General features: G+C 37.4%; 5 protein-coding genes across 5 annotated transcripts; all 5 read left to right on the forward strand.

Annotated features, from left to right (window-relative positions):
- The first annotated feature begins 5474 nt into the window (after positions 1–5474).
- LOC141620974 (uncharacterized) lies at positions 5475–14370 on the forward strand. Its single transcript, XM_074437708.1, has 5 exons — positions 5475–5668; positions 5775–8812; positions 9784–9887; positions 11759–12285; positions 14130–14370. Exons 1-5 carry the CDS (start codon positions 5475–5477, stop codon positions 14368–14370), a joined length of 4104 nt encoding a protein of 1367 aa, XP_074293809.1.
- Positions 14371–14750: 380 nt separating this feature from the next.
- LOC141620976 (uncharacterized) lies at positions 14751–18282 on the forward strand. The gene is made up of 2 exons (XM_074437709.1): positions 14751–16714; positions 18138–18282. The coding sequence occupies exons 1-2, from the start codon at positions 14751–14753 to the stop codon at positions 18280–18282; spliced, it is 2109 nt and encodes a 702-aa protein (XP_074293810.1).
- Positions 18283–22956: 4674 nt separating this feature from the next.
- On the forward strand, positions 22957–24285 carry LOC141620977 (vinorine synthase-like). Its single transcript, XM_074437710.1, has one exon. The coding sequence runs from the start codon at positions 22957–22959 to the stop codon at positions 24283–24285; it is 1329 nt and encodes a 442-aa protein (XP_074293811.1).
- Positions 24286–55067: 30782 nt separating this feature from the next.
- LOC141620978 (stemmadenine O-acetyltransferase-like) lies at positions 55068–56096 on the forward strand. Its single transcript, XM_074437711.1, has one exon. It carries the CDS (start codon positions 55068–55070, stop codon positions 56094–56096), a length of 1029 nt encoding a protein of 342 aa, XP_074293812.1.
- A 3130-nt stretch (positions 56097–59226) lies between these two features.
- Positions 59227–60333, forward strand: LOC141620979 (vinorine synthase-like). The gene has a single exon (XM_074437712.1). It carries the CDS (start codon positions 59227–59229, stop codon positions 60331–60333), a length of 1107 nt encoding a protein of 368 aa, XP_074293813.1.
- Positions 60334–72089: the final 11756 nt, after the last annotated feature.

Here is a 72089-nt window from a genome sequence, read left to right on the forward strand (position 1 = left end):
AGTTTGTTGACATGAAAATAAGGTATCAATTCACTACTACAATATCCTGGGATCCATCTGCTCATAACATCTAGCCCATCCTTGAAGCAAAGCGCCGACACCGAGACCATTGAAGCAAAGAGCATAAATTGATGAGGTGTGTGTGGGAGCTGGGGAGGCGGCGAAAGCAGGGCAACGACAGAGAGGAGCAAGAATTGATGCGAGATGTTGATGTGGTGTGCGTGCCGGTTTGACGGCCGCCGGTGCCTATGCCGACACCGAGTACATCAATTAATTGGACCAAAAACTTGATGTATTCCTAGCCGGTGGTGGGCTGCTACTGGCAGCACGACATGGGCAACATGTTGTTGTTGTTGCTTGCTGGTTAGAGAAGGAATTAGTGGTGGTGGTTTCTGCTGGTGGCTGTTGCCTCACGGTGGTTGTCGGCCAAAGGGGTGCTAGGCTGGCGGCGCTGATAGTTGGCGTGGTGGTTGATGCAGGGGCACAATGGCTGAAGGTAGCTCACGTGATGATGTGAGACGGAGGAGCACTTATGGTGAGTGTCCGATTTACTCTTTTAGTTGGTGTGAGCTCGAGTGCACTACTCCAAAAGTCGTGGTGGTAACAGAATCGGTGGTAATGCATAGAAGCAGAGTAAAAGTTCGTGGTTTCTCGATTCCACTCCAAGACGGGCCTGGGTTGCTACCGATTATTGTGCGTTGCAGACTTGCAGGTGGGGTGTTGATGATGTCAGTGTGATGATGCAGGGGACGATGAAATATCGGTCTGAGGTGGTGGTTTGTTGATGAATGGTTGATTGATATCGGAAATTGATACGAAATTGAGGCAAGAACTGGTCGAATGAACAGTCTCCGTGACTGTTTAGTTTTATGCACAGCAGAAACAGTCTTAGTAACTGTTTACTCGGTTACTTGGCGCCCAAGGAAGAGGTGTCGAGACTTATTTCCTAAAAGAAGTCATATCTTAGTTGAATTAGTATAAGTTATTTATTTCCTATTTGTGTTAGAAGTTCTACTTTCCTAATTAGTAGCTTATTCGGTTTTAGGAAAGTTTACTAGTTTCCTAAATTCAGTTTTACTATTATGTTTTAGGGAAGTATTTCTTATATCTTTAAGGAGTGTGTAATAAGGCAATTAGAATTGACATAGAAATCTTAATCTACACGAGTAGATCTAGGAGATCGGTTTAAGGAAGCTTGTTTCCTTAATCGATTTAGGAGTCTTTCTAGTTAGTATAAATAGGAGTCATTGTATTCTTATTTTCAGCATGATATATTGTTTAAGAAAATTGAAGTTGTTGCTTTATTGTGTTTGTAAGTTTTGTAAATCCTAGGTTCGACGCGTTTCCTTCCAAATTGTTATTGTTTGACGCGTTTTCAAGCATTAACCCGAGTTATAATCAATAGGTCTTGATTATAGTTCACCAGTAATTAAGTTATAGGTCTAGCTCAAGCAAATATCCCATTGGTTCGATTTATTCACATATTTCGAAACAAATATCCTTTGTACTTTATTTTCGTTTACAAATACAAAAACACACAAAAATCACAGGTTCGAGTTTATAAACAGACAGTCATTCAAACCGTTCAATTTGTTCGAGAATTAATAAACTCGACAATCAGACAGCTTAACCGACTATTCAGTTAAGTTAATTCCGCTGCAAATTTACGAGTTCTATTCTTTTGAGTAGAATTCGTATCAGAAATGAAGGTGATGAATGATGGAGATTATAGGTGATTGTTAATAGTGGTGGGTGTATGCCGACTCACAGAAGAAAATCGGGTATTCCTTATGATACATGTATTTTATATAGTCTTTTTAAGCCTCTTATGCACGCATTTCCATGCAATTCCCGTATTTTTAGGCTACAAAATGCCCCGAATAGACTACTTTGGTTCGTTTGGCTTTAATTGCATGAATTGACCTGAAAGAAGCAGAATCAAGCCTTTTACTGTCCCGTTAGCTTGCATTTATGGAGATGGAATATTTGCAGCAGAAATACCACTGTCTGGGATGTGTGAAGTCGCCTTGGAAGATAAATCATACGTACATTGGCCTATTCTAGTGGCAGTTGGCTCAATCGAGTAGTTTGGTTGGCTAATGTACTCGATCGAGAGCTTTAGGATGGAGAGAAGACCTCGATCGAGACCCTGTTGTGCTCGATCGAGAGGTGGCATAATGGCGTTCCTCGATCGAGTAGTTTGTGTACTCGATCGAGAGGTTTTGCTGAGGAGTTGTTCGATCGAGAAGAATCAAAGTGCTCGATCGAACACTTTTTTATGTGAATGCAAGATTTGTTTTGCGTGAACCTATTTATTTTATTATCTTAAGTTACGTGTTTAATAATAAATATCTTTCCTATATAAAGGAAAGACGTCATTAGGTTAGGTGATCCAATTATCAACCCTTAATTTGTCATTATTTTCTGAACTCTTAAATCTGGTTCGACGAAGCTTTGCCATTCATTTTCTCCGGATCTAAACTTTTGTAATCTCTCTTTACTCTCTTTATTCAAGTTAATTCTTTTGCAATATTTAATTCTTGTTCTTTAATTTCTGTTTTTATTAGTATTGTTATTAGTTTATATGATTTCTTCTTATTCATCTCTTTGCCATGTTTATCATAATTTATTCAATTGTTATTGTTTTAATTGCCGTCATGAGTAGCTAATTTCCTTAGTGCTAGGATTAGGGGAGTCATGATAGTAAAACAATGATACGATAATTAATTTAGGAGGTTTTTGTTGTGAGAATTGTTTTATAGTAATTTAATAGTAATTATTAGGTTGAGTGCACGCCACCGAAGTAATTAAATTGGTTAAATTCAAACCTAGATCGGAAGATTGGAATGAACAGACCTGTTATGACCAGTAGACGACCCTAATCAGAGCGGAAGCTATTTAGGAAGAATCTAGGGCGGACAGCGGACCGGAAGAACCTTTCCACTACTGATGTAAGGTATTTGTCGTCACTTCCCAATCAAAAACACTTTATAAAGAACCCAAATTAAGTAGTATTTATTCGGGTGTCGAACACAAAGATGGCGGGGGTGTATACTTAGTCCGTTTAAGTCCTATTTTAGTCAAACAAAAGTAAGAGGTTGATTAAACTATAAACTAAGATGCAATAAGGTATAAAATTTAAACTAAATAAAATTGTTCTTTAATTAATAAGGGGAGGCTAAGGTCTTTGGGTTCACAAAGGGCAATTAGGGGGAGAAACAAGGTCTAACAAGAGAAGGGTAATAATAGTGGTCAAGGGTTTAAGACTAATTTCTTAGTCACCTTAAACTCCTCAATAAGTTGTCACTTGATCGAGATGAACTAGCTACAAATAAAACATAAAGACTACCCAATAGCATGAGCACCAAGACGGATCGAATGCATCAAAGAGATGTTCTAACTTTCATTAAAACTCATCGATAAACACTTCTAAAACTATCTAATAGCACAATGCACCAAGGTAAGCCAAACATGTTAATGAAATGTCCAATTTTCATTGAGGCATTTCCACAAACACTTCAAATGCATTAAGAGTAGAAACCACATAATCACCCAATTCAAAAGGTTAACAACCCAAATTCATCCCCTAAATTACCCCAATTCCCCCTAGACCCTAGATTAGACTACTCACACATGTTCATGGGTGAGAATTCAACAATAAATTGCAACAAAACACAAGTAAACATTGTAAACATGATAAAGACTAATACTTTGGATGAATAACAATTAAACAACATAAGAAATATAAACAAATGAAAATAAGATGTAAATAAGAGATGAAATTGTACCAACTAAGTTGAAAGTAACAAGCTTGGACAATAATGGAAGAATGAATTTCTTCTTGTCTCCCAATTACAACCCAAATGAATAATTGTATACTAATGAGAAATGAAGAACTTGAATGAACAAAGGAAGAATTAAACTAAAATTAAAGAAAGATTACAACTTTTTATTGAATGAAAATGAGAGAGTAAATATTAGGGTTCTACAATATTGAGAGAGAATGAACTAAGCTAGTCTAATTCTATTCTAATTGGTAGTGTGTAATGTAAGGTTTGTATTCTAATGTGGTAGTGTTCCTTTTATACTAGGCTAATTGATACTACTAATAATAAACTAATAATAAGAATAATAATACTATTAAACTAATAATAATAATAATAATAATAATAATAATCAATAATAATAATAATCCTAATAACTAATACTACTGCTACACCAAAATCCATCGTGAAAACAAAAGCCCACAACATCGAACGATCCAAAACAGGGAAAAAGCAGAGCAGGGGACCCTGCCGGCCTGGGCACCGGTAGCGAGACCATGGAGCAAAGGGAAGAATTAAAGGAGGCGTGTGTGGGAGCCGGTACACCGGCAGACGGTTTGCCGGTAGAGAGAACGCGAATTGATGTGAGATGTTGAATTGCGTGTTGCGTGCCGGTAGCCCGGCTGCCGGTGCCTATGCCGGTAGCGAGACATTGAGTAAAAAGGAGGAAAGTTGAGTGTGTGTGCTTTGCCGGTTGGGATGTCGATCGCGGGGGCACCGGCATGGAGCAGCACTGAAGGCGCATTTGCGTGCTACACAGAGGAGGGAAACACGGGCTGCTGTGGTGGTTTGGTGCCGCCGTGGTGGTTGTAGGTGGATGGAGGTTATAGGCAGGTGATAATGGGCTGATGTGGTGGTCGTAGGTGATGTCCACGGTGGCCGGAGGTGGTTAGAAAGTGGAGTTGAAGATAGGTTGATTTATTTGCATTGTTTACGGACGGGGGTGGAAGACAAGGTCGTGGTGGCTTCCACGGTGGTCAATGATGGTGATGGGTGGTTGTAGTGTGAAGTTGGAAGTGGGAGGATGTTATTAGTGGTGATGGGTGGTTCCCACGGTGGCTGGATATGAGACGGTTGATTCTCAGGTTCCTAACTCACCTGCACAAGATGACTCAGAACCAAAGACTAAGGCTAGACATAAAGCCAAAGCTCAACGAAAATAGAGCATGACATATGCAGCAGGTTAACAGTGATATTGAAGGAAGGAGTTAGTTGATAGGTTGTTAGTAGGTTGTTAGAGTTTCCGTAATTCCAGGAAATCTGTTAGAAAGTTGTACAGATATTTCTTTAGATGTTTCTAGAATTCATTTTTCTATAAATAGGTTGTATCTTCTCATTTGTAAGTTAATCTAATACATACACAATTTTAATTTACTCTGTTGCAATTCAGTTACAACAAACACTTAACCAAATTCTCCATCTTCTACAAAAGTTTAAAGCTTCTTTAATGGCGGTTTCATGTGAGAGGATCCATGTTTTAACATGGTATCAGAGCAGGCTTTTGACCTGACTCTTTTACTTCATCACTCTTCCGCATATCACAAATCAAATTTTTGTTTTGTAATTCATTTTGGTTTGTTTTTTCAGATAAAATCACAAAAATATTCATTTTACTTTCAAATTCACGAAATTGTTCAAAACAAAAACAAAATGTCGACTGCTTCTACTGGTAGCAACGAAGTTCCTAATCCTTTTGAAGATCCATTGTTTCTTGCGAATTCAGATCATGCTGGCTTGAACTTCGTTAATACTCTATTCAATGGTCGCAATTACCGCCATTGGAGCAAGAGTATGATTCTTGCTATGTCAATAAAGAACAAAGAACAAAGAAGGTTTTCTCACAGGTCTTACTCCAATCCCTGCCATAACGTCCTCAAAGTACAATTTGTGGTGGCGCTGTGATTCCATGGTTAGATGCTGGCTTGTTAATGGAATGGAACCTGAATTCAGAGAAGGTTTTCTTTCCTGCAAGACAGCGAAACAACTCTGGGGTGATGTACTTGAGAGATATGGCCAGATGAATGGTCCACTGTTGTTTCAACTCAAGAAAGATTTAAGGAATGTTGAACAAGACAAAAGTTCTGTTGCTGAGTACTTCAACAAACTCAAGCGATATTGGGATCAAATTGATGAAATTGAAGGTTTTCCTGATTGCACTTGTGGTGTCCTTGCTAAATGCACCTGCAATCTTCTGAAGAAGATGCTTGAAAGACCGTCTACTGAGAAAGTTCTCACTTTTTTGATGGGATTAAGTGATTCCTATGATAATTTGAAATCACAAATCCTCTCAATGGAGCCTATGCCATCCATAAATAAAGTGTACTCTCTTGTGCAGCAAGTTGAATCTCAGAAGAAGATTTCTAATCTGATGTCTGCTACACATGAGATGAGTGCTTTGTTCTCTCACAAACAAGGTGCTCCTGCTTTTAATCAAGGCAATTCATCTAATTCACCTGCTGCTCACCAAGGAGGTCAGAAAAAGGATTCAAAGAAATTCAAAACTGACAAGCGTTGGTGTCCTCAATGTACTAAATCTGGTCATACTAAAGATACATGCTTTGTGTTACATCCTGAGTTAAAGGCTAAATACCTTGCACGGTTTTCTGGTAATGCAAATGTGCAAGGAGATGATGATCATCCTCTTGGGCTCTCAGACACACAGATGATGGATACTGGTTCATTTCAGGCAGCGCCTTCACACTCTAATCATCAAGCTAGTCCTATAAGTCAGACTGATCTTGCACAGGCAGTATTCCAGCAGGTTATGCAGATGCTTCAGTATCAGCAGGGAGGCAATACTGGTTCTGCAGACTGTGCTAATGCTGCAGTCATTTTTGCAGGTAATGCTTTAGTCACTAATGCTATTACTACAGCCTGCAAAATTGATAATAGTGATTGGATAGTTGATTCTGGTGCGAGTGATCACATGACAGCTCACAAATCTTATTTCTCTTCACTGAAATTACTCTCTAAACCTATTATTGTTGGTCTGCCTGATGGAACCACCAAATTAGTTCGTTATTCTGGTGATATTCAACTGCATCCTCTATTAATTCTTCATGATGTTCTTCTTATACCTGATTTCAAGCATAATCTGCTATCAGTGGGGAAGTTATTATCTTCTTCTCATATGCTAATTCATTTTTATGTGGATCACTGCATTATTCAGGACCCTGCTTCTAAGGGAACCATTGCAGTTGGTCAAAGGGAAGCTGGTCTCTATAAGTTGAAGCTAGGATCTCAGCTATCACACTCTCTTCAGTCTGTTCATTGTAATAATTGTTTAAATAAGTCTTGTGATAAGCTTGATTTGTATCATGCTCGTCTAGGACATACTTCTTTAGCTAAGATGCAACATATAAAAGATCTCAGTTGTAATGGCTTGAAAACTTATCAATGTGAAGTTTGCAATTTAGCTAAAATGCATGTTCTACCTTTTCCTCGAAGGCTCGAAGTACTTCTAGGGCATCAAGTCCCTTTGATCTTCTTCATATTGATTTGTGGGGTCATTATATATAAGACTCCTTCACTTACTGGAGCTCATTATTTCCTTACTGTTGTGGATGATTATTCTCGCATAACGTGGACATTTCTTCTTAAGTTCAAAACTGAATTTAGTTCTATTATTTCCAATTTCTTACAACAAATCCAAACTCAGTTTGGAAAATTAGTCAAGATTATTCGCAGTGATAATGGCACAGAAATTTTCCAAGCTACTTGCTCCCAATTGTTTTTAGCCAGAGGTATTTATCATCAAAGAAGTGCTCCTTACACCCCTCAACAAAATGGACGGGTGGAAAGGAAGCATAGACATTTGATTGAGACTGCTAGGGCATTGATGTTATATGCTGGGCTTCCTAAGAAATTTTGGGGAGAATGTCTTTTAACAGCTACTTATTTGATCAACAAATTGCCTTCTGTTGTGCTTAATTGGAAGACTCCCTATGAAGTATTGTTGGGTAAATTACCTAGCTATGATGAATTAAATGTCCTTGGGTGCTTATGTTATGCTCTGGATCCTACTCCTCATAGAGATAAGTTTGCTGCCAAAAGAATTAAGTGTATTTTCATTGGATATTCATATGGCCAGAAAGCGTATAAAGTATATGATTTGACCACACACAAGGTGTTTGTCAGCAGGAATGTCATCTTTTCTGAGACTGTTTTTCCATTTAAACATTCTACTTCTGTTCATGCCCCACAACATCTTGGTTCTGCTCTTCATCCTTCCTCTTTTGATGATGACCTGGTCTTGCAACCATCTTCTCCTGCAGAAGAAAGCCCAGATGCCACAGGGAATACAAATTCCCCTATTAATAGTCCCACTTCAGAGACTACAGTGTCTCATCCTGATACTGTTTCTATTGTTCCTAATAATACTTCTATTCCAACTATTCCTGCCAGACGCTCCACCAGATTTAGGCAGGTTCCTTCACATTTACAGGATTTTGTTTGCCCCACTATTGCAGCTTCCACATCTCAGTCAGATTCTTATTCTGAGTCTTTCAATGTCTTCAACATTGATTCCTATCCTTCTTCTTATCATGTCTCACTCAATGCCGTTTTGAGTACTGTTGAGCCTACTACTTATTCTCAAGCACAAGCTGATCCTAAATGGGTAGAAGCCATGGATAAGGAGCTTCATGCATTAGAAGCCAATGGTACTTGGGAAATGGCCCTCTTACCATCAGGTTTTAAACCCATTGGATCAAAATGGATTTTCAAAGTTAAATTCAATCCCAATGGATCTGTTGAACGATATAAGGCACGTTTGGTTGCCAAGGGTTATACTCAAGTTGAAGGCAAGGATTATAAGTCTACTTTCTCTCCTGTTGCTAAATTTAGCACGGTTAGAGTTCATCTTTCTGTTGCAGCAGCCAGAGATTGGCCTATTTACCAATTAGACATTAATAACGCATTTCTTCATGGGTATTTGGATGAAGAAATATATATGCATCCTCCTGCTGGTTACCACAAAGGTTATAATTGTATGTTTGTGGCTAGGGGTGGAAGAAGGGTTCGTGGTGGCTGTTGCGGTGGTCCATGGTGGTCGTGGGTGGTTGGAATGTGACGTTGGAAGTGAAGGGTGGTCAGTGGTTGTGGGTGGTGGCTGACACGGTGGCCGGAGATGGTAATAAAAGCTCAGCAAAGACCGTCTGAAATTAGCAGCTGCTCCTTTACTTAGTTTATTTTCCCATGATTTAGCCTATTTTCACCTCCGCCATTTCTTCTCATAATCCCGTCTTGCTCTTCCGCCTCACTTTCCCGTCTTGCATGCACATTAAACTAATATAATAATAATACTAATATTATACATAAATACAATTAATTATTAATTATAAACTAATACAACTAATTATTATAAATTAGTAATTAAATGAGCTTTTTAGACATTTAAGCACACAAAATCGAGTCGGAATAAGGTATAAATGCGGGGTAAAATACGACTAAAATGCTACTTATCAACTACCCTTTTCACATCAGACCGACTGGCCTACCTTTAGCTGATTTGTGTAATATCATGGTGAACCGACATCCTGGTATATTTTTCTCTATTTGATCACATCCTATTTCAATCCTTGCTATTTTAATTGTTGTTTCTTTTATTGCTTTTAATTTTAGTTCGTTAGTTTAGTTAAACAACCCCCCCCCCGTTTGTGACCTTAGAAAGACTAGATAACAAGTAGATAGTGACCGCCTCCCTGTTCAGTACGATACCCGACTTATCTTTGCTATATGAGTTAGATCCGGTTGGTTTATTTTTGATAGGGTTACGACATCCGTGTCACCTTAATAATAGATGAATTTTTCTTATTTAGGGCTGAAAATCAAATACATTAACTCATGAAGCGACCTCTCCCATGTGGTAGAAAAATTGGGAAGAAAATAAACATGACCCGGTACGAACTTCCAAACGGCTAAAATTTAAGTGTATAATACATGATTTTTGGGATTTCAGGGTCCGAGAACAAAAATGTCTGTAAATCATACGGACGGTTTCTTGGGTCAGATAAAGAAACTACACTAATTTTGAAAAACAACAGAGGACATTTAAGAGTGCAGGTACGCGATAAACGTGTTTGGGACGAAAATCAGGTACTCCATAAAGAATACTTCTTAATTAGGGTTGAAAATCGAATACGGTAAGTTGTGAATCGACCTCTAACACATTGTAGAAAAACTTAGAGGCAAAGAAACATGACTCGATACGACCTACCAAACGGCTTAAATATAAGTGTATAATACACGGTTTTCGAGATTTTAGGTTCCCGGAACAAAAATGTTCGTAAATCATACGAATGATTTTTCGAGTCTGACAAAGATGCCACACATATTTTGAGAAGCAACCAAGGACATATGAGGGTGCAAGTACGCGGTAAATGAGCCTCGGACGAAAATAGGGTATTCATCCTTAAAAATAGATGAATAATTCTTATTTAGGGCTGAAAATCGAATATGGTAACTTATGAAGTGACTCCTGATACGTGGTTGAAACACTGGGAGGAAAAGAAACATGACCCGGTACGACCTCCTAAACGGCTTTATTTTAATTTTATAATACACGGTTTTTGGGATTTCAGGCTCATAGAACAAAAATTTATGAAAATCATACAGATGCTTTCTCGGGTCAGATAAAACAACCACAGAAATTTTGAGAAGCAACAAAGGACAATAGAGGGTGTAGATACGCGATAAACGAGTCTCGGACGAAACCATGTATTCCTTAAAAATAGATGCTTTCTCGGGTCAGATAAAACAACCACAGAAATTTTGAGAAGCAACAAAGGACAATAGAGGGTGTAGATACGCGATAAACGAGTCTCGGACGAAACCATGTATTCCTTAAAAATAGATGAATTATTCTTAGTAAGGGTTGAAAATCGAATACGCTAACTCATGAAGCGGCCCCTAACACGTGATAGAAAAACTGGGAGGAAACGATACATGGCCCGATACAACCTACCAAACGGCTCAAATTTAAGTGTTTATTACACGATTTTTGGGATTTCAAGCTCCCGGAACAGAAGTGTTTGTAAATCATATAGATGGTTTCTTGAGTTAGATAAAGCAAGCACAAAAATTTTGAGAAGCAACAAAGGACATTTGAGGGTGCATGCAGGTACGCAATAAACGAGTTTCGGACGAAAATCAGCTTCTTCTTAAAAATAGATGAATACTTTTTACTTAGGGTTGAAACTCGAATACGGTAACTCGTGAATCGACCTATGACACGTGGTAGAAAAACTTGGAGGAAAAGAAACATGACCCGATACGACCTCCCAAACGGCTCAAATTTAAGTGTATAATACACGGTTTTCGAGATTACAACGAACGAATAGACCAAAGTTGGCTTGTAACACCCCGGCCCAAACCAGGTGTGTGATCACAATGGAGCGTATAACCGCTAACCCAGAATCATCTCCCGCTCGGTGTGTGATCACAATGGAGCGTATAACCACTGCCTCCAGGAGCGTATAACAACTGCCTCCGATCACCACACGGTCGCAGGGTTGCTCTGATACCACTTGTAACACTCCGGCCCAAACCGGGTCGGGAGCGGTTACTTATGATAGCTCAACAGGCTGTGTACATGACCCACAGATCAATAGGAGTCCTTTATAGCGCATTTTGTCCTCACTCATGCGCATACCGAAAACCTTCCCAGGAGGTCACCCATCCTAAGACTACTCCCAGTCAAGCACGCTTAACTTTGGAGTTCTTTCGCATGGATGACCATAAAAGAAAGTGCACTTTGTTGATATGAGTAGTACTTCCAATCCCTTTAAGCACTAGTCATTTAAGCCTATCACTGGACCTCTTCAATTACCGTGGGGTGTTACATGGCTGGTGTGAGTGGTAAGAGCTCTCATCTCTTAAACAAGTGGTCAGGGGTTCGATTCCTGACTCTTGCGAATGAAAAAGCCAAACTTAAGGCCAAAGCCGTGAGTAAAACAGTAGCGAAACGGACTAGTTTTCTAGCCATAGCCGGGTTTATATGGGATAATCTATTATCCATCTCGTCCAACTCGAAAACAGTCGAAAATGATACGGGTTTGAAGGGTTCGGTCCTTCAAGTTACGTTAGACTTAAGGCCAAGGGTCGACCCACCTATACATAAAGGGTGCATTGGTAATCTTGCTTTGATCGCGGTGGCTCAAGTCGAGAACCAAGCAAAGATGCCAGAGCTAGTATCGGAAATTAACTCAGCCGTTTCGGAGATGAACGAATATCGAGGAGAGGAGGGTGTAATGGAAAGTTGGAGGAAAGTTATAAGTATGTCCGAGGAATATAAAGATAGAGTGTATAGGCTTACTAGTTGGAGTAGACTAGGGTTTAATGAACTCGATTTCGGGTATGGTAAGCCTGTAAGGATGATTCCGACTAATGGAAAGATGTGTGAGTTTCACAAGAATATGATTATATTGAATGACTATAAGGGTGATGATGGGATTGAAGCATGGTTGTTCTTGGAACAAAAGGATATGGAAGCTTTGATGTGTAAACGTGAATTTCTTGCATTTGTTTCTCTTATAAACTAGGTTACCTCACGGGAGAGCGGATTCTCTGTCCTATTTTGTGTTCCACTATATTCTCCTTGTGACACAGACCAACCAGTTAGAAATTAAAGAAAAAACGGGGTAGTATAGGCCCCTAAACGGGAGATATATCCCAGTAGGATAACTAATATTACAAACAGACCTGGTAAGAATCATGACAAAAAATACATAGTAGTTTTTTAAGAGCATGCATTTCACTATATGGATCATATATTCATATGGGTTTCGTCGTTTCGATTCACTTGCTACAGTTAATTAGCCACTTATGGTATAGTACATTGTATTTGACAAGTTGGTGATACGACTCATTTAGTCGTAGTTATTTGGAGCGATTTAGTATGGTTTTAATGGCTTGGAGTAGTATTATGAAGCTTAATTGCAGGTTATTTGTTAGTGAGCTTTGGTTAGCTATTGGGCCGGTTTTACAAGTTTAGAACGGAGTCCAAGTCCGAGGAGAGATAGGCCCGGATACCTATGGAGATACATGAGACGTGTGCGCTTAAAGTGCGCTAATTGAGCGCGCATAAATCAAAAGAAAAGGGCAGCGGCAGCAGCTATGCGTGACCTGCGTTCAACCTACATTTGAGCTGTGCGCGACTTGTGCGCGACGAGGCGCGACTTGCGCGTGCTTTGTTTCAGCGTCCAGTTTTGCGTCCAGTTAAAGGCTTGTGTTTTGTTTCCTTATTTGACTCGGTTTGTTCCGATGAATTTTATTATTATTATTATTATTATTTTTAGTACTTTATTTCCTACTTTAATTATTTACCTTATTACTATATAACTTATTATTTTTAGTTTTAGAAAGGACTGACAGAACTTTGAGGAGAGAAACCCTATTATTGTTTTTAGCAGACGATGTGTAACTAATCTTTCTTCTTGGATTCAAGCAATTGAAGCGCTCATAATACGATTGTGAGTTTGAATGTTTTAGTTTCTCATCTTGATTATTGTGAATTGCTTAGTTATTAATTTTATGAATGTCGATTGATTATTGCTAGGTGTACAACTAGTGATTGATTTCTTCATTCTATTGTTAGTATTGTTAATTGAATAGGATTTATTGATTAACTCTACGCTAGTAACAACTAGGACTTAATATTGAACGGGATACGTTGATATTAGTACTTAGAAGCGATTCACATAAATATCTAAAGTGCAACTGGATTGTATGCATTATTTATTCTCTATCGAGTTCTCTAAATTATATTGCTGCTGTTGAATTAAATCTTGAACTGGATTGTTAAGGTTGTTTATTAACAGTTAGGGTTGATTAAGAACGAGATTCGTTTTAATTAACTATTCTTAAGGAGAATTGGAATTTGTCATTCACGATAGAGTAATCAAGATTAGTAATTGAAACCGTCTTACAGTGATCAATTGTTATTGAGTGTGGATATATGCTTGGCTCTAAGACCCTTTTAAACCATTTGATACACCAAAAATCATTAGTTTTATTACTCAAATTGCATTAGCTTTTAATCTTAGTTTGTTAGAAAATCAACTCAAATCCCCCCTTTTTGTTACTACGATCTTTAATTACATTAAAGATCGACTGTTCCTACATTATAAATTGCATAAATTGTTAATCTGATTCCCTTGGGTTCGACCCTTATTTCCGCTTTACTACTGTTTAGTATTTGGATTTAAGTGATATAAATTGTTAATTTGGGGCATACGACTTTAGCCTGTCAAATTTTGGCGCCGTTGCCGGGGAATTGGCATTAATTATTTTTGTGTTTTAGTGTAGGTTTATGCATAATACTCGTATTTCTAACCTGAATCTCGAGCCTTTCGATCCAGAGATTGAGCATACTCCTTTCAGGTTACGAAAGAACAAACGAGGTGCAATAGTGGCTGTTCCTGAAGGCAGCGAGTTCGGCGATCTACATTCAGACTCTGAATATTCTGAAATTTCTGAACAACCTGAACCTTTGAATATGGCTAGAGAAACCCGCACTCTAAGGGAGCTCACGCTCTCCAAATCTTAACGTTCAACCATTGTGCATCACTTTTCCAAAGATTGGATGATGGAGTCACTTTTGAACCGAAATCTGGTTTGATACATCGATTTACCAAGTTTCGATGGTATGAGCATTGAGGATCCGAATAAGCATCTTTCAGACTTTCATATTGTGTGCACTGGTATGAAGCCACCTGCTATTACTGACGAACAGTTGAAATTGAGAGCATTTCCTTTCACCTTGAAGGACAATGCGAGAGACTGGTTAAACTATCTCCCACCGGGAAGTATCACTACTTGGGTAGGTATGAAGAAGGCGTTCTTAGAGAAATATTTTCCTCCTTCTCGATCATCTCAGCTGAAAAGAGCCATCGAAATGTTGAATGTTGAACAAAAGACGGGGAAACTATGTATGAGTATCTTGAGAAATTTAAGAAGCTCTGTGCTAGTTGCCCTTACCATGGTTACTCTGATCAGGATCTCATTATGTATTTTTGTGGTGGACTGAACCAAGATGACCGCCGCATGATTCACTCTGCTTGTGGAGGAAATATAGCCAACAAAAATCCAGATGAGGCTTGGGAGGTTATTTCAGAGCTAGCTGAGACCTCTAGACAGTTTGAGAGGAAACCATCACGAAGAGGAGTGAATGCTATGGGTGTTAGTCCTGGTTTAGAGGAAAAGGTTGATAATATTGTTTCCACTCTCCGTGACATGTTATCTGGAAGACAAATGGCTACTGTTTGTGGCATATGCGCTACTGAGGGTCACCCTAATGATTTGTGTCCCTACTTGCGAGAAAGTGGCCAAGAAGTGGTGAATGGTGTTTGGGAGAGTACTACAAATAACAGGAAATGGGATCCATATTCCAAGACCTATAATGAAGGATGGAAGGCTCACCCTAACTTTCGTTGGGGAAATTCTCAAGCCGGTCCATCGTCTGACCCTCCTAGAGGCCAGTTTCTCCAAAGACCACAAGGACAACAATTTAATCAACAAGTACCTCAACAAGCAGCTGAACAAGCACCACCGAGTTCATCAATGTCCACGGAGGATATGATTCGAGCTCTTACTCTCAGTGTTACTCAAGATAGAGCAGATAATAAGCAAAATTTTAAGAATCTTGAAAATCAGGTTAGTCAGCTGGCTACCGCCATTAATCGGTTGGAAGCTAGAGATTCTAATGCACTACCATCTCAAACGGTGGTGAATCCAAAGAATGTGAGCGCAGTCTCTTTGAGAAATGGGAGACAACTAGTGGAGGCTGAGAAAGTGAAAAGAAAAGAGAAGCAACCTATGATTCAAGAAGAAGAGGAAGAGATAGTGACCGAGGAAGGTGAAAAAGCTTCTATTGTTAAGGAGAAGGAGCCGATTATTTCTTCTATACCGGTGGTGGAACCGGATGTACCTTTCCCCGACGCACTGAGAAGAACCCAACACTTTGAGCATGACAAAGACATTTATGAGGTGTTTCAAAAGTGCGAGGTAAACATCCCTCTTCTTAATCTTTTAAAGAGTATTCCTAAATATGCTAAATTTTTAAAAGAATTATGCACCATCAAAAGGAATAACAAATTGAAAGGGATGAAGATAGTCAAGGGTAAAGGTCCTAAGGGGAAGATTAGTGAATATGTGTCTGCTCTATTTCAAAAGAAGTTACCTCCTAAATGTAGTGACCCGGGTATGTTTGCTATCCCTTGCACCATAGGAGACCTTAGATTTGAAAAGGCTATGTTAGATTTAGGGGCATCTATTAATGTCATCCCCTATGCTATTTATGAAAAACTCAAACTTCGACCTTTAAAAGACACTAGTGTAGTAATTCAACTGGCTGATAGGTCTAGTGTCTATCCTAAGGGGGTTGTGGAGAATGTCATGGTTGGTGTTGGTAAGTTAGTCTTTCCGGCTGACTTTTATGTTTTGGACATGAAAAATGAGGCAGGTGCTATACCAGTCTTGTTAGGGAGACCATTCTTGAAGACCGCAGGTACTAAGATTGATGTCTCAAAAGGGTCTCTTACCATGGAATTTGATGGGACTGTTGTTAAATTTGAAATCAATAAACCCAACTCCCACTCTCCTGCGGTTCATTCTTTGTGTGCTATAGACACTTTTGTTAATCATGTGTTACCGAAGTGCCGGAAATCTCCTATTCCGAGCAATGTGTCTTTTGTTTTGCAGGGATCCCCTCATAAGGAACAAAGGTGTGTTATCTTATGGGATTGTCGGGACGATGCAGAGGCATTTAAAGGTAAAAATGAGGCTTGGTTTGATAAGTTAATCCGCCGGAAGGGCTCCGGGAAAGGTTTGCAAACTATCCATATAAAATCTCGTCATCATTCTTCCTCTTGCAAACCTGTTGGTAAGTTAAGGTAGTTTACTTCTTCCTATCTTCAGTCGGGTGGTTACCATTCCGGAGATGTCGAGCCAACGACGTTAAACAAAAGCGCTCACGGGAGGCAACCCGGGTTTTGTATCCTTTTCTTTTGCAATTCTTTTAATTTTGGGTCATAGTTATAGTTATAAATTTATTTTGCTTTAATTAAGAATTAGAAATTTTAGTGTCTTTATTTTCGTTACACACTTTAATTAAAATGCAATTTCGTTACTCGTTTTAATTAATTTTATTTTGACGGTATGCTATATGTACTAGGAACGAAGAATGATATTTCCCGACGGGAAAAGAGTCTCGATTTGCATGTCATAGGGGTGCACTTAGGGCGCACTATTTGCGCGCACATACATCCTAAATTACGTCAAGAAGGCAGCAGCGAGCAAAATGTCGCGCGTTCGAGACTCACGAGGCGCGCGTTCGATATTCACCCAAGGTTCACCACACATTCACGTGAATGTCGCGCATCAGGTATGGGAAGTACTCATCTCTATCGATCTCCTTCAACTCATTCACCTCCTTACCCCTCCCTTTCCTAAAAATTAAACCATAATCACATAAATCCTTCTTATTTCCAATTTTTCTTCCTCAAATTGTTGCTCAAACTCACGAAAATATCACACAAATAGCAATTCCTTCTTTGTTTCATCCCGACTCCATCTCCATATATCTGCAATTGGTTCGAAAAATTGGGTTTTTGTAACCCTATTTTCTGAAAAAAATTTGGGGATTATAGTTGCAATTCCCATATCGTGTTCATTCACTATGATTTCAACAACAAAATCGTCCCTTTAATGCTGAAATTTGTCCTATTGTTGCTGAATTTGGTCCGAAAATTTGGGGGTTCTCTAACCCTAATTTGGAATTGAAACAATTACACAATTTCTGCCCCAATTCGTTTTTGAGCGCTTAATCTGGGTATTGTGTGTCGACTTCGAACTGCTCAGTCCCTAATTTGTGAGTTCGATCCATTGTTGCTGAAATTTCGTCCTGTACTGCTGAATTTGGGGCGGAAATCTGGGTTTATACCCTTAATTTATGAACTCGAGAATTGATACCTGGGTGGAAGCGATTTTGAGGCCTGAATTGGGTTTGTTGTCTCTATTTCGGCGAGTTTCAAGTTCTTAACAATTGCGGTTGGTCTGTAAGTACTTATGCTTAATTTCAATTTCTCTGCTGGGCACTGTTACTGAATTGAAGGCTGTCGTAACGTTTAGGTGTCGGGTTTTGTCGCGAGTGAGGTAGTGGCTGTCGTGAGTTGTTGTTGAGATTGCCGGTGTTGTGGAGTTGCTGCTGTTTTGTTGTTGTTATTGGTTATTGCTGTGGTGTTGTTGAGATTGCCGGTGTTGTGGAGTTGCTGCTGTTTTGTTGTTGTTATTGGTTGTTGCTGTGTTGCGATGTAGCTTGAATGAGAGGCTGACGGGTCGGGCGAACCGTAGAGTGCTGAGGAAGAGGAGGGGGTCTGATGATGGTGAGGGTACTAGTGGTGGAGCGGCTATTGATGATTCCTCTTGGCGAGGCTGTGTAGCGATTGAGCTGAGTAATTGAGAGATGAGTGACATGTTCAAGGACATAAATCCGGGGTCTTACAAAAACCCCGTGGATTCCATGTATGGAGAGTTGGCAGAGGGGCTCGTGCAAGAGTCCGGCAGACCCGTCGCTTCGGGTCTCCTTCTTCCTAGCTAGTGGTATGCCCTTTCCCTTTTCTTTTGTGTTCCCGTACAACATTGGGGACAATGTTGAGTTCAAGCATGGGGAGGGGTATATGCACTATTGTACATATTTTAGTCCGTCACTTGTAATTTATTTTGCTTTTTTAAAAAAAAAAAAAAAAAAACAGAAAAAAAAGAAAAAAAAATGAAAAAAATGGAAAAACAAAAAAAAGAAGTACCCGGCTAGGTGAAAACCCGAAAGGGCGCCTAGGCAAAAATGGGAAAAGTGGCCGAGGACGGAGTGAAAACCCGAAAGGGCGCTCCGGGTAAAATGAAGAATTGAGATGCGTGCCACGAGAGTAGTGTGAGTAAAATAGCTAGAGTGAAAACCCGCAAGGGCGGGCGCTCTAGGCAAAATGAGAGATTTAGGAAAAAAAAAATCCATTTCACACTAATTTTTGTGTCCTGTTTTTGGTGTGGCGTCATAAGAAGGGTGCTAAAGAAGGTCGGTTGGGTAGGACTAGTGGCTAAGGTGAGGAGAACTGCGGTGCTATGTTGTTGTTGGTTGCACCTTGCTATGGCGGTTGTTGGTTTTGTACTAGTGAGTGGAGTAGAGGTGTCTAGGATTATACACATGGGTAGTTGGTTTTTGTTGTGAGCCATGTGAATTTTTGGTTAGGATGGAGCGATAAGGGGCGTAGCATTGTTTTCTATTGCTGTTTTGTGGTGACTACCGTCACTAATTATTGTTACTTTGCTCTTTTGTCTTTTGAGGATGTGGGTTTGTTACTCTTTGCTAGGCGGTGGAAATGATTACACTTTTGAGGGTGTTTTGGAGGGCGTGAGAGGGAAGTGAGCGGTCTTGTTGTCTGTCATTTTTCTACCATGTGCTGAGTTTGAGCTGGTGTTGGTATGCTTTTTCATTGTGTTCTTTGGTTTTACATCGAGGACGAGTAAAAGTTCAAGCATGGGGAATTTGATACGACTCATTTAGTCGTAGTTATTTGGAGCGATTTAGTATGGTTTTAATGGCTTGGAGTAGTATTATGAAGCTTAATTGCGGGTTATTTGTTAGTGAGCTTTGGTTAGCTATTGGGTCGGTTTTACAAGTTTAGAACGGAGTCCAAGTCCGAGGAGAGATAGGCCCGGATACCTATGGAGATACATGAGACGTGTGCGCTTAAAGTGCGCTAATTGAGCGCGCATAAATCAAAAGAAAAGGGCAGCGGCAGCAATATGCGTGACTGCGTTCAACCTACATTTGAGCCGTGCGCGACTTGTGCGCGACGAGGCGCGACGACTTTGTGCGCGTGCTTTGTTTGGGCGTCCGATTTTGCGTCCAGTTAAAGGCTTGTGTTTTGTTTCCTTATTTGACTCGGTTTGTTCCGATGAATTTTATTATTATTATTATTATTTTTAGTACTTTATTTCCTACTTTAATTATTTACCTTATTACTATATAACTTATTATTTTTAGTTTTAGAAAGGACTGACAGAACTTTGAGGAGAGAAACCCTATTATTGTTTTTAGCAGACGATGTGTAACTAATCTTTCTTCTTGGATTCAAGCAATTGAAGCGCTCATAATACGATTGTGAGTTTGAATGTTTTAGTTTCTCATCTTGATTATTGTGAATTGCTTAGTTATTAATTTTATGAATGTCGATTGATTATTGCTAGGTGTACAACTAGTGATTGATTTCTTCATTCTATTGTTAGTATTGTTAATTGAATAGGATTTATTGATTAACTCTACGCTAGTAACAACTAGGACTTAATATTGAACGGGATACGTTGATATTAGTACTTAGAAGCGATTCACATAAATATCTAAAGTGCAACTGGATTGTATGCATTATTTATTCTCTATCGAGTTCTCTAAATTATATTGCTGCTGTTGAATTAAATCTTGAACTGGATTGTTAAGGTTGTTTAACAGTTAGGGTTGATTAAGAACGAGATTCGTTTTAATTAACTATTCTTAAGGAGAATTGGAATTTGTCATTCACGATAGAGTAATCAAGATTAGTAATTGAAACCGTCTTACAGTGATCAATTGTTATTGAGTGTGGATATATGCTTGGCTCTAAGACCCTTTTAAACCATTTGATACACCAAAAATCATTAGTTTTATTACTCAAATTGCATTAGCTTTTAATCTTAGTTTGTTAGAAAATCAACTCAAATCCCCCCTTTTTGTTACTACGATCTTTAATTACATTAAAGATCGACTGTTCCTACATTATAAATTGCATAAATTGTTAATCTGATTCCCTTGGGTTCGACCCTTATTTCCGCTTTACTATTGTTTAGTATTTGGATTTAAGTGATATAAATTGTTAATTTGGGGCATACGACTTTAGCCTGTCAGTTGGTGAGTGAACATTGTATTTGACAAGTTGCTACATAGTAGTCTCCTTCCTAGGGTTCGATTAAATATGTGATTGAACATTGTATTTGACAAGTTGGTGAGTGATGGGTTGGGTTTGTTAGATGGTTTTATGGTTTATCATGCTTATGTTCTCGTGGATTTGATTGGTTTCTGGAGACTCGGCCCTTGACCATCAATGAACGGAATCGGTTAAGTTAGCTCTTTAATTTTTTATTTTCCAACTTATTATAGACTATAAAAGGATATGAAAAATTCTAAAGGTTCAGCGGGTGTACAAGAATATCGTACACCCTAGTCAATGAGACGCTTTAGTGTTTATTTTATGGAAAACTTAGTCAATTCTAATATTCTCATTGAGTAAGGTGTACGATAACATGGTACACTCGTACACCTGGTACATACCCAAGGATTTCTATTAAGGATATTAGTTAATGTGTACTGTAATAATCTATCAATGAATTTTATGAATCAACTTGTGAGATTTATCTCAATTGTCTAATGTAATCTAGGTGATTTATTCACTACAATCTTATTATTGGGGTAGCCTATCGTAATTGAACAACTGCATTGTTCCCTTTTTATTTCCGTCTTAACTTCAATTGTACCAATAATAGAATACCAACAAATGGTTGGATTTACTTGTTGTTCAAGGATATCAATTACGAACATGGGATGTAGGTAATTGCGTTATTAGTTGTTGGCGAAGGTATATAGAAAGTGCATGATATCAATTACTAAAAGAATAAGATATCTTTAAATTTTCCCGTCTAAAATGAATTTGGCTATAATTAGGCTTTTATTATAAGGTTTATATGAGATCGTCGATACATAATATTTTCTCACATTTGTTTGTCAAATGTCCACATATGATTTACACGGTCACGAACCGATCATAATCGAGGTCGACGACCTGTTATCCCACTTGGCGCGTAAGAAACTAGTACAGATTCCTTGCATTGTATATGCGGTATATAGAGTTTTCTCACATGTGTTTGTCAAATGTCCACATATGATTTACACTTCAACCCGATCATAGTCGAGCTCGATGACCCATTATCCCTTGGCCCATAAGTATATGATAGTAAATGTTGGTCAAGTTTTACAACTATTTTATTACACACAAATTTTTTGGAAAGACGGATACGCAACATTCCATCAATCAAAATTGAAAAAGAATTGTTTAAATAGAATTATAAGGACTTAGCTTTCGACTTGTTCTATGTAGAATAATGGAGTATATTACATTGAAACTTCTTTCTATTTACAAGTAAATGTCTTAAATTGATCATGGAGGACAGAGCTTTATATTTTATAAGTTAGGAAGAAAAAATATTGACAAATTTTTATTTAAGACGACATATTATTTTATTTGTAACTTTACAAGTATTTCCTCTATTTCACAGTTGCTTAGGTAATAGCAAAAAGTTGGTATACGAGTAATTATTCACCTGCTGAAATTATTACCCTCATTAAAGGATAATATATTACCCACCCCCGCCCAGGTAATGATTAAGGAGTAAAACATCTATTCATTAATTATTATCTTTATATGTCAAATCTATCATCAATGAACTAATTACTCAAATAATTAACTTCTGCAATAATTATCACCCAATTAAAATTTATCCTTGAACTATTCCATGAATTCTAGGCAAGCCTAATCTTAATATCATCAAATTGTATGTTTCGATCATTAAAACATACATAATTACATATATTGTCGTTTTGAGAAAAACTAACTCTGAACTCTCGAAGACAAAGATAGTATAGATAAAACTTAGTATTTAAGTGAACGATCTCAGAAAGTACACAATTAGATGTACCTCTAAGGCTCTAAGGTAGGCAATCAGATGTAACTCTGATGTATAACGTATGAAGCGGTTATTCCGTTCACATTTGTTTGTCAATAATTAATAATTCGGTTCACATTTGTTTGTCAATAATTAATTATTCACGTCAAGCTATTATTCAACCAATCATAGTCAAGATGGCTGATGGTCCTTATATATTTACAAGAATTATGCCCAATTGACCCGCCCCCATAAGCTACGTCAACGTTATACAATTGTTTTTTTTTTTTTTTTGGTTTTACTATAAGTACGTTCAATTATTCAACATTTTACGAACAAAAACATAAAAATACAAGAAAAAATGAAACTAGAAATCCAAGTAATATCAATGGAAACCCTAAAACCTTCATCTCCTACACCTTCACATCTAAAAACATTCACTGTTTCATTCTTAGATCAAACATTCCCTACATTTCACATGCCTTTTCTCCTTTTTTACACGACTGAAACACCACGTAACGATAATATAACTGAAATCCTAAAATCATCACTGATTCAAACCCTAACCCAATTCTACCCTCTAGCCGGTCGATTCATCGACGACACAATAATGTCATGTAACGACGAAGGCATACCCTTTGTCGAAACTCGTGTCAATACCCGTCTAACGGATTTTCTTACAATGTCTCGTAAACTTGAATTGTTACCGGAGTTACTCCCACCTAAAGACTTACCGTCTCTTGGGCCTAGGCCCATTTCGGAGCTTACACCTTTAGCATTTCAAATTAACGTTTTTGCATGTGGTGGTGTCGTAATTGGGTGTTACATGTTACATAAAGTCCTAGACATGGCTTCGTGTGGCACGTTTTTCAAGTATTGGGCCGATCTAGTGAGGAATCAAGCCCAAGACGCTAACGTTGTTGGGCCGAACTTTGACGCAATTGTCAAGGCCTTCCCTCCACGTCCTACGGCCGAACCGGTCTTTGCACCGGACCGGGTTAACGGTCCACCAAAGAATAACCCTTCATTTGTTGTACTAGTAAGGTGCTTCAAAATAACAAAGAATGCTATAACTAGCCTTAAGGCTATGGCTGCAAGTGGGGCCGTTCCCGTCCCCACTTCGTTTGAGGCTGTAGCAGGGTTTGTTTGGGAAAATGTCATGGTGGCTGCGTGTATGGCACGTGATCAATCAACACCTAAGGATACAGTATTGTCAATGAGTATGAATATGCGACCGCGAACCAACCCGCCACTTCCTAAGGAATCCATGGGTAATTGCACAACTATAGTCCAAACCAAGCCTAAAATAATGTTGGAAACGACATTGAAAGAGCTGGTTGGGGAGATTCATGATGTCATTCAGAAAGCGAAACTGAAAATCGATAAATTTCAAAGGGAAAATGGTATAGAGGAAATATGTTTGGACATAAAAGAGACGACACGAATTATAATGGACGAAAATTCATGTGGTTATCACCTTAATAGTTGGTGTAAGCTTGGGTTGAATGAGGCAGATTTCGGGTTTGGGAAGCCAACTTGGATCGTACCAGCCGATGCTAACCCGCCTCCGTCTCTTAGGAACTCAATCCTGTTTACGGATTATAGTGATTCTAGTGGTGGTGACGGAATTGAAGTATGGTTGTGTTTGGAGGAGAAAGAGATGCACTTCTTAGAGTTCTGCAAAGGATTTCTAGATTACGCTTTTCCGAATTATTAAGGTTTATTTATACAGAACTATTGATTGCGTCTCAATCATCAACTTGTTTGTTTGTTTAATAATACAGTATAAAAATATAAAAATAAACAGTGTTGCACTATGGATTTTAATTATTTGTGTAATATTATGAAATTTCAATACTGTTTTTGGATAGTAACGCTTTTGGGGGTGTTTTAGCCATGGTATAAACTATGAAAACGCGTTTTTGGTAACGCTTAGGGTGACGGGCTACAAAATCAGCGCATGTAAACTTGGTATTATAACCGGTTCATATACATTATAATACAAGGAAAATGAGTTTGTACCATCACGTGATACTGAGTTTCGTATTACTATACTAAGGTTATATTACATTATACTACTCGATAATAACAGAGAAATGTCGCAACCAAAGCAGCGAGGTAAAGTGATGAGGTAAATAACTGAAGACCTTGGTTATCATATTGACAGTAAAAACTTTGGTTTGCATCTGGTAGTCTTCTTGTGAGAGCAAGTTCAATGATAAGCTAGTTGCAACTAGCTTACCTTTGTCATCTCATATTTTAGGCTACAATTATTTTAGGAAAAATTAATGGGAATAATCCATCCTATTAGGCGTCTTCCATTATTAATCCATGTTCTCTTTAATCCCACAATAAAATCAACTAATTAACATATTATTAAAGTCGAATTCCTAGACTCTTTAATATTATTGTTATTCATCCTTATTTTACATTGTTATTAGCTGTTAGAAATCAAATCAACAAACCCCCGCAATTGGTTACCTTAAGACACTATAAACATCAACAAACTAGATAATCACCGCCTCCCTGTGGATTCGACCCTGACTTACCGATAGCTATCATATTAGTATTAGTATAGGATTAATTTTGACTAAGGCAAACGACTGAAAATAACCTTATCAGGGATCAGGCTCTTACCTTATTCCCTCTTTACGAGTACCACATGCTTAGAGGTCGCCCGGTTCCAGCTGGCTGGCCACATCCTTCCTTTTACCGGTATCCGGCGAAGGGGTACCCTCAGCCTGAGAGCGAGGAGGACTCGGCCGAGAGGGAGGAGCGGTTCAGGACTGAGCTTGCTACTGAGGGTCGTCAGAGGAGGAGAGGAGGAGGAGGACCCCACCTTTCAGGTGGTTGGCGGGGAGGGTGATGACGAGTAGCAGTTGGCTACTCACTTCCCCAGTTTGCTGACTGGTTTGGAGAAGTTCGATATTGTGAGTATTTTTATTCATTATTTCTTTTCATCTCCTTTCATTTCATTTTATTTGTTTTGCATTTGGTTGTATTTTTCCCTTTCCTTTATTATTCTGCTGGTGTATGTTGGAGGACAATGAGGACATTGTCCGTTTTTGTTTGGAGAGGATAACGCATCCTTTGAGTCTGCATTTGCATTTGTTTTGCATTCACGTTCATTGCATTTTCTATTTGCATTGTCTCTTATTTTTGAAAAAATGAAAAATTCAAAAAAAATCGAAAATTCGAAAAATCAAAAAAAATATTTCACGTTTACTTTTGCATATAGGTTGAGTCGGAATGGTATATTTCGAAGCACCACTTTTAGTCTTTTTGCTTAAGCCTTGCATAAACTGATATTTTATTAGCATTATCTTATTGCATAATCTACGAGTTAATATTGAAATTTAGTGAACGAATAGACTTGACCTGAAATTTTGACAACCTACCCATATTTCTAACTTTTAGAGCCTTAAAACTGGTGTCATTCATGACCAGTTCATGTATAATTGTGAGTAGTTACTCCTTGCATAGCATGTATCATTAATTTGCATAAGTATGAAATTCAATTGCTTATTACTTGCATACATTCGGGTTAATGGTTGGTGTCACACGCAGAGAGGTGCTTATTTTTCCTTTTCTTCCATTTTTACCCATAAACTCCACATTTAGCCAAATTTGTCTTTTGACCCTTAACTACATCCAAATTTAGCCTGCCTTGTCAAGCTAGTTTAGTGATTGTTTTGCGGTATATTGTCTATTGAGCCGGATTTGGTTTGTATTGATTATCGGGAGTTGGTAATATGGAGAAGGAAAATGATGAAAGAAAGAAGTTGAAAAAAGAAGCTGAAATTCTTATTCTATATCTTATGAGGAGTTATTTGATATACGACTTAGTGAGTTTTTATGCCAAATTAGGGCATTGTGCTTAATTTTGATGTATTAAGAAGCGGATGTGTCACCAATCGTTGGTTGGCGTAGTGGTAGCATGAGGCTGCGCTTGGTAGGGAGGTCTGCGGATCGATCCCCCACAACTGCGATTGGGAGGGATTTAAATACCGTAATCCTTGGAATGCCCCGAATCCGGATTAGTCGGCCCAATGTAGTTCGGATTACCGGATGGTTTTGACCCCAATAAAAAAAGAAGCGGATGTGTTTATTTGATTTTATTAGGATGCTAGCTTGGCTATTAACCTCACATTCCCATAAATGTTTTGCCTTTCTTACCCATTCCCTCACTGTTCCATATTTTTGTAAGCCCTCGGCTGTGACGTGACCTTGTTTGCTTGGAATGTATGTGTACGGTAGCTAGAATTGTCTATCATACTCTATGCATGCATGTTTAAGGGGGTCATCGTTTAGGTGAGCGACTATATTTCTTCCACTCTTACAATTAAGTGCTTACCCTTTGCTTCATGAGAGAAGAGTGGTCCGTGAGAGTCCATTATCAAAGGTCTTGCAAGGTCGACAGTTCAGCTTCATTATAAACATCTTACAACTCGTTTTCATTTGACAGTTTTTGCTATAAGTATTAGTTTGTTTGCATTAAATTGATTTAAGCAGACGATTTGTATCTGGCTCTGAGTTTTTATTCCGTTCCATTAGTTAGTTCATACAATTTGCTTAGAGACAAGCAAAATGTTTGGTTTGGGGAGATTTGATTCGTGCATTTTATAGTCTTTTTAAGCCTCTTATGCACGCATTTCCATGCAATTCCCGTAGTTTTAAGCTACGAAATGCCCCGAATAGTCTACTTTGGTTTGTTTGGCTTTAATTGCAGGAATGGACCTGAAAGAAGCGGAATCAAGCCTTTTACTATCCCGTTAGCTTGCATTTATCGAGATGGAAGATTTGGAGCGGAAATACCACTATCTCGAGATGCGTGAAGTTGCCTTGGAATATAAATCATACGTCCCTTGGCCTATTCCAGTGGCAGTTGGCTCGATCGAGTAGTTTGGTTGGCTAATGTACTCGATCGGGAGCTTTAGGATGGAGAGAAGACCTCGATCAAGACCCTACTGTGCTCGATCGAGAGGTGGCATAATGGTGTTCCTCGATCGAATTGTTTGTGTACTCGATCGAGAGGTTTTGCTGAGGAGTTGTTAAATCGAGAAGAATCAAAGTGCTCGATTGAACACTTTTCTATCTGAACGCGAGATTTGTTTCGTGTGAACCTATTTATTTTATTATCTTAAGTTACGTGTTTAATAATAAATTTCTTTCCTATATAAAGAAAAGACGTCATTAGGTTTAGGTGATCAAATTATCAACCCTTAATCTGTCATTATTTTCTGAACTCTTAAATCTGGTTCGACATAGCTTTGCCTTTCATTTTCTCCGGATCTGAACTTTTGTAATCTCTCTTTACTCTTTTTATTCAAGTTAATTCTTTTGCAACATTTAGTTCTTGTTCTTTAATTTCTGTTTTTATTAGTATTGTTATTAGTTTATGCGATTTTTTCTTATTCATCTCTTTGCCATGTTTATGCGATAATTAGTTTAGGAGGTTTTTGTTGTGAGAATTATTTTATAGCAATCCCCTATTTACTAAATGAATAGATTAACTCACAAATTTTCCCTCCAAAAAATATCTTTTTAAATAAGGAAGCTATTGAGTATTGATAATTTAATTATATTCACTAAATAAGGATATTAATAATTATAATGTATTTCATTATATAATTCTTTTCATAAAAAATAATTTTTTCATCAAATATAATTTTCACTAAATACTAAACCATTATATTTTAATTAAAATATAAATAATATAAGACTATAAACTATTAAATTTTTTATTGATATTATTATTTGATAATGACTTAGCTCACACTACTACAAATACAGGCAACCACAACGGCCCTTTAACAACGCTTATTCACGAAAATCATCAAAACACGTTGTAGAATTTATTCCGCGAATTTTACCAAACTTAATTACAACGGTTATGGGTTGTTAACCGTTGTTATTGGTTTTAACAACGGGTCATACTTAAACAACCGTTGTTAATGAAAAAACTAATAACAACGGTTAAATTTTAACCGTTGTTAATGGTTTGGCGCCAAATTAGTGAAAAGTAATCACAACGGTTATATTAGAACCCGTTTTTAATAAGTCTTAACAACGGTGATAGACTCAATAACCGTTGTTATTAATATTATGAAAATCTTAAGAACAACATATTGCTTTATTCTGCTATACGCTACAAACACAAACACAAGCTAATACTGCTACTATATCATCCTCCATTCCTCCCTGATCGTCTCTCTGTCTTCATCTCCGTCACTGTTGTCACGTCTTCTCTCCCTCATCGCGCATGTTTATCAATCAGGTATATATATGTTTCTTAGCAACGCTTATAACTAGATATAAGATTTTTTGGGTTATTATCTAATTTGTTGATAATTTAGCTTAATTGCTTTCCTGAATTTCGTTTATTTGTTTGCCTATTATTGTATTTTATGAATTAGTTGCCTATTATTACGAATGTAGAATAATGACTCGAACTTGGATGATTGATGCAAATATGAGTGACCGCACCTACAAGGATGGTTTAGCTGAATTTTATGAATTCGTTTCGAACAATTTGAAAGGTTCTTCTAGTATTGCATGTCCTTGTGAAAGATGTGGTAATATTAGCTATATGGCTTTTCCGGACGTTAAAATACACCTAGAAAAGTGGAGATTTAGTCGATCCTATACACTTTGGATTTTTCATGGGGAATCATTAGAGGAAGAGAATAACTCTGAAGAAGATGATGTTGAGGTACACGAAAGGCTAACTGATGATCCTGAGTTTGCCGAGTTTTTTGAGTTGGAAGTAGAGAAGTTGAATGTTGGGTCTATAGATAATGAAGAGAATGATGATGAGTCCATTGCTTTTGAAGATGTAGGTGATGACACTAGTAATTGGGATGACCTTAACAACATGTATGAGAAGTTGTGTGAGTCCAAGCACCTCTTTATCCTGGTTGTAAGTTCACAAAAATGTCGGCTGTGGTGAAGTTGTATAATATCAAGGGGGCAAATGGGGTGAGTGACACGTGTTTCACTAGTTTTTTAGCCTTGATAAAGGAGTTGCTTCCTGATGGTAACGTTCTACCTGTTAAGACATATGAGGCGAAAAAACTAATAAGAGGAGTGGGTATGAAATATGAGAAAATACATGCATGTCCAAATGATTGCATATTGTATCGGAAATTATATCAAAACTTAACCAATTGCCCTAAATGTTTGGAGTGGCGTTATAAGGATAAGGAAGGGATCCCGGCTAAGGTGTTGTGGTATTTTCCATTGATACCAAGAGTCATAAGGATTTATGCGAATCCCGATGATGCAAAAATGTTAACTTGGCATGAAACCAGAAGAATAAATGATGGAAAGCTAAGACACCCGGCAGATGGTAAGCAATGGAAATCGTTCGACGCTAAGTATTCCGAGTTCGGCAATGAACCTAGAAACTTACGTCTAGCGCCGTCCACGATGGAATGAACCCACACGGAAACATGAGTAGCCAACATAGTACTTGGCCAGTAGTGTTGGCTATTTATAACTTACCTCCATATGTGTGCATGAAAAGAAAGTATTTGATGTTGTCGTTGTTAATTTCCGGCCCTAAACAACCTGGAAATGATATAGATGTATATTTGGAACCTCTTCTAGATGATTTGCGATTGTTGTGGGATAGTGAGATAGAAGTATTTGATGCATATAAGAACGAAACTTTCAATTTGAGAGCGATGTTATTGTGTACAATAACTGACTATCCGGCTTATGGCGACCTTTCTGGGCACACAGTTCATGGGAAAGAGGCTTGTCCATTGTGTGGGGAGGATATCGAGTCTGAATACTTGAAGTCTTCTCGTAAGTATGTGTATATGGGAAATAGGAGGTTCTTGTCTCATGACCATTGTTATCGCAAGATGCGAAAAAGCATTCAATGGAAGACAAGATCTTCGTCAACCTCCTAGAATTTTGAGTAGGCATGAAGTTTATCGAAAGTAAAGCATATTGAGATAGATTATGGGAAGAAGAGCGGCTCTAAATTGTCTACTCGTGGGTATAAGAAAAGATCCATATTTTTTGATAAACTTCCATATTGGCCTGACTGGAGGTCGAGCATTGCCTCGATTTCATGCACATTGAGAAAAATGTCTGTGATAATATTATCAATACCCTTCTGAATGTTCCTGGTAAAACAAAGGATAACGCCGCAACTAGGGAAGATATGAAAATGATGGGTATTAGGCTAGAGTTGGCACCACAGAAGAGAGGTAATCGTACATTTTTACCGCCAGCAGCTTTTACCCTTTCACGGAATGAGAGAAAAGAGTTCTGTGCATGCTTGAATGGAATTAAAGTGCCACATGGTTATTCGTCGAACATCAAAAGCCTAGTGTCGATGCAAGACCTAAAACTCACCGTGTTAAAGTCACATGATTGTCACACTTTGATGCAACAATTACTACCTGTGGCTATTCGTTCCATTTTACCTGAAAAGGTAAGATATGCTATAACTAGATTCTGTCTCTTCTTCCAGTCCATATGCGAGAAAGTCATCGATCCCGATGACGCGGATTCATTGCAGGACCTCGTTGTAACCTCTCTTTGTCAGTTGGAAATGTATTTTCCACCCTCTTTCTTCACTATCATGATTCATCTGACCATTCACTTGGTTAGGGAGATTTTGTACCTTGGGCCCGTGTACTTGAGATACCAGTATCCTTTCGAAAGATTGATGAAAGTCTACAAGGACTATACATCTAATCGGTATCGTCCGGAAGGTTGTATTGCTGAACGCGCTATTTTAGACGAAGCTCTTTCATATTGTTACGCTCATCTCTCCCTGAGGAGTTGATTGGCGTTTCTAAGAATCGTCATAGTGACTGGATGACCGGAAAAGGTATTAGGGGCCGGGTTGAAAAAATTGTGACACGTGAAATGTTGCATTTAGCACACATGTATGTGCTAAACAACGAAGATGAGGTGCAACCTTATATTCAACAACACAAAGATGAGCTCAAATACGATCACCAAAACAAGACCGAGAAGTGGATTGCGAACGAGCATACGAAGACGTTTCCCAGTGGTTTAGGAATATTGTCTTACAAAGATTATCGATCAAACTGGTGATGACATCTCTCCTAGGTTACTACGTCTTGGTTTAGGTCCAAATGCCAGGGTCACCTTTTACAACAGTTTTGCCATTAATGGATATACTTTTTACACCCGCGAGCAAGATGAGGTGAGCACAATGCAAAATAGTGGTGTGAGTTCTGAATTTGAGGCAATGCACTTTGCTACTTCAAAAGATAAAAAGCCTATTTGGGGAAAATGCCTTTATTATGGTGTTATTCAAGAAATATTGGTACTAGATTACATTGATTTCACACTGCCTTTGTTTCGATGTAACCGGGTTGATAACAACATCCATTGTGTCCGAAAGGATAAGATGGGATTTACGTTGGTCAATCTGGGTAAGGTTGGCAATAATAAGGATGATCCTTTCATAATGGCATCCCAAGCTAAACAAGTGTTCTATGTCACCGATCCTATGGTTAAGAAGTGGTCTGTTTGTCTTGTCTATAAGGAAAAGAAGGAGTAGTCCATCCGATAATGATGATGATGATCGGGATGTCGTTTTTGAGGGAATGGATCAGTCTACCACCGTATCTTATTTCGACGATGTTGACACTGATCATGAGGACACTGAAAGCATCTATATGCGTGATGACCATGGTGAAGGTATTTGGGTTAACGAAGAAACTATGACATCCAAGAAACGTCCCCGATCCTGAGATAGTTCATCAGGACACATACAGTATGCATGCATCTTTGGTGTAAGTTGTCTTATTTTCTTGATCATATTATTAGATGTGGATCTTTGGTGTTGAAATTGTTTGAATAATGTATTGTTACAGTTTGGACCGTAATGGAATTCTGATAATTTTTAAAAAAAAGAGGTTCAACAATAACAACAGTTATATTTAAATTACTCGTTGTTAATACTTTCAACAACGGGTGTAGTACCTCTACCCGTTGTCAATTATTTTTTTTGACATATTTCATTTTGGCGCAAATTTGGTGAAAATATATTACGACGGGTATATTTTACCCGTTGTAATAAACTTTTGACAACGGTTTACTTTTATTGACCCGTTGTTATTAACATATAACAACGGTTCTTCTTTGAGCACCCGTTGTCAATAGTTTGTCTTAATAAAAAACTAATTTAGAAACCCATACAGCATGCCATACACAAACACACACAACATTATTACTCCAACCGTTGGTATCCTGTGTTAATTCTTCTCTCTTCCTCGCTTTTTACATTCTCGTCGCCGGCCGTCGCCCAGTTTCCGCAGCCCAGATTCCGTTGCCTTCCCTTATCATCCTGCTCGTTCTCTTTATCATCATCATCAACAGGTATGTTCACTTTAATTTTGTGTTTCGTCATTAGGGTTTTAAGACGATCATCTTGTTTCTTTTTTCACGCATCTGTTTGTTTTTCGTCTTCTTTGTTATCTTTATCATCCCGCATCATCTACTTTACTCCTCTTATCAGGGTTTAGGATTTTAGAAGCTCAATCTGTTGTTTTAAATTTTCATTCCTATTAGGGTTTAGGGTTTTAGATAATACTCTGCATGTACGTTGTTAAGTTGTTCATTTCCAGCTATATCATTCATATTTGGGTTTTAGGATTATCATGGGTGAAAAACGTAAAAGAAGTCAAAAGAATAATGAGCCTGGTGATAATAAGCCTGGTGAGAGGGGTGCTACGAAGTGCAAGAGAGTCCTTGCGCCTATAGCCGCTAAAAACAGTAGTTCCAAATAACATGGAGTGAGATGAGTTTCCCTCTTTGGTCCAAATGCGGGTCTTTTCTCCCGTTGGATTGGTGCTTGCACAAGACAGTTTGTGCCTATCCATTTAGATGATGTTAGAACTTTGAATCCAAAATTGGCGGAGTTATACTTGGCTCGTGTAAAGGAAGGCTTTATTATACCCGATAAAAGCCATGATGAGTATTTAATGCATAAGGCAGCGGATGTCCACAGGCAGTGGAAGTGTGGCGTTGCTAGGGATTGGTTGTATGTGGACAAGGCAACGGGAGAGATGCGTAAGAGCCCACCGGAAAACAAGTGTCCCACCATCAAGCAGGAAGAATGGGATATTTTCAAAAAGATGAGAACTACTGAGAAGTTTCAGGTTAAATATCCTCGCCTTTTAACGATTTACCTATCATTTTTTTAATTAATGAGTCCTTTATATAATCTTTTTATTATCTCATCTACTTGCGCTTTTATATAATTATTTGAAGGCCGTTAGCAGAAGAAATCGTGCTAACATTTCATGCAAGAAGTTGAAATTCTATGGTTCTCGAGGCGATTCTGAGAAAGATAGAAGAGGACCTCGTAAGTAGCATGCATTATTGCCCTGTGAGACTTTATTTTTTTAATCACACTTGGACTTGCATTGATACACATTTACGTGTATAAATGTTACCATGTTAATGTGTAGGTGGCAAAGGGAGTGAAAGAGGTGGATCGGCATGTAACTTATAAACATGGGCACACGCCTAAAGGATCCCGGTCGTCGCATGACAAATACGATGAGGAAGTTTTGGCCAACATAGTAAGCATTATTTTATTAAGACGAGTTCATTACTAACTTTATTATTTTAGTCACAACTATAATTTGAAGTTTATTTAATATATTATAGGATAACGTATTGAAAGAGGTAGAAGAAGGGAAATTCACTCCCGGTGGGTCGTAATGACGTTCTTGCTAGAGCGATCGGCCGACCCGAACATCCAGGTCGTTTGAGGGGCGTCCGTTACGAGTTGGAGTAACGAAATATTATGGGAAAACTGCCCCGATAAAGAAGAAAAGGAAGACTAAGTCCGAGAACGCCGACATGGTAACATTTATTCTATTATTTTCATTTAAGTTCAATTCACATGTTATTGTTGGGATAAAAATTGCGACACATTACATTCTTGGCAAGCGACTTGATTAATGGCATCCGTACTACTAAAGCTGAATCTGGAGGTAAGCTTTCGAAGAAGAAGTGAAGATGATGGAGGATGTCATTTCTAAAGTGGGTAATAATAAGGTACAACAGATTGGTGAAGAGGCCGCTACTACCTTGGCAATACATGAGAAGGAAGTATCGGTCAACGAGATTCGAGAAAGATTAGGTACCTAATAATGCTTCAAGTTGTAACAACTAAAGCCGATCAGGTACCTAATACTTCCTTATTTTTCTTTTGTTTTTTTTTTGGGTAAGATCGGGGTGTGTTCACCGCCAACTTCGACATGGTGCCATTGAATTGGTTAATTTTATTAGGTAAATAATGGGTCCGAAAAGGAGATGCAACTTGATGAGAAGACGGTGATGGAAAACAAATACATCCTCTTCAAGTCGGTTCCTGTTTTCGATAAGGTATGCATGAAGTGTTTAATTAGTTAAATTTATATGAATGTTGAAGTTTGTGCAAAAATCGGCCTGAGACAGAAAGCGTTTTTGCAAAATCTTTTGAATCTTTGAAGCGTTTTTGCAAAGATATAATAATGTATGTATGTGTATATTCTTCAGGCCGTAAACAAGAGGCCATTATTCTTGCTGACCTAATAGAATCGAAAAGCCACCGTGCGTGTTGGCCGGGTCTCGTAGAAAACAAATCTGCAGCGAAATCGTAGTTCATGGCGAAAAACTTTTGCCGAATCATAGAATAGTAGAGATAACTACGGTCAATCCAGGCCATGAAAAATTTCAACTGCTGTCTCGGTTCGTGACGACATTACCATTCTGGGAGATGCGCTTGGAAGTTTCATCCAATGGCCTGATACTCACATCTACTTGGCGAAGATATCTCCGCCGCCTCCGCCCGAGCAAATGGAAAGCGATTGGGGTTAGAAGAAATACCTTTATATATATATATGTGTTACATTTTTAATTGTTGAATGTTTTTATATGTTAAATTTATATGTTATTTTTTTTTTGTAGGGAACAAAAAAGGCGGCTTTGGCGGATAAGCCTAAGTCCACAGACATGCCAACGACCTCGACTTCACAACAACTTGATGAGGTATTTAATTAACTTCTCCATTTTTTAAAAATTAACCTCGCTCCCTTTATTTATATTTTGTCTGTATTTATAAAAAGCATGGTAATTTTGTATAGGGGACAAAATCAAAGACTCATTCTTTCCCTGACCGAAAAGTTATTAGGACTTTAAACTCCACACAATATAAAGGGAAGGATTACATGCAAAAAGTAAGAACGGTGACGATGAAGAGACTGCATGAGGAGGCTGGCCATCGCATAGCCACCGAGCAATTGATAGTTATTCCGCTCGAGGAGGATATTCTAGGGGTTGAGCGCCAAGCACATGTATCATGGGATGTGCTAGCCGTATGGGCTGGCCTAGACCAGATTGATATCCAACACATATTTGTTTGGATGAAGTAAGTTTCTTAATAAATAATTTCATAGTCTAATATTCTGACTACTAGATAGTGTTTTAAATACCGGAATTAATACCGTAATAATGTAGGATATTGAAATTGAGAGTGATCCCCGAGAAGAATATTCCATCTGATCTATACGGATTCCTGTGCCCCTATGTTTTATCTTTATTTATTCCGGATTTCACGTTCGAACAACGGGTAGATTATATTGCTCAAAGAATTGGCGACAACCAAGAAGTTGATTTTTGGCGCTTATAATGAAAAAGGGTAATAAACAAATTAATATTACGTTTCCCCCTACAATTGCATTTTCATACCTAATATATGTACTTGTTATTAATAATGATGATGTCTCTTGATGTAGGACTCATTGGGTGCTAGCAGCCATCATGCCGACAAGGAATAAAGTTTTCTGGTTGGACTCTTTACATCATCAACCAAGCGAGACTTTTAAGCACTTGATTATATGTAAGTTTATAATACTGATTTATTTATAATAACATTTTCATTTTTTATTTATAGGAAAAAGCTCTTTCATATTTTTGCCCCTAAAAAAATTAGTTTCTGCCTCCTTTTTTATTTTTTAAAAAAGGGCCTTTAAGAAGAAAAGAGCAAACGAAAGCGGGATCAACCCACGGAAGATTCGATGTTGGCCCTGAATTTATTACGATAACAGGGGTACGTGCTCAAATACAATAACATTAAGTGCAAAATCTGTGTTTAATACTAATTAATACAATACCTAAAGTTCAAGATTCTGATGTGAGCCTTCTCTCGTCTGTTTTTTTATGTAATAATAGGCCCCTCGCCAAAATTTGGATAGCATACAATGTGGATACTACGCTTGTCGGTTCATGTTGGAGATTATTAGGCGAAGATATCTCGTTATTCCAGAAAAGGTTAGTAATAATTTAAACATGTGTTTATTACTTTTTTTTTAAATTAGAGCTAATGTTGTCTTGCTTGCTGCAATATATATATACCATGATGTTGCTAATGTTGTCTTGCTTGCTGCTATATATACCATAATGTCTTCTCTTTGTTTTTGCCGCAGATGCAATCAACCAGATCTACAGATTGAGCGTACTCAAGTGTAGATATAGACGAGGTAAGAGACATGTGGGGCAACTACGTCTTAGAATATATTAGCTAGAAATGCATATACTCAGAGTTTAGATCAACTTATTAGTAAATTTTTTGTTGAAGTTAGGGAATGATTAGTTCATATGTAAATTCAACTCCTTGTAAGTATATATATATATATATGATGCAGCTGCTGTTGTGGTTGAATTCACAATCTATTGAGTTCTGATGAACCCAGCTGTGATTTATGCTGGTGCTGTTGACATATGCAGGTTTTTGAATGATATGGCATGAAACAAATTTATTTTTTTCAAAACATTAGGAGTTTGTAATAAAAACGGTTACTAAAAAAAACCGTTGTGAATACCTTTCACAACGGTTAATAAAAATAACACCGTTGTGAATGACATTCACAAATACCCGCGCATAATATTCAACAACAGGTTTTAATCGAAGAACCGTTGTTAAAAGTCTTCACAATTTTGGAGGTAAAATTACAACAACGGGTATTAAACAAAGAACCGTTGTTACTAAAAATTTCAACAACGGGTATGTACCATAAACCCGTTGTCAAAAGACTTCACAATTTTGGAGGGAAAGTTACAACAACGGTTATACATACGACAACCGTTGTTATATTATTCCCTCCAAAATTTTGAAACACTTTCCACAACGGAGAACACCCAACAACAACGGCTTTTAACCGTGGTGAATACTTTAGACAACGGTTTCACTAAATAAGCAAACCGTTGTAAATACCTTCTACAATGGCCGCTTTAACAACGTCCGTTTTTTTATTTTACAACGGTTTTTACCCGTTGTTATAGGCTGTATCTGTAGTAGTGTCATATTATTCATACTATGTATAAACAAAACTATAACTGGTTTTGATTACTTTCATAAAAAAAAAAGTTGAGAGAATTTATAAATTGGAATCATTAGCGTTGTGGTATAAAAAATAATTTAAAAAAAAAATGTATTTCAGCACATTACTCAACCCTCTTGGATTAATTTTTAGTTTTAATTTATTTTTTGCTCGAAAAAAAATATAATAACGAGATAAATAAACAATTAATGAGATACCACTATTATTTTATAGTTCAATTTTAATCAGTTTTCTTGAATAATTTTAAAGTTCAATTTTTTTTCCTCAAAATATAATAACGTGAAATATGAAAAATTAATGAACTTTTAGTTTAGCATGATTAAGTAATACAAAAATAAAATGTCTATAAATATCGCGCATTCATTGCGCGGGATCTAAAGTAGTTTAATAGTGTAATTATTAGGTTGAGTGCACACGACCGAAGTAATTAAATTGGTTAAATTCAAACGTAAATCGGAAGATTGGAATGAAAAGACCTGTTATGAAATAGTAGACTACCTAATCAGGGCGGAAGCTATTTAGGAAGAATCTAGGGCGGATAGTTGACCGGAAGGACCTTTCCACTACCCTTTTCACATCAGACCGACTGCCTACCTTTAGCTGATTTGTGTAATATCATGGTGAACCGACATTCTGGCATATTTCTCTCTATTTGATCACATCCTATTTCAATCCTTGCTATTTTAATTGTTGTTTATTTTATTACTTTTAATTTTAGTTCGTTAGTTTAGTTAAACAACTCAAACACCTCCCATTTTGTGACCTTAGACATATTAGGTAACAAGTAGATAGTGACTGGCTCCCTGTGGAGTACGATACCCGACTTACTTCTTATATATTAGTTAGAGCCGGTGGTTTATTTTAGATAGGGTTGTGACAATCGTGTCACCTTAATAATAGATAAATTTTTCTTATTTAGGGCTGAAAATCAAATACGGTAACTCATGAAGCGGCCTTTCCCACTTGGTAGAAAAACTGGGAAGAAAATAAGCATGACCCGATACGAACTTCCAAACGGCTAAAATTTAAGTGTATAATGCATGGTTTACGGGATTATTTCAGGGTCCGAGAACAAAAATGTCTGTAAATCATACGGACGCTTTCTCGGGTCAGATAAAGAAACTACACTAATTTTAAAAAACAACAGAGGACATTTAAGAGTGCAAGTACGCGATAAACGTCTTTGGGACGAAAATCAGGTACTCCTTAAAAATTGTTGAATACTTCTTAATTAGGGTTGAAAATCGAATACGGTAACTTGTGAATCGACCTCTGACATGTCGTAAAAATATGGGAGGAAAAGAAACATGACTCGATACGACCTACCAAACGGCTTAAATATAAGTGTATAAACATGGTTTTCGAGATTTTAGGTTCCCGGAGCAAAAATGTTCGTAAATCATACGAATGATTTTTCGAGTCTGACAAAGAAGACACACATATTTTGACAAGCAACCTAGGACATATGAGGGTGCAAGTACGCGCTAAATGAGCCTCGAACGAAAATAGGGTAATCATCCTTAAAAATAGATGAATAATTCTTATTTAGGGCTGAAAATTGAATATGGTAACTCATGAAATGACTATTGATACGTGGTTTAAAAATTGGGAGGAAAAGAAACATGACCCGATACGACCTCCTAAACGGCTTTATTTTAATTTTTTATAATACACGTTTTTTGAGATTTCAGGCTCACAGAACAAAAATTTCAGAAAATCATACATATGCTTTCTCGGGTCAGACAAAACAACCGCACAAATTTTGAGAATCAACAAAGGACAATAGAGAGTGTACATTCGCGATAAACGAGTCTCGGACGAAACCAGGTATTCCTTAAAAAAAGATGAATAGTTCTTAGTAAGGGTTGAAAATCGAATATACGCTAACTCATGAAGCGACCCCTGACACGTGGTAGAAAAACTGGGAGAAAATGATTCATGACCAATTACGACCTACCACGCGGCTCAAATTTAAGTGTTTATTACACGATTTTCGGGATTCATGGTCCCGAAACAAAAATGTTTGTAAATCATTGATACGTGCAATTTATATAGTCATTTTGGCCTCTTATTGCACACATTTCCATGTCGTTTTCATAGTTTTATATTGCAAAATGCCCCGAATAGGCTACTTTAGTTTGTTTTGCCTCATTTGCAGGAACAGACCTGAAACTAGTGAAATAATACCTTATTCAGTCCCCTTAGCATGCATTCATGGAGATGGAAGGCTTTGAGCAGAAATGTCGTGCCTCGGGAAGCGTGAAGGAAGTATTGAGAAGCTAACCAAACGAAGTATCAAGCTGGTACGGTGGCTATTCCTCGATCATCGAACCCTTTTCAGTTCAATTGAGAGGTTTTGGTGATCAAGGAAGCTCGATCGAGTCCCTGCTGAGCTCGATCGAGAGGAATCATTTGGAGTATACTCGATCGAAGGCCCTACCTGTTCGATCGAGAGGAATTGCTTGGATACTACTCGATCGAGAGGTCACAAATGCCTCGATCGAGTACGTTGCTGATTTACACGGGATTTTATTCCGTGATTATCTTAGTTTAGTAAATAAAAGCTTCCTTATATAAGGTGAAGACGTCATTAGGTTAAAACATCTTGGAATCACTCTATTATTCTCTTATTTACTACTGAAAACTTTCTTCTCCTTTGCACGTTGCTTTGTTCTTAAATTCCGAATCTCAATTTGTAATCCTTCTTTACTCTTACTCTTAATTCAATTCCTCTTTGTTTGCTCTTAATCCTTGTTCTTAATTTCTATTTAATTATTGTTTTTATTAGTATATGATTCACCTTTATTGCTCTTATATTATGTCTCTTTCTAACTCATATATCATTGTTGTTAACTTCACCAATATTATGAGTAGCTAATTCTCTCTACGTTAGGATTAGGGGAGCCATGGTAGTGAGTTAACGATGTTATGAATAGGTTAGATGATTCAATTGTGAGAAATGTTTTATGACAATATAATTGTAATCGTTTAGTTGAGTGCACGCTTCTAAACTAGTTAAATTCAGACCTAGATCGAAAGATTGAAATGAACAGACCTGTTATGAACAGTAGACCACGCTAATGAGAATGAAAGTTAAGTTACTTGTTTTCTAGGGCTGTTATGAACAATAGACCACCCTTCTCACATTAGATCGTCTGAACTATTTATGACTGAGTTGATTAATTGTCATGGTGAACCGACTTCCTAACATACTCCTCTTTATTTGATTACACCGTTTATTTCTCTTCATTCTTATTGGCCAGCTTCTCTTGCCTTAATCCCTTTTAGTTTAGAAATCAATTTAAAAACCCCATTTGTTACCCGACAGACTTAGATAACAGATAGATATAATAGCCTCTCTGTGGAGATCGACCCTACTTCCACTAGCTTCTGTTAGTTGTTTTAAGTATTTATTTTTGGTACTAAACGATAGGTATAAATCATGCAGATGGTTTCTTGAGTTAGATAAAGCACGCACAAAAATTTTGAAAAGCAACAAAGGACATTTGAGGGTGCATGCAGGTACGCAATAAACAAGTTTCGGACGAAAATCAGCTTCTTCTTAAAAATAGACGAATACTTTTTACTTAGGGTTGAACTCGAATACAGTAACTCATGAAGGGACCCTTGACACGTGGTAGAAAAATTGGGAGGAAAAGAAGCATGACCTGGTACGACCCTTGACACGGCTCAATTTTAAGTGTGTAATAATAGATGGTTTTCGGGATTTCAGGCTCACTGAACAAAAATATCTGAAAATCATAAGGACGATTTCTCGGGTCAGATAAAGCAACCACACAAATTTTGAGACGCAATAGAGGACATTTGAGGGTGCAGGTACGCGATAAACGAGTATGAAAAGAAAATCAGGTATTTTTTAAAAATAGATGGAATTTTCTTAGGGTTGAAAATCGAATACGTTAACTCATGAAGCGACCCCTGATAAGCGATAGAAAAACAGGGAGGAAAAGAAACATGACCCGGTATACGACCTCCCAAACCGGCTCAAATTTAAGTGTATAATACGCGGTTTTCGGGATTTCAGGGTCACATAACAAAAATGTTCGTAAAAAATACAGACGGTTCCGTGGGTCAGTTAATGCAGCCACACAAATTTGGAGAAGTAACATTTGAGGGGCCAATATGCGATAAAATAGTCTCGAACAAAAATCGGGTATGCCTTAAAAATAGATTAATAATTCTTATTTGAGCTGAAATCGAATATGGTAACTCATGAAGCAACCTCGGACATGTGGTAGAAAAACATAAAGAAAAATATACACGAACCCGAATGACTAGACCTGGAAAACGCGATCAATCGGTCGATTTCGGGTTAATTCGGGTCGAGTTAGGTAATTCCGGTTATCGAGTCTATTTCGGGTTTGTTGGTTGAGTTTTTTCAGGTCAGGCTGTTTCCGATCAGATCATTTTCGGGTCAATGAATAAGAGATAAAAATCAATTTCAAGCCTTTTCGTTTCAATTAGAGTTATGTTTTGTCAGGTCATTTTCTGGTATGGTGGTTTCAGATCGGCTCATTTTTGGGTCGCCTCAGTGTTACGGGTCAAGAAAGATCGGTTCGGGTCAGGTGAATTTGGGTGATGAAGTTCGGGTTAATTTCGGATCTCGAGCCAGCCTTCTCGGGTCGGGTCAATCGAATTTGAATGCTTTTACCAAGTCCAATCATTAGTCATGACCTAAGTTCAATTCCAGCAAGCCAGTATAACTGCCCTCGTAACTTTCTTTACACAAAAAAAAAAAAAAAGAAATTTGTATCGAAGAAAAAAGAGCTTTCAAGTCCCAAATATAATGATTGTTAATGTAGAAACATATTCTTATCTAAGCTTACTACAATGCAAGATCGTCAAAGTGACTCAAATAGCAAATTAGCAACCAAGGTTTGCATTGATATCATTGTGCATTATTTGATAACAAGTATAGATACTAATCCTAATGACATCCTGCTGTAATTCCAATTTGAAATATTAAAATAATTTTCATGTATCTAATAAGTACTTCAACGACCTCGAAATATAACTTACTAGTGTGATGCCCGTGCGTTGCACGGATTCTAAAATAATTGTCTAAATAAATGTAAAATGCGTAAGGATGTTTTAGGCTTTATTGTGTAAAGGGGACTATAGATCAATTTTAATGCTAACATATTTGATTTAACAATAAAATTGCTTAGATAGTAGTTAATGCTAAACTAATTGACACTTATTGGATAACACATATCTTTCCCTTAGATAGTAGTTTGGAGAGGTTTAATTGATAAAACAAAACAAAATATGAGAATCCATTTGTATTTTAATTCGTTTAACATTGCATGTGTTACATACAACATGTACACGCCATCTTTTGATCTTTGAATTTAAAGTATGATAAAAAACTAATATAGATACAGTCATTCGTTATCCCCTTAAGCCTCTTAGATCCCTTCTTTTTGGACCTATCCTCCCCAACTCAACCATGTGTTCATATCTTTATTATTGTCAATGTCTCTTGAAATGTTTCTGACAATGAGTTTAATGTGCTCTTTTTTCATCATCAAAATATTCTTGTCACTCAATTTCTTTTTAACCCTATTGTGACTGTTATATCAACTCTCGGTGCTACTTTAAAAGTTTCTCCTTAAGCTTCTTTTATTCTAAAGAGTGCTCTTACCCTCACCTTACCCTTCTTTTCATGGCCAACCTTAAATGATTGTGTTCCACATGTACCAAGCATCGTAATTTTCTTTTCTTGTAGCTTGCTTGGTGGGGATATACTCCCACATAACTTTAGTCTCTCCTCTCGAGGTTTGCCTATTTCGCCTTCTTTAGCTTGTGCCACCATCATTATAAGAGCATCATCCACATTATGTGGGCCTGTCCCTCATTTTGTTAGCTTCCGCTTACCTTCTACTCCTTTAATTTGACCTTCATCTTAGACTCCTTTAAAACCTTAATCACTTCAACTCGTCTTGATTTACTCTGATCTTTTCTTCTTAATCATTTGGTGGTTTTGGTTAACTCAGTGTTAAACCCCTTGGACCCGCAGTGACTTTCTTCTATTCATTTTCTTTGCTCTTCTTGGTCTATTGCCAACACTCTTAAAACCTGACCTCAAACACCTGTTAACCCAAACTATTACGCCCCTTCTGATTCCCCATGGCACAAAATGAATGTAGCCGTCTGCTCTTTTGGTGTGTATTGGTTGGATTGCCCGAGATCATTTAGAGGCCCCTTTTGAGTGTATTACTTACCATTCAAGTTGACCTTATGTCCCGTGCAATCGTGTGGGTTGTTAAAACTTGAAATATTTATGAAAATGTAGTGTAAACTTGAAATTGTTTATGGTAAAATTTCCTTGAAAATGTCGTTTGATAATATTTTTAAGATCTTTTTCTATTTGATCAAACCGAAAAAAAAATCCAATTGGCTTTACAGTTTGAACACATAAACGCATGTCAACATATAAAGAAACGTAATTAAGAAAACATTTATCCACAAACGGGAGAGAGAAATATCCGTCCAAGTGGTCATGAAGGCCCAATTTGAATCGAAACCTAATGAAATTTTGTCAAATTAGAAGAAATTAATTCACAAGAATAAAAAGGCAACAACTTGAGGTAAAGACCTCATTTGGTTTTTTGCAGGGGTAATAAAATAATAATTAAAACATATTAATGTGCGGTATGTGAAAAGATGATAAAGATGATAATTAACCTATATATGTCTTACTTTTATTTATTCTTTTTCAAACTATATGATTATTTTGAGGAATCTCATCAAAAGCATTATATTCTGTATCTATTTACGTTATTTTTTACTTGTTTCATGTCTTTATTACAAAGAAGAGTCGAAGATGAACTAATATGAGATATATGATATGGCCTATGATATTATTTTCCGAAACTATACTACCGATAAGATACATAGTACTTTACTTGTGTTGTGTAACTATTTGTGCAAATTTTACTAATAAATAATACTCCCTCCAATCCAATCCAAACTATCATCTTTATCATCTTTTCACATACCGCACATTAATATGTTTTAATTATTATTTTATTATGATGAAATAAAATGGGCATGCTTGCTCTCATAATCATCAAATACACAATGAATGGATCGTATAATGATCAATTTCAGCTTCTCATAGGAAGCAATCAGGTCGTTTAACAATTTTTTTATAATGATAGAATTTCTATGGAATTCATTTGCATTCTCGATAGTAGTTAGTAATAAACAAAATTAAGTCACTTAGATTAATTACAAAGACTTGAAACTATTATTAAGTTATTGATATAATATTTAAAATATGATGTTTAGATAATTACAGTATTAAACACTATTTTAATATTATTTTATATATAAGTTAATTTTTATTATACATTATTTTTATATTATTCTTTATGTTAATTTTTAATTTTATTTTAAGTGTTTAAAAAAAATTGAGCTTACAGACATTTTATGTTGTGAGTTATCATATTGAATAATGCGTATAAAATTGGAGATTATGTATATATCTAAGTTTTTTTCTATAGTATATCAAATTTTTCATATATATAAATAAACAGGAATATTAAGAAACAATCTTCTAATTCTAATAGAAAAGTTGAAAAAAGTAATTTTAAAATAATAAGTGCACAAATATTAAAAAATAATTTTCTAATTCTAATAGGAAAATTGTACATGATTAATTATTTCCTAATTCTAATAGAAAAATTGTAAGTAATTAATTTTAAAATTTAATTAAGTGTTTTAAAAAAGTTGGAGACTACCACGTCGCTCGAAAAAAGCCTCAAATATATATTTATATTGATTGATTGATTGATTATCCTCACATCTAGTGGCGGATTTTGAAATAACAAATAGGAGGAGAGAGATCTGAACACTTAATTTCACGTGGGAATATTTACACCCAACCGTTAAGCTAAGAAGGACCAATTGTTAATTTCTTCATTAAATGATTCGTAGGCTCGGGACTCTTTTTTGGCATAACTAAGGTTATCCACTATTCACCTCAATCCTTTGAGATTGATTATTCCAATAAATAGACCCACATTAATCCCATAAAATCAAGCAATGCCCTCACTCAAATTTTACTCTCTAATTGTTCCATAGGAAAACAAAGTCGAAAACGATAGAAAACAAAAGGTTGATAGAAGTATAGAACCAAGTGGTGTTAATCCAGTAGTAACTGGGTTAAACCTTGAAGCTTGCAGAAATGTAGGAGTTGAGAGGTCCCAGGTTCGACTACCAGTTGGGGCGATGATCACTTGGCCACGCAGCCTCCGGGAAGTGGCTACGTAGTCCCATGTGGTGGTGCGAACGAATCGTGGTGGGGGGACTCAACCCCCTCGTCATAAAAAAAGAAAAAAAAAGGTTGATAGCATCGCTCATGGAAAAAATTCCGAACATCGAAGACTCAAAGTACACGTAATATCGACTGATATCGTAAAACCGTCGTCTCCAACACCACCTCATCTCAAACAATACAAAACTTTCATACCTTAACCAAATCCTACCATTAGTCCCAATCTTCCCTACATGTGGCCTTGTCTTTTACACCATCCCACCACATACACAACCACCACCCACTCCGAAACCCTCACCGCGGTTTACCCTCTCGCTGGTAAAGTTAACCAAACCGCGGTAAATTGCAACGATGACGGGGTACCCTTCATTGAAGCCAAAGCTATATGTTCACTTTCCGCTTTCCTAACTCTGCCAAATAAACTCGATTTTCTGTCGAAATTTCTCCCTCCGTCGTCGTCTCTAGGATTAGGAGACGGAGACAGAGACAAACCCGTGTTGGAGCTCACTCACGTATTTCTGGTTGGATGGTATGATATTCATAAAATCATGGATGGTATTTTCGGTGCTACATTTCTTAACTATTGGGCCGGCCTCTCGAGTCGAACTCCAGAGGCCGACTTAATCCGTCCTGATTTCGAGTCTTGCATTTCCGCCTTCCCTCCAACAACCAAACCATTAGAACTCCCTTCGACGACGAATGCTTATACAAAGAACAACATAATAATAACTCAATTATAGCGAATAGACCAAAGTTGGCTGGTGTGAGTGGTAAGGGCTCTCATCTCTTAAACAAGTGGTCAGGGGTTTGATTCCTGACTCTTGTGAATAAAAATGCCAAACTTAGGAGGAGTCAACCCATTAAGCTGTCGGTAGGGGATACTCCAGGTCAACACAAAAAAAAAAAGTTATAGTGAATAGTAAGTTGGAGGAAAGTTATAAGTATGTCCGAAGAATATAAAGATAGTGTGTATAGGCTAACTAGTTGGAGTAGACTCGGGTTTAATGAACTCGATTTCGGGTTTGGTAAGCCTGTAAAGATGATTCCGACTGATGGAAATATTTGTGAGTTTCACAAGAATATGATTATAAGGGTGAAGATGGTGATAATGGGATTGAAGCATGGTTGTTTTTCGAACAAAATGATATGGAAGCTTTGATGTGTAAACGTGAATTTCTTGCATTTGTTTCTCTTGTAAACTAAGTCACCGTACAGGAGAGCGGATTCTCTGTCCCATTTTGTGTTTCACTATATTCTCCTTGTGACAATTCTGACAAATACCAACCAGTTAGAAATTAAAGAAAAACGGGGGTAATATAGGCCCTTAAACGGGAGATATATCCCAATAGCATAACTAATATTACAAACAGATCTTGTAAGAATCATGATAAAAAATACATATTAGTTTTTTAAGAGCGTGCATTTTACTATATGGATCATATATTCTCATATGGGTTTCGATTCAGTAGCTATCGTTAATTAGCGAGTTATGATATACATGTAGTGGTAGTCTCCTTACTAGGGTTCGATTAAATATATGATTGAACATTGTATTTGACAAGTTGTTGAGTAATGAGTTGGGTTTGTTAGGTGGTTTTATGGTTTATCATGCTTATGTTCTTGTGGATTTGATTGGTTTCTTGAGACTCGGCCCTTGACTATCAATGGGACGGAATCAATTAGGAAGACGGGAGCGAGTGTAAGATATGCAAAGTATTGGTTATGAATTGTGTGTCTTTCATTGATATGCAATTACAATATTTATAGTGTATACAAATACAAGACTTGGAAAGTAAATAACCTAATTACCTAAACTATACAAGGAAATAAGGAAAACATAAATACAAGGAAGATATGTAGAGTAGCGATCAAGGCAAGAAGATACGGAGAATATACACGATATAATCTAATGACTAACACGCCCCCGCAAGATGGACGATCCGGAGGAGAGACCAATCTTGGAGCAGAGTGTAGCAAAACGCAGACGAGACAGAGGCTTAGTAAGGAGGTCAGCGAGCTGGTCAGTACCCGAGATATGCTGAACACGAAGCTTTTGAGACTTGATGCGCTCACGAACAAAATGAAAAGCAATGGCAACGTGCTTCATACGAGAATGAAAAATGGGATTTTCCGAGTAATGCGTAGCACCAAGGTTGTCACAGTAAATAACCGGAGTAGCAGACAGAGTGACACCAAGATCAAGAAGTAAAGCATGCACCCATTCAAGATCAGCCGTGGTGTCCGCGATGGCACGAAATTCGGCTTCAGTAGTAGAACGAGCAAGAGTGCGCTGTTTCCGAGAAGACCAAGTGATGGGATTACGACCAAGATAGATAATATAACCAGATGTTGAGACATAATCATCCTTATCCCCACCATGATCCGCATCACAAAAAGCATGAAGATGAAGAGGAGAGTCACGATACAATTGTAACCCAATGTCGATAGACCCATGTAGATAACGAAGCAACCGTTTAACTGCAAGCCAATGAATATCAGTAGGAGAAGACATAAATTGCGCTAATTTGTTCACCATGAAGGAGATGTCAGGACGAGTAATCGCAAGGTATTAAAGACTACCAATAATAGCCCTATAATCAGAGACATTGGAAATAGGAGAGCCAAGAGTACGCAGCAGTGGTGGATGAGAGACAACCGGAGTAGGAAGAGGCTTTGATTCGTGCATTTTGTATCGCTCAAGAAGATCAAGAACATATTTCTTTTGAGTAAGAAGAAGCCCTGCTTTGTTAGGGTGACTTCAATACCCAAAAAATAAGATAGAGGACCTAAGTCCTTCAGGGAAAACCGTGCTGCAAGAGTAGAAATAAAAGACAAGAGACAATCCGGAGACGGACTTGTAACAATAATATCATCAACATAGACAAGTAAGTAAATAGGAGACGAGGAAGTAGTGCAAAGAAACAGAGAAGGGTCCGCAGGTGATACACGAAAACCGTAGGCCAGTAAGGCCGTCTTTAGCTCATTGTACCAAGCACGGGGTGCTTGTTTGAGACCGTAGATGGCTTTGGACAGTAGACAGTGGTGAGACGAACATGATGCATCAACGAACCCCAGAGGTTGCGCCATGTAAACCGTGTCAGTAAGAGAACCTTGGAGAAAAGCATTATTAACATCCAATTGCCGAAGCGACCAATTGTTACAAACGGCAAGAGAGAGCAGAAGACGAACCGTAGCCGGCTTGACAACCGGACTGAAAGTAGCGGAATAATCTATACCTGGCCGTTGAGTGAAGCCCTTTGCAACAAGACGCGCTTTATATTTGTGAATTGTATTATCGGGATTGTATTTAATCCGAAAAACCCATTTACAACCAATTAGATTCCGGTAAGATTTTGGTGGGACGAGGGTCCAAGTTTTATTGTTAGAGAGAGCGGTGAACTCCTCTTCCATAGCTGCACGCCAATGAGGGATAGCAAGGGCTTGTTTGGCGGAGGTAGGTAAGGAGTGGAGGTCTGAGAGGGTAGCGATTTTAGCATACCGAGGGTTAGGCTTACGGATGTTATTTTGGAGACGCGTGGTTACTGTACGAGAAGGAGGAGGAGGGGGAGGAGGAGGTGGTGGAGGAGGAGTGAAGGGGGTCGAAGGTGCAGTGGAAGGGGAGACATGCAGGTTGGATGGAGGTAATGCAGGAGGTATATTCAGAGGAGAGGCAGGGGAAACGTTTGGTGGAGAAACAGGGGAAGAGGGTGTTGGCGAGATAGGAGTGGACGATGTGGTGGATTCAGGGGAGCTGGGAATGGTGGGGTTAGTGGTGGAAGGGGGAGGGAGAAGTGGGAGCATTATTTCACACCACTTAGCAGAGGAAGAAGGAGACACAGGGGTAGTGTTTGTGAGACGAGAGAAGGGGAAGGAGTCTTCAACAAATTTCACATGTCGAGACGTATAAAGACGATTCGTGGTTGGGTCTAAACAATGGTATGCACTTTGAGTGGCGGAGTAACCCACGAATATGCAGGGTTTTGAGCGAACATCGAGTTTATGGGAGGCATATGGACGAAGCCACGGGTAGCATAGACAACCGAAGCTTCGTAACTTGACATAGTTTGGAGGTTTTTCGAATAGCTTTAGGTAGGGGGAAGCATTGGCAAGTGATGGTGTGGGGAGACGATTAATGAGATAGACTGCAGTAGAAAAGGCGTGAGGCCAGAATTGAAGCGGGAGTTGGGCGTGAGATAGGAGTGCAAGACCGGTTTCAACGATGTGTCTATGGCGACGTTCTGCATAACCGTTGTGTTCCGGTGTATGCGGAGGAGATGTAAGGTGGGAGACACCATCAGTAGATAAAAAGGGAGTGAGTTTAGTAAATTCCCCACCATTGTCGGAGAAGAAACGTAAGATTGGTCGATCAAAAATTTTTTCGACAAGTGCCTTAAACCGTTTGAAAACAAGTTCTGTGTCGGATTTATTTTTAAGAGGATAAAACCATATATATTTAGTGTAATGATCGACGAAGATAACATAATATTTGAATTTATCATAGGATGGAACGGGTGATGTCCATACATCCGAGAATATTAAATCAAGTGAGCGAGAGGTAGAAAGTGATGACTCGGAAAAGACTAACTTGTGGCTTTTATTAATGTCACAGGCATTACAATTGGAATAAGAAAGTGCAGGAATATTTAAAGAAAATTGACTACGTAAATAAGCTAGAATAGACTTGGAAGGATGCCCTAATTTGTGATTCCATGTGACGGAGGTATTGAGAGAGCTGAAGTGTGCTTGAGGGGATGGCGGATACCACAGGTACACGCCGTCTTCAAGCTGTCCGTGGAGGATTGTTTGACCCGTTGGAATGACCTTAATTAAGAAGGAAGAAGACAAGAATTCAATTTGAGCATTGTTGTCACGACAAAATTGTGAAACCGATAAAATTTTGCGAGAAATACGGGGCACATGTAGGACATTAGAAAATTTTAGAGTAGCAGTGGGAGTATGTATATGAAAAGAACCTATATTTGAGATAGAAAGAGAGGTACCGTCACCGATGATCACATCGTCAGAGCCATCATAAGGTGAATGCAATGAAAGTGTCGTGAGATCGTTGGTGATGTGGTGACTTGCGCCACTGTCAACAATCCACGGCCTAGAGGACGATGGTTGAGAGGATGCAGCAATGTGCACTTGAGGTTGAGAGTTGGGACGAGGAGAGGACTTTGGAGGTGGAAGATCGGGAATTTGGACATTCGGAAAATCGCGCTTGAATTTGCGACAAATAGTGAGGTAGTGACCAAGATTTTTACAGTATTGGCAGCGGCCTTTGAAAGGTGTTTGGGTGTCGTTGAAGGGAGGTTCAGTGGGGTTAGGGAGGAGTGGTGGTTGTTGTTGTTGTTGGGAACGGTAGTAGTTGCGGTTATGGGGAGGTCTGGTTTGAGCTGCGAATGCAGTTGCGGGTAAGAGTGTATTCTGGACAGAAGGAGTGTTGGTTTGTTTTATGGTAAGTTCATGATTGATTAGTTTTTCATGAATGGAGTCAAAGGAGATGGTAGTGTCACGGGCTCTTACGGCATCGATAACTGGTTGATACGAGCTATCGAGACCGCGAAGAACCTTAGCAATAATGTCCTCGGCATCCATAGGTTTGCCAAGGGCAGCGAGTTTGTCCGTGTATGATTTGAGTTGGGTCATGTAATCGGAGATAGGGAGGTTGCCTTTGGAAAAGGAATCGAGAGTGTCCTTAACTTGGAGAATATGGCCGCGAGAAGGGTTAGCATAGGTGTTTGCAAGGGTTAGCTAGGCTTCGCGAGAGGTGGTTGCATTGGTGAGGAGGGAAGCAATGTTTGTGGGTAAGGTCCCAATAAGAGAGCCGAGGATAAGTCAGTCTTGGCGTTGCCAAGAGTTGAGGGCCGGGTTTGGTTTTGTGGTTTTTGTTGTTTCATCGGTGATGGTGGCAGGAGGGGCGGGATGAGTACCATCTACGAACTTGAGTAAGTCGTAGCCAAATAGGATGTTAGATAATTGTGTTTTCCAGTTGAAATATGTGAGGGGAGTGAGTTCCTTACATTGAGATAGGTTAACATCAATGAAAGGGGTGTTTGGATCATTGGGATTAGGGATGAGGTTGCCATGGGGAGCCATGGTGGTTGCCGGGTTGAAGGAAGAGGGAGGACCAAAAAAAAATTGATTGTATTTGAGGAAGACGGATCTTACAAGCTCGATACCATGTAAGATATGCAAAGTATTGGTTATGAATTGTGTGTCTTTCATTGATATGCAATTACAATATTTATAGTGTATACAAATACAAGACTTGGAAAGTAAATAACCTAATTACCTAAACTATACAAGGAAATAAGGAAAACATAAATACAAGGAAGATATGTAGAGTAGCGATCAAGGCAAGAAGATACGGAGAATATACACGATATAATCTAATGACTAACAGCGAGAACCTAAAAAGGGTTCCCCAAGCCTTTGATCGGAACTCTTGTCTAGGAAATGGAGGAGTGATGCACACCAAAAATATCATACAGGGTAGCTAGTTTAGTAAGTTAGCTCTTTAGTTTCTAATTTCGCTCCCAAAGTCGTTATAGGCTATATAAAGGTACTTGTATTATTTAATGTGTAATAATCTATCAATGAATTTTATGAATAAATTTGTGAGATTTATTTCATTTGGGAAATGGAATTTAGGTAATTTATTCACTCCAATTCTATTATTGGGATAGCCTATCAACTCTCGTAATTTCACAGCTGCATTTCTATCATTTTTATTTCCGTCTTAATTTCAATCGTATCAAGGAGGGATGGTTGGGAATCAAGCGGGAAATTATTGAACTTGAACCAATAATAAAATACCAACAAAGGGGTGGATTTACTTGTTCAAGGATATCAATTACGTTATTAGTTGTTGGCGAAGGTTTAAAGAAACTGCATGATATTTTCTCACATTTGTTTGTCAAATGTCCACATATGATTTACACTTCAACCCGATCATAGTCGAGATCGATGACCCGTTATCCTACTTGGTCTGTAAGTAAATGTTAGTAAATGTTGGTCTAGTTATTTTATACTATTTATTACACAAAAACTTTGGACAAATGAGATTTCTTATTGAGATACCTAACATTTCATCAAAATTGAAAAAGAATTGTTTATATAGAATTATAAGGACTTTCGACTTGTTCTCCGTAGAATAATGGCGTATATTACATTGAAAGTTCCGTCTTACAAGTAAATGTCTTAAATTGATCACGGAGGTAGAGCTTTATATTTTACTCCCTCTATCCCGGTTATTTGTTATCGTTTTCCATATTGGGGTATCTAAGTGAGTGGTTGTCCTTTCTAGTTTTATAACTATTTATTACACAAAAACTTTGGACAAATGAGATTTCTCATTAAGCTGTTGAGATACGCAACATTACATTAAAATTGAAAAAGAATTGTTTAAATAGAATTATAAGGACTTTCGACTTAATTGTTCTCTGTAGAATAATGTCGTATATTACATTGAAAGTTCCGTCTATTTACGTGTAAATGTCTTAAGTTAATAGGGTTATTCCTTTTTCTTAAGATAAAGGTAACATAGTTAAACTACTTAGACGCCGGATTAGATTTTTACATATGGCGGGTTTACTGGGCTGTTCGTGGAAAAAAGAATTACGCATTAGATGTACTACCTTATATTCTTCTAGTATTTGAGTTTACATGTATTTTCTGAGTATTTAAAATTTATTAGTTATATTACATATAATAAATTTTTGATGGCAAAACTCAATATTAATTAAATCTATAAGTATATTTTTTTTTTTTTAACCAAGTGCTTCTGGCCCAGTGGTGATTCCAGGCTCCCTCAAAGCGTGGAAAATTCTGCGAATTGCGAGGTCCTGGGTTCAAATCCCACTGTGGGGAACGCATGCGGTTATTTCGGCCTTCGAGGGGAAACCCCGTTGAATAAGTGGACCCTGGGCTTGCCGGTGTCTGGGTGTCCAAGGGTTTGCTCGCTCCTTGGATCAGCCTGGTCGGCCTTCGTGGGGTAACCCCGATGAAGCTGGGGCTGGTAGCTGGGAGAGGGATTCTCCCTTTGCTTGCAAAAAATATAAGTATAATTTTTAAGCAATGTTGTATTTTTTTAAGCTTAGTGTTTAAGTGAACGATCTCAAAAACTTTATACTCCGAAAAAAAAAAAAAAAAAAAAAAAAAAAAAAAAAAAAAAAAAAAAAAATCTTCTTTAAATAAAATTCGAAAAGTTTATTATAAAACTCAAATAGTATACAATCAGATGTATTTCTATGTATAATCTATGAAGTATTATTCGTTCACATTTATTTGTCAATAATTAATTATTCACGTCAAGTTATATTATTCAACCGATCATAGTCACGATGGTCCTTATATTTACAAGACTTATGCCCAATTGACCCGCCGCCCCCTTAAGCTACGTCAACGTTATACAAATGTTTTTTTTACTATAAGTACGTACAATTATTCCAACATTTTATGAACAAAAACTTCAAAATGCAAGAAAAAATGAAACTTGAAATCCAAGTAATATCAATGGAAACCCTAAAACCTTCATCTCCTACACCTTCACATCTAAAAACATTCACTGTTTCATTCTTAGATCAAACATTCCCTACATTTCACATGCCTTTTCTCCTTTTTTATCCCACTAAAACACCGCATAACGATAATATTACTGAAATCCTAAAATCGTCACTGATTCAAACCCTAACCCAATTCTACCCTCTAGCCGGTCGATTCATCGACGAATCGACAATATCGTGTAATGACGAAGGCGTACCCTTTATCGAAACTCATGTTAATTCCCGTCTTACGGATTTTCTTACAATGTCTCGTAAACTTGAATTGTTACCGGAGTTACTCCCACCTAAAGACTTACCATGTCTTGGGCCTAGGCCCATTTCGGAGCTTACACCTTTAGCATTTCAAGTTAACGTTTTTGCATGTGGTGGTATCGTAATTGGATGTTACATGTTACATAAAGTCTTAGACACGGCTTTGTTAGGCACGTTTTTCAAGTATTGGGCCGGTCTAGTGAAGAATCAAGCCCAAGACGCTAACGTTGTTGGGCCGAACTTTGATGCAATTGTCAAGGCCTTTCCTCCTCGTCCTACGGTCGAACCGGTCATTGCACCGGACCGGGTTAACGGCCCACCAAATAATATCCCATCCTTTGTTGTACTAGTAAGGTGCTTCAAAATAACAAAGAATGCTATAACTAGCCTAAAGGCTATGGCCGGGAGTGGGGCCGTTCCCGGCCCCACTTCGTTTGAGGCTGTCGCAGGGTTTGTTTGGGAAAATGTAATGGCAGCCGCGTGTATGGCACGTGATCAATCAACACCTAAGGATACGGTATTGTCAATGAGTATGAATATGCGACCGCGAACTAATGCGCCACTTCCTAAGGAATCCATGGGTAATTGCTTAACTATAGTCCAAGCCAAGGCTAAAATGTCGGAAACGACATTGAAAGAGTTGGTTGGGAAGATTCATGATGTAATTCTGAAAGCGAAACCGAAAATCGAGAAATTTCAAGGGGAAAATGGTATAGAGGAAATATGTTTGGACATAAAAGAGACGACGCGTATTATAATGGACGAAAATTCTTGTGTGTATCATCTTAGTAGTTGGTGTAAGCTTGGGTTGAATGAGGCAGATTTCGGGTTCGGGAAGCCGGCTTGGATCGTACCAACCGATGCTAACCCGCCTCCGTCTCTTAGGAACTCAATCCTGTTTACGGATTATAGTGATTCTAGTGGTGACGAAGGAATTGAAGTATGGTTGTTTTTGGAGGAGAAAGAGATGCACTTCTTAGAGTCTAACCAACGATTCCTAGATTATGCTTTTCCTAATTAATGATGCCCCGTCAATGAATATAAAAAGTAAACAAATGACCGAGACGGAAGAGGTACTTGTAGTATCTGTAGCTATCTTGTGTGAGTGTGGTTTGATTTTTTTTTCTATTGGTTGAAAATAAGTTAAATCTATGTAAACTGAGTGTGTTTATTAATGATAATAATTAAAATTATTCTTGTTTTATTTACTAATGATTTTATTTCGTTGTATAACGGCGTTATGGAGTCTCTAGGTTGCGTTGTAACTTGTAAGTTGTAACGTTTGTAGTGTTGTTTAGTAGGGCGGAGTACGGATCAGGTATTTGATCCAAAGTGATAGCTCGGATCGAATATTTATCTTAGAAATTCTGAAGTTAGATATCCAATATCCAAACCAAATATTTCGGATATTCAATATTCGGGTATCCAAAATAATCGGATCGGATGCGGATATCCATCGGATATCCATACTTTTGAATTTACTTTAAAATTAAGTTTGAAACACGATTATATTCATAGTCTTACATGATGATTTTCTTTAGTATTCTTATTCCAATGTTCTCGACATAAAATTTAAGTACCACCTAGATATTTCTCTAATATTTTAAACATTAATTAAGTTGTTGTATCAAATAAAATTTTATTTTCTCGAAATTATACTTGAAAACTATAGTTTTGGATCAGTTCGGATATCCAAATGTTTTAAATTTAATATCCATTTCCAAACCAAAACCAAAGATTTCGGATCAGATATCCAAACCAAACTTAACTTTCGGATCAGATATTCAAAAAATCGGATCGAATTTGCATCAGATCCTATGATCAGTTTGGATAATCGGATTTTTTACTCAGCCATAGGGTAACGGTTGCAAAATTATGGTAACAAGTCCGGTGTCGCGCATATATGGAAAAAACGTGACTACAATCCATTTCAAAGACGTACAAGTATATATGATGAGTTCAATGCTTCAAGTGACAATTATATACTCTCTATATACATGGGCGTCTTAAAACAAATGAAGGCCCGGTGCAATACGGAATAATGAGGCCCCAAAATGAATGCTTAAGTATATTATACTTCGGGATTTGTATTGAATTTCATTAATAAAAGCTTATAATACGGTGACGAAAAGCGGAGGCCCGGTTCCCATGTCCGTGGTTGCCCGTGGCCTTAAACACCCCTGTCTATATATAATGTACGTTTAGTAAGGTCAATTTCGGGTTTGTTAAGGCCTGTAAAGATGATTTCGACAGGTGGAAATATGTGTGAGTTTCACAAGAATATATGATTATAATAAGGGTGAAGAATAGATGAAAATAGGGGTATTAGTTGACGAATATGATTAGTGAATAGTCTTTTTACCAGGGTTTAACAGGTGGCTGGGTTATGAGTTGGATTTGTTAGCCTCCTATATGATCAATGTAATACGTTTCAAAAGATCGATTTACACTTCAACCCAATCATAGTCGAGATCGATGACTCGTTATCTTACTTGGTCAGTAAGTAAATGATAGTAAATGTTGGTCTAGTTTTATACTATTTATTACACAAAAACTTTGGACAAATGAGATTCTTATTGAGATACCTAACATTTCATCAAAATTGAAAAAGAATTGTTTATATAGAATTATAAGGACTTTCGACTTGTTCTCCGTAGAATAATGGCGTATATTACATTGAAAGTTCCGTCTTACAAGCAAATGTCTTAAATTGATCATGGAGGTAGAGCTTTATATTTTACTCCCTCTATCCCGGTTATTTGTTATCGTTTTTCATATTGGGGTGTCTAAATGAGTGGTTGTCCTTTCTATTTTAAGAATGAACTTGATTAATAATTTGATCATTCATACTCAATTTGGTTCACTTGTCATTTAGTAATTGACCTTTTCCTCTTTCCTTGGTTTTTGTGCCAAAATCAAAGAACAACAATTGACCGAGACAGAAGAATATAAGTTAATAGGGTTATTCCTCTTTCTTAAGATAAAGGTAACATAGTTAAACTACTTAAACGCCCGATTAGATTTTACATATGGCGGCTTTACCGGGTGGTTCGTGGAAAAAGGATTACCACGCATCAGATGAATTACATACTACCCTTCTAGTAATTGAGTTTCACGTATTTTTTCTGAGTATTTAAAATGTATTAGTTATATAATACGAGTAATTTTTTGATGGCAAAACTAAAAACTAATTAAATTTATAAGTATAATTTTTTAAACAATGTTGTATTTTTTTAACCTAATGTTTAAGTGAACAATTTCAAAAACTTTATAGTGAAAACTCATATTCTTTAAAATAAAATTCTATTTAGACAATCAAATGTACCTTTGATATGTAGGCTCCGTTTGACAAGGTATTTCAGGTACCTGATTTAGTCAAAGTATCTTATTTAACCAAATAAGGTACCTGAAATGAAATGCTACCTATAGTAGCATTTGAGATTTCAGGTACCTGATTTGATTTGATTTTCCGTTTTTACCCCTTAAATTTATACTATTAAATAATTATCATATCTTTTTACGTCATTTCATCAAAATCAGTTAGCTTTTCAGTTAGTTTGCCAAACATTTTTTTTATATAATCAGCTACCTTATCAGTCCCTAACTTTCAGCTACCTTATCGATTCCTTTTCGTGTTTTGATTAGCTTTTCGGTTTTTCAAATTCCTTTTCGTTAGTTTTTTACCAAACAGAGCCGTAACCGTAATCAGTGGTTATTCGTTCACATTTTGTTTGTCAATAATTAATTATTCACGTCAAGTTATTATTCAACAAATCATAGTCACGATGGTCCTTATATTTATAAGACTTAACTACGTCAACGTTATGCAACTGTTTTTTTAACTATAAGTACGTAAAATTATTCAACATCGTACAAACAAAAACTTCAAAATGCAAGAAAAAATGAAACTAGAAATCCAAGTAATATCAATGGAAACCCTAAAACCATCATCTCCTACACCTTCACATCTCAAAACATTCACTCTTTCATTCTTAGATCAAACATTCCCTACAATTCACATGCCTTTTCTCCTTTTTTACGCCACTAAAACACCACGTAACGATAATATTACTGAAATCCTAAAATCGTCACTGATTCAAACCCTAACCCAATTTTACCCTCTAGCCGGTCGATTCATTGACAACTCAACAATGTCATGTAACGACAAAGGCGTACCCTTTATCGAAACTCGTGTTAATTCCCGTCTTACAGGTTTTCTTACAATGTCTCGTAAACTTGAATTGTTACCGGAGTTACTCCCGCCTAAAGACTTACCGTCTCTTGGGCCTAGGCCCATTTCGGAGCTTAAACCTTTAGCATTTCAAATTAACGTTTTTGCATGTGGTGGTGTCGTAATTGGGTGTTACATGTTACATAAAGTCTTAGACATGGCTTCGTGTGGCACGTTTTTCAAGTATTGGGCCGATCTAGTGAGGAATCAAGCCCAAGACGCTAACATTGTTGGGCCGAACTTTGACGCAATTGTCAAGGCCTTCCCTCCACGTCCTACGGTCGAACCGGTCTTTGCACCGGACCGGGTTAACGGCCCACCAAAGAATATTATCCCTCCCTTTGTTGTACTAGGAAGGTGCTTCAAAATAACACAGACGGCTATAACTAGCCTTAAGGCTATGGCCGTAAGTGGGGCCGTTCCCGGCCCCACTTCATTTGAGGCCGTCGCAGGGTTCGTTTGGGAAAACGTCATGGTGGCTGCGTGTATGGCACGTGAGTCAATACCTAAGGATGCAGTATTGTCAATGAGTATGAATATGCGACCGCGAACCAACCCGCCACTTCCTAAGGAATCCATGGGTAATTGCACAACTATAGTCCAAACCAAGCCTAAAATAATGTTGGAAACGACATTGAAGGAGCTGGTTGGGGAGATTCATGATGTCATTCTGAAAGCGAAACCGAAAATTGAGAAATTTCAAAGGGAAAATGGTATAGAGGAAATGTGTTTGGACATAAAAGAGACGACACGAATTATAATGGACGAAAATTCATGTGTTTATCACCTTAATAGTTGGTGTAAGCTTGGTTTGAACGAGGCAGATTTCGGGTTTGGGAAGCCAACTTGGATCGTACCAGCCGATGCTAACCCGCCTCCGTCTCTTAGGAACTCAATCCTGTTTACGGATTCTAGTGATTCTAGTGGTGGTGACGGAATTGAAGTATGGTTGTGTTTGGAGGAGAAAGAGATGCACTTCTTAGAGTCCTGCAAAGGATTTCTAGATTACGCTTTTCCGAATTATTAAGGTTTATTTATACAGAACCCAACTTGTTTGTGTGTGTTTAATAATACAGTACAAAAATATAAAAATAAACAGTGTTGTACTATGGATTTTAATTATTTGTGTAATATTATGAAATTTAATACTGTGTTTGGATAATAATGCTTTTGGGGGTGTTTTAGCCATGATATGAACTATGAAAACACGTTTTTGCTAGCGCTTAGGGTGACGGGCTGCAAAATCAGCACACGTAAACTTGGTATTATAACCGGTGCATATACATTATAATGGAAGGAAAATGAGTTTGTACCATCACGTGATACTGAGTTTCGTATTACTATACTAAGGTTACATTACATTATACTACTCGATAATAACAGAGAAATGTCACAACCAAAGCAGCGAGGTAAAATAATAACAGAGAATTATAAGGACTTTCGACTTCTTTTCCGTAGAATAACGGCGTATATTACATTGAAAGTTCCGTCTGTTTACATGTAAATGTCTTAAAATGATCATGGAGGACAAAGCTTTATATTTTACTCCGTACAAGTTAGGTAGAAATAAGTTAAGGAAAATGAGTTAGCGCCACCCGGTGGCGCCCAATCTCGGCGCCACCCTCTCACAAGCAATAAATGTTGTAGATACCTCATTTTTGCACCTCCCACAAAACACCCAGTGATGATTGGGTCGCATGTTTGGTACACGGAACGATTTATGACAGTTCGTAATTTTATCGTCAAGTGGTAGCTCAAATACTTGTGTCTACCCCTTGGTTGTCATCTAAGTGTCATTACGGTCGTTTTGGCAGTAATTAGAGTTCATTTGGAGTCCGGGTCAAAAACCGTCTTCATTTCCTAAGGTTAGGATGTCATAAAATGTTAGGGTATATCTCATTTTGAGTCTCATGTCACTACTTTGGGCTAAACTTAAAGTTTACATTACAAAATGTGCATTTCATTTAGCTAAAATGATAACCCGACCTTTAGGCCCGTTTTACGAGGTGATAAAAACTTTCTTGGGTCAGGCCTATTTCACAGAAAGTTCTATATCTTTCTATTATATTTCCAACGCCATCGAAATCACCTTATTTCGAGTCTTGTAGAGAAAGTTATGCCTAAAATACGACAGACTGTCAAACGCGCTTTCTTGCACAGAAGGAAACCGCTGGGGAAAGGACGCAGCAAGTGCTGCGCCTCTTCCTAGGGACGCAGCACCTGCTGCGCCTTTTCTTTAGGCTTTCTTTTTGTCCAAGTTTCCGTGTTTAACCTAAGTCGGTTGTTTCCGGATCTTTCTCTCCTTTCCTAAACCCTAATTCCATGATTAGTATAAATAGAGACCTTCAGCCTCTCATATTTCTCACACGGTGTCAGCCCTTCTCTTCTCCCTTTGCATTCTAGACCACGCTCTTACTTTTTGGCGCCTACGTGCTTGATCTTTCGATCACGTAAGCTCGGATCCTTCCGAGTACCAGCCTCGTTTTGCATGACCGACCAATTTGACCAACTCCATATCAATCAACTTAATCAATCTTGTTTAATTTCCTCTTAGAGGGCACTTTCGTCGTACATTCGAGTCGAGCATCACTAAACGTTAACTTAAATAATCTGATTTTGTCAAACATGTAAGTCTGAGGGTGTAAATCCCATCTTTTATTATTGTATTTTATTTCTTATAATTATTATTGTAAGGTTTACAACAAAAATACATTCAAAACCGTTTTATAAAACCTTTATTCAAACCCTTTTTACGGATTAACGGGAGACAAACGTCGAGAAGGAACGCAGCACCTGCTGCGCCTCTTCCTGAGGCTGCCGCAGTTCCCGTTTTCCTTCTTCTTCCTCCGTCTTCTGTTAATTTCGTCTGTCTGTTTTGCTTCGTCTTTGTTTGTTCTTATTTCGTTAGCATGATAGTTTTGACATATAATTTAATAATTTATCATCATTAAATTCCCGACTTAAATCCCTTATAATTCATATTTGCGGGTTTTCGTCATTAAAATCAATCCGGGTTTTAAGGATTCGATTCATCAATATTGAGTCTCTAAAATCCATCTTTGGTATATTTGCATCTGTTATTTATCGTCATCATCATTAGTTCGTCATTAATAACCTAATTAACCTAGTTAGTTTATTTGATTCATTAATCTTGTTATTGATCTAGTAATTAATTCATTCTAATTAATTTAAGTCCGTGTTTTATTGTTTTCATGACCAATTTGCATGTAAATAATATGCTAAACCACTTCTACCCGAGTCAAATATTAATGGAGCATTAAATTCATCAATGAACATTAACGATATGCAATTCCGACTTCACAGCCAGAATTCAGGCCAGGAACAGACGCAGCAACTGCTGCGCCTCTTCCAAAGGACGCAGCACTGCTGCGCCTGTTCCGGGTTGAATTCTGTCTCTGAACTTCCGTTGTTGCTTTGACCTATATCATTAGTTTACGTATTAATTAACTATTAATCGTATTATCACCTAATAATCTGTTCGTTTATTTATTTTTCCTTTCTTTTCTAAAACCATCCGTTTTAAGTGTATTTTTGACGTAAATCATTGTAATTATTGTAATTTTAATTACTGTATTTTATTTATCATCATTTGTTTGCTTTCACATGTAACTAACCTAAATTCCCACCTCGACATTAATGTATGATAAAATTACATGTTCACCGACTTAATTAATTCTCACATGCTAGGTTTAAAACAATGGATGTTGCATTGCATGCATATAATCGACAACATATCAAGTATAGACGATTTTCCCTAATCATTAGTAGAGGCCGCTTTCGAGGCGGGCGGGATTAGGTGTTCGATCAAAAGAGCTTCCTAATACGTTCCCTCACCCCTTACTCCAGATCTCTGTGAACATCCGTGTTTATTGGCATCCACGAGAGTCATTCTAGACATAGAAAGTTAAGGGTAACGAGTTATTAGTGTTCATGTCATTACTTTGTGTCTTGACATGGCACGAGGTATTCGAACGGTTTCCAATTTTCCACAATAAATTGGTGGCGACTCCACAAATGCAAAAACTTGCTCGCTTTTCCTCCCGAGCGACCCCCGTGGGCCTGCGTCCACAAATGTGGACCTCCAAAATAATGGATAAATCCCATAAAATAAGTGGGGACCCCAATAATAAGGGGTGCATGTGAGAAGGTGTCACCGTATCATTATCTGTAAGTTAATATGGTTATTGCTCTTTCTTAAGATATATTACATCATAATATCATATCCTTCTAGTAATTGAGTTTACATGTCTTTTTTTGTTAGCCAAGATTGCTAGGATCAATCTCCAACGGCTCAAATCACACAAAATAAGCAATCTTGTATTCTTTCCGTCAAATTGTATATTATAGCTGTTATGATTATTTTGCTCTATATTTAGCTTATTCTTTCTCTTGTATAAATAGGAAGGCATCTCATTGTAAATAAAAACAAGCAATACAATATATAATTTCTCTCAAATATATCAACTGCTCACATCGTTTCATTGTTAACATGTACAGTATTAAAAGCCTAGTTTATGCGATCCAATTCCTTCCTTGATCTCTCTGTTTCTTTCGATTTCTAATCACAAAAATGACAAATACCGATCAATCTCGTATCGAAACTCCACAAACACAACCCAATTTCTCGGTTGTTCATATGGAACATACCGGCCACAGTATTACTCCGGTCGTTTTCAACGGCAAAAATTACGATGAGTAGTCTCGCTCATTCAATCTCGCGCTACTTGCCAAAGGAAAAATTGGCTATATTAATGGCTCGATTCCTAAGCCGACGCTCAATTCCGACAAACTCGAATCTTGGACAGCAGCCAATGCCCTGGTGACGATGTGGATTTTCAACACCATCGCACCCGGTCTCAGGCAACAAATTTCACTCCGACCTGAGGCTAAACAGGTTTGGTTGGATCTGAAAAATCGGTTCTCACAGAGCAATGAAGCACGCATATATCAGTTGCAAGCAGAGTTGATGGTCTGTCGACAAGGACCTACCGAAAGCTTAATGGATTACTATGGTCGAATGACGGCGATTTGGGATGCCATACTCGAGCACGACACAATTTCTTCCTGCTCCTGCAACCCGTGCGCTTGCGATTGGATGAATATAATCAATTCCGGATGAGAAAAGAAACGGGTACGCGATTTTTTGATGGGTCTTGATGACCGTTTCTCTAACTCCCGTTCACAAATTATTTCTTTCAATCCTCTTCCCAATTTAGATCTTGTGTATAACCGTTTATTGCAAGATGAAGGTGTCCGTAATTTGTCTTACCCGAAACCCGAGTCTGTCTCTGACACGGTTGCGTTTGCAGCCCGTGTCCACCACGCGTCTAGGGGTTCAAGGGGGGGGAGGACGTGATACCCACCCTGTTTTTGAGTCCCTTGTTTTCCCAAATGCACCTGCGTCCTCAAACAATTCGAATCGACCGTTTTGTATAGCTTGCCAACGTCCTGGTCACTACTTTAAGAAATGCTATCGGGTCACTGGTGAGTTTCCGGACTGGTGGGGAAATCGTCCCCGCGATCGTATTTACATTAATCCGTCTGATACGGATTTAAGCAATGCTCGGTTTGTCCCTGATATTAAGGGCTGAGAACTTTGGGAACGCAGCAAGCATAATTCTGCAGGTACAACTGCTCGTCTGAACATGGCGTCTGGTTCTGCTCCAATTAGCAGCGGAGGTATGTCCGTTTCCACGCCTGCACTGTCCAATTTTGACAAATTGGATTTTAATTCTATGACTCCTCAACAACTTGAGGAAATCACTACTATGTGGCGGGCTCGGCACCAAACTACTACTACTGAACAACTCTCTGGTAAACATTCTTCCTTTTCTTTGATTATTGATACGGGAGCGTCACATCATATGTCGGGCTCTATAACCCAATTCACCAATATACGTGCTATTTCCCCTTTATCAGTTGGATTGCCCAATGGTGATCTTACCATCGCCACTAAAACCGGCGATATACGTTTCTCTTCGCGTCTTATTTTACGGAATGTTTTATATGCTGACAATTTACAATGTAATCTTATATCCGTCTCAAGTTTACTCCTCGACACATCTCTAACTATCCAATTTTCTCATAAATTATGCCTCATACAAGACCGTACCTCGAGGATAGTGATTGGTGCGGGTGAGCAGCACGGGGGACTGTACTATCTTCAAGGAGTTAATAACACGCAGGCAACAATTTGTACGGTGAAATCTACTTCCACGTTTGACCTTTGGCACCGTAGGTTGGGGCATCCTTCTCCACATGCTATGCGTTTTTTACCTTTTATTTCACACAAGGATATTAGTACTTTTCATTCTAATAATTGTGATATTTGCATACGAGCGAAACAAACTCGTCTTCCTTTTTCTTTAAGTACAAACAATGCTACCTCTATTTTTGAATTAATTCATTGTGACCTATGGGGTCCTTATTCCGAGAACGGATCTTTTGGGTCTCGTTATTTCTTAACAATCGTCGATGACTACTCACGATCCACGTGGGTTTACCTTTTACGTCACAAAAGTGACGCGACACAAACCCTATTAAATTTTTTTGCCATGATTTCTTGTCAATTTATAAAACTTTTACGCAGTGATAATGACACTGAATTTGCACCACTTATTCCTTTCTTTAAAGCTAACGGCATTTTTTTTCAAACTTCAAATGTAGACACACCTCAACAAAACGGTCGGGTTGAGAGAAAACATCGTCATATTTTAAACGTCGCCCGCGCCCTTTTATTTCAAGCAAAATCACCTCTTTTCTTTTGGGGCGAGTGTGTGTTGGGCGCAGTTCATTTATTAAATCGTACTCCTTCCAAACTTCTTAACGGAAAAACTCCGTACGAAAAACTATTTTCAAAACCGGCACCCATGGATAATATCCGTGTCTTTGGTTGCCTTGCTTATGCGAAAAATCATACCAAAGACAAATTTACTTCAAGGAGCCGGAAATGCATTTTTATTGGCTACCCTTTTGGAAAAAAAGGTTGGAAATTATACGATTTAGACAGCGGCTCCTACTTCGAATCAAGGGACGTCATCTTTGTTGAAAACAATTTCCCATACCAATCGTTAAACTTGGACGACCTTGACCACAACCCATGCCCTTTCAATAGCGACCCTTTGACTCCGGTTGACCAAATAGTCGTAGTTCAATCTCCATCGAACCCAATGTTGGAATATGTGTCCTCCGACAATAATGCGATCACGACTGTTGATCATGATGATCACATGTTTAAGTCTCATTAAAATGAATACAATTGGGAAGTAATATTGTTACTGTCAACTGGTCAACATATATCGGTAATGATTGGCTGACTAGAGTTTGACCATTACTGTCGTGTGACGGTGGTGATCGATTGACCCCTAGGTCATACCTAAAGGGCAATACTCTTAATTGATTATTTAATTAATCGTATAATGTTACGAGTTAATTAAATTACTAGAAAATTGACGGACGATTTTGGAAGTAAAATTTACGTATCATATTGAAATGTGATTTAATAAGATACGGTCTGAGTAATTGAATTGTATCATTACTCGGATGAAATAATTGTTTAATGTAACAATTAAATTGAATGAATTGTTATAAATACAATCAGTTGTGATTTATAAATTGGTAAAATATTTTGGCACAAGTAATTATGATATTACTAAGTCGATTTTTGTATGTGACGTATTTTTATTAATACGTTGATTTTTAATAAGTTAAAAATTACATAACAAATACATGTGACATGTGACATGTAACATATAGACAATTGACAAAAATAATATGGACACCATATTATGTAAAGTGCCGAAAATAAGAGGAGGAATAGACTTAATATTGTGTTTATATTTTAATAAGAAAACATAATGATTAAAAGTAGTCTAGCCATGCAAGCCTATGAACTTTGTTTAGAGCAACAATTTCATGCATTGGCTCCCCTAAAACCCCTCCTCTTACCCGGTTTTGAGAAGGCAAAAGCCATCATGGCTTTTGTTTTATTTTTGCCTAATAATATACAAAATGTTGTATATTGTTATTTCATTCTATTCCATCATCAAATATAGAGATTTCTAGAGAAATAAAATCCTCTCTTCCTCTCTCCTAATAACCGAAAATATTCAAGTGTTAAACAATATTTTTGGTTCAATTTTCTACTAAGATTAATATTATAACTAGTATTTGTAATATTAATTTAATTAAGAGGAGCCTTGGGTATAATACATAGGGAGAGATCTTACACTTAGATCTTTGTTCTTCCATTGGAAAAGCTCAAGAACAAGAAGAGAAAGGTGATCTCTCTTGTGCCCTAATAGCCGAAATTTACCATGTAAGGACATGATTTCTCCTCTATTTATTTTATTGTTTGCATGCATAAGATCCGTAATTAATTTTATGACAAATTATTTAGACATATATGACTATGTTAACATGTATATGAATCTACATTTCCTTCAATCGGTATCAAGAGCCACGGTTGTTTGCATGCAAATTGGTTAAAAGTTTTTCCGAGTTATATGAATAACAAAATAAAACTTGTAAAATTTGTGTTATTATGATATATCACGAAATTATTACATGCATGTTAATATTTCTGGTCCTAAAGTGTTTTAGGATATTTTGGTTAATTTTTCGGATTTTTATTGTTCATATTTAATAATAATGACATTTAAATGTGATTTTATGAGTAAAAATGTCATTTTTGGTCGAAAATTAGCTATACTTCGAATTTTCACTTGGTTTTTGGATATGTTGTTACATATATTATTTTGAGATAACCTGTAAATTTTCATAATTTTTGGACTTGTTATGCTCGAAAAATGAATTTTTCATCATTAAATTCGGATTTAAGAGAAAAATAGGTTAATATGAGTTAAATTTCGAATCTGGTCATAGAAAATTAATATGTTGTCACATGCAATTTTACAAGATGTGTGTAAAATAATTGGCTATAAAGAAGTCTTTTAGCATGATTTATGAATTTTTGAAGAAAAATGGCATAAATAGTGACATTATTACTTGGAAATTAATAAAACATAATCTATGACTTAGGAAAAACGTCTAATGTTGCATTTTATTGTATTTTTCAGATCTAAAATTGAAAAGTTAATGAAAATAATTTTTCCATGTTTTTATGATTATTTTATTAAATACCGATAAACCGCAACATTGTTTTTCCGGAAAATTTTCGAAATTTTTAACCTAAGATTTTGAACATTATGAGTGTCATGGATTTTTCCAGAATGTTCATGAATTTAAATTTCAAATTTTGAATTTATTTGAAATTTTGTGATTTATTTGAAGTTTAATAGCTTATTTTTGTAATTTTGGTCCATTTATGAACAAATTTGTAAATAAAAGTTAATTATGGTCAAATTATAAGTGAAGTCTATATTTTGAGTCCTAAGAAGGTTAGGGTAATTAACTTATGCATAAATATGAGTTTATGCATTTTTGTGATTATAAAATGTTGAAATCACGCAAATCCGTAAAAACCGAATAATATACGATATTGGCTAATTAAAAGGCGATTTAGCATAAATTGAGCATGTTTCTACATATTATAATGCTGCATTTTTCTTTATGATTGTCATAATTTTAATTTATGTAATTTTGAATTATGTAATTTACTTAGTATGGCCTTAGATTTTAATTGGTATTTCCCGAAATGTATGGGAATATCGATTCGGTTGTAATTTTTATTGTGATCTCGTATCACCGTTTTGTAATTTAATAGATTTATTTTATTTTAGTTACAAATGTATAATAGGAAATTATGTAATTTATTATGTAATTTTATTCATTCCGGAGTCCCAAAAGACGGATTTCTTCAAGAATGGCGATACATAAAGACGGTGTTACCTCGAGATGCGTGCCACAACCGAAGTTCAAGGGACCAATGGAGTTGGTTTCCGAATATGTAATAGATTAATAGTTTTTCTATTTTAGGAAAGGCCATACTAGGATTTTTCTTTATGCTTGCATTTTATTTTATGTCACATGCATCGCTAAATCGCCATAACTAAACATGCATTGTCTTTTTATCGAGTTTATCGACCGTGTCAATTAGAATTATCGTAGTTCACCGCTTTAGTTCACTTAAAACGTGATAGATAATAAATTGACATGACCTCTCGCTAAAACAAACAATTGAGACATAGCCTTACCAAATAGTAGAAACCATGAAAACCTATTTCGCGAGGGAGTGCACTCGGCCCTACCGGGGTACAAACCTTGTTACGTAGGGGAAGTGGGTGATGAGTGTTAATCCACCGAGTTCATGTTAATGAGGGTTTCATCGGCCATACCGTGCCCAAGTTGATGTGGATTTGGATAATGGACACATTTATTCGAAATTTGGATTGAGCTCAACGGAAGTATTCGCGACCGTAGTTGCATGTGTTCCGGGCTATAGATAATTATTAGAGTAATTTTATCGACCAAGAGTTCTAAAAGTAGAATCGATTAAAATGTTAATCCACCGAGTTATATTGATAAAGGTTTCATCGGCCATACCGTGCCTAAGTCGATATGAATTTGGGTCTTGGAATCATTTATCTAGTTGGGTAGAGGTCACTAGAAAAATGCATAAAACTTGTTTAAATCATACATTTTTACGAGTATAATTAAAACGACATTTGTTTTACTCCTTATATTTTGTTTTGTAGACCACTTCTTATTCATAACAAATGGCAACACCAACTCCTAATGCTACACCACTCGCTACTTCATCATGGCTCCGATCCTTTATGGATCGATGTAAACTTGAAAAGAATGGGTCAAATTTCTCCGAGTGGGATGCCCAACTCAAATTAGCCGCCGAGGGTGACGACAAGCTTCGTTACCTTACCGAGGCCTCTCCACCCGAACCCTCCACTAGGTCCACCGCGGCCACTAGGGAAGCCTATGAGGCTTACCAAAAGGAGTCCGCCGCAATGAAAAATGTATTAATATTTGCGATGGAGGCGGAACTCCAAAGGAGAGCCTTCAAAATGGGCAATGCTAATGAGATTTACTCCAAACTTGTGACCATGTTTTCACAAACTCCGCGGATCGTCCAATATGAGGCGGCGCGGCATTCTTTGATCTCGACTTCAAAGAGGGCCAAAAGGTTAGCCCTCATGTGCTCAAACTCATGGAGCTTGTCGAGACCTTGAAGATTCAAAAGGTTGAAATCCCCAAAGAACTCATCGTAGATAGGATTCTACACTCCTTGTCTAAGGTTAAGGCATATGTGCAATTCCGGGTGAATTTCAATATGCAAGACAAGGATGTGTCTCTTGAGGAGTTGCACAAGTTACTTGTGCAAGCCGAGAGGGACATGGGGTTAAATGTGAACCCTCCCAAGGATGTGCTTAACATAAGCACAAAGAGTAAGGGGAAGTTCAAGAAGAATGGGAGAAAGGGTAAAAAGCAAGCTCCCACATTCACCAAAGCTAAGTCTTGTGAAGCTAGCACCTCCAAAGTCAAGAAGGGTCCTCTTGACAAATGCCATTATTGTAATGGCATGGGACATTGGAAGAGGAATTGTTCCAAATACCTTAGTGATATCAAAACTGGAAAGATCACTCCAGTAGGTAAATGACTAACCTTCTTTTATGTTTCAAAATTCAACTATGGTATTATGATGCAAAGTTGTGATAATGTATCTCCCTTTTTATTGTAAATAGGGCCTCCACCAAGCAAAGACAAGGGAAAAGAAAAACAAGCATGATAAACCATGGAGAAGCTAAGGATAGCTTTTATGGAGTTTTGTTTTTCATTGTCTTATTTTAAGTAATGTTTTGAATTTTAGAACTTTAAGTTTCCGTGTTCGACATGGAAAGGTATTTTGGATAATGGTTTGTATTTTGGATGATAGTGACTTGGTTTGCAACCCAAGTCACCCGTTTTATCATTTATCCTTTATGTTCTAAAAATTTCATCTTTAAATGCTTGCGTTTTGAAACATAAGATTATTCACTAAAAGTGATCTAATAGACAAATATAATGACCGGTTTCATTATATGTCCACATGCTTAAGGCTTGTGTATGATCATTTATGAAGCGATTTTGAGTCTATGAACTCTCTTAAAGGAATGTCAATCACCAAGAATTCATATGAAGTTCATAACTATTAGTCTATCTATGAGATAGTTCTCCTTATACTTCAACATCATTAATTTGTGTCTCATATGCTATCTTTGAATGTTTAGTGTATTCATTCTAAAGATAGAGTGGGAGAAAAATGAGGACACAAGGCAAAATGAAATTGTGTACTTGTGTATATGAAGATCTACGCAAAAGAAAATGATTTGAATAAAGGTATATCTATTTACATAGTATGCCGAATAGATGAGATCTATTGTCTCAAGTTAGTTCTACATGGCTAAAGAGACCAAGTGTGGTAATCATATAGAGTATTTTCTTCAGATAACTACACGAGGAGACCAAAAGAAAGTTTTGGAAGAAAAATAACTAATGTATAGTCTTAACAAGTTTTTGACTAAGTTTATGAAACATTTGACCAATAGTTTCAATCATGAGTTTTACTTAAGAGCCTAAATAAATCAAAGTAACATACTAGTTATGATCAAAATCAAATTGCAAAATTGATATTCCGATATCTTCTATAGCCAACGTTTTAACCATACAAATGTCATTGCTTAACCTCCCTATGAAATGGTTAAATCTCCTTCCAAAAGGGTATTTGCGAGGGACGTATTTTAAATATTATTTACTTGAATAATGACATTGCTGCACATCATTATGACATGAGTGTGTTAGAGATTTAAA

The sequence above is a fragment of the Silene latifolia genome, chromosome X, assembly GCF_048544455.1.
Source record: "Silene latifolia isolate original U9 population chromosome X, ASM4854445v1, whole genome shotgun sequence".
NCBI lineage: Eukaryota > Viridiplantae > Streptophyta > Magnoliopsida > Caryophyllales > Caryophyllaceae > Silene > Silene latifolia.

Excerpts from the sequence above, each read along its gene's own strand:
- LOC141620974 (XM_074437708.1), top strand. The coding sequence starts at position 5,475 with ATGTCGACTGCTTCTACTGGTAGCAACGAAGTTCCTAATCCTTTTGAA. Across the intron at positions 5,669-5,774 it reads CAAAGAAGGTTTTCTCACAG|AGAAGGTTTTCTTTCCTGCA; the intron begins GTCTTACTCCAA and ends ACCTGAATTCAG. Across the intron at positions 9,888-11,758 it reads GAGGACATTTAAGAGTGCAG|GCCAAAGCCGTGAGTAAAAC; the intron begins GTACGCGATAAA and ends GCCAAACTTAAG.
- LOC141620976 (XM_074437709.1), top strand. The coding sequence starts at position 14,751 with ATGTATGAGTATCTTGAGAAATTTAAGAAGCTCTGTGCTAGTTGCCCT. Across the intron at positions 16,715-18,137 it reads AAACCTGTTGGTAAGTTAAG|CTTGAATGAGAGGCTGACGG; the intron begins GTAGTTTACTTC and ends GTTGCGATGTAG.
- LOC141620977 (XM_074437710.1), top strand. The coding sequence starts at position 22,957 with ATGGAAACCCTAAAACCTTCATCTCCTACACCTTCACATCTAAAAACA.
- LOC141620978 (XM_074437711.1), top strand. The coding sequence starts at position 55,068 with ATGTCTCGTAAACTTGAATTGTTACCGGAGTTACTCCCACCTAAAGAC.
- LOC141620979 (XM_074437712.1), top strand. The coding sequence starts at position 59,227 with ATGTCATGTAACGACAAAGGCGTACCCTTTATCGAAACTCGTGTTAAT.